At 38.7% G+C, this 72,089-nt stretch overlaps 4 protein-coding genes across 4 annotated transcripts; all 4 read left to right on the plus strand.

Moving 5' to 3' along the window:
• Positions 1-5,768: 5,768 nt before the first annotated feature.
• LOC147479673 (uncharacterized) lies at positions 5,769-6,416 on the plus strand. The gene has a single exon (XM_086578470.1). The coding sequence runs from the start codon at positions 5,769-5,771 to the stop codon at positions 6,414-6,416; it is 648 nt and encodes a 215-aa protein (XP_086434596.1).
• A 76-nt stretch (positions 6,417-6,492) lies between these two features.
• Positions 6,493-7,305, plus strand: LOC147479674 (uncharacterized). The gene has a single exon (XM_086578471.1). It carries the CDS (start codon positions 6,493-6,495, stop codon positions 7,303-7,305), a length of 813 nt encoding a protein of 270 aa, XP_086434597.1.
• A 3,138-nt stretch (positions 7,306-10,443) lies between these two features.
• LOC147479675 (uncharacterized) lies at positions 10,444-12,949 on the plus strand. The gene is made up of 5 exons (XM_086577783.1): positions 10,444-11,165; positions 11,253-11,324; positions 11,444-11,577; positions 12,013-12,091; positions 12,527-12,949. Exons 1-5 carry the CDS (start codon positions 10,508-10,510, stop codon positions 12,604-12,606), a joined length of 1,023 nt encoding a protein of 340 aa, XP_086433909.1. The 5' UTR covers positions 10,444-10,507; the 3' UTR covers positions 12,607-12,949.
• A 740-nt stretch (positions 12,950-13,689) lies between these two features.
• Positions 13,690-15,319, plus strand: LOC147479676 (DENN domain and WD repeat-containing protein SCD1-like). The gene is made up of 3 exons (XM_086577892.1): positions 13,690-14,020; positions 14,146-14,239; positions 14,322-15,319. Exons 1-3 carry the CDS (start codon positions 13,847-13,849, stop codon positions 14,567-14,569), a joined length of 516 nt encoding a protein of 171 aa, XP_086434018.1. The 5' UTR covers positions 13,690-13,846; the 3' UTR covers positions 14,570-15,319.
• Positions 15,320-72,089: the final 56,770 nt, after the last annotated feature.

Consider the following 72,089-nt stretch of genomic DNA (forward strand, 5'->3'; position numbering starts at 1 on the left):
GCTACATTTAGAAGGTGTTAAAGAGATTTAACATGGATCAAGCGAAGCCAGTCAGTTATCCGCTTGGTGGCCTGTTCCACATGACCAAAGATATGTGTCCAAAGGGTGAGCATGAGCAGAGTCAAATAGAAAAGATTCCTTATGCATTCACAATGGGCAGCTTGATGTATGCAATAATGTGTATAAGACCGGATATTACTTTCGCCGTTAGTGTTGTAAGTCGTTTTCTGTCAAATCCGGGTAAGGAACATTGGGAAGGTGTTAATTAAATATTGAGATATCTCAAGGGTACTTCCAAAGCGTGTTTGTGTTTTGGTGGGAGTAAGACCTTACTTGAAGGCTACACTGATGCAGACATGGCAGGTGATGTTGACTCTATGAAGTCCACCTCCGGTTATCTGTTTACTTTTGCAGGGGGAATAGTTTCTTGGCAATCTAAGTTGCAAAAGTGTGTTGCCCTCTCCACTACAGAAACCGAGTATATTGCAGCCACTGAGTGTTGCAAAGAGATGCTATGGATGAAGAGGTTTTTCGATGAACTAGGGCTAAAGTAGAAACAGTTTGTAGTTCTATGTGACAGTAAGAGCGTCATCCATTTGAGTAAGGATCCGAGTTTTCATTCTAGATCCAAGCACATACATATGCGTTATCATTGGATTAGAGAAGTTCTCGAAGACAAACATTTGTATATTGAGAAGATCCATACCGATAAGAACAGGTCAGATATGATGACCAAAGTCTTACCGAAATGTAAGTTTAATGTTTGTTGTGCTACCGCCGGAATGGTAGCACACTCCTCCTGCTGATTTGGAAATGCATTGAGGTATCCACCTTCACTGTTTAGGAGGGGGAGATTGTTGGAGTTATCCCTCACATGAGGAAGATGAGAGAAACTGGTACTGTTCGTGTGAAGAAGTCTGAGCGTGAACGCTCTCAAATTGGCCTTGCCAAAGGAGCGCCCGTGCCCTTGCCGTGAAAAAGAATATAGTTTTTTTTTTCAGTCTCTCATGAAACAAAGTTATTGGACTTTTTGAGCTGGCAAAATAAGAGGGCGCGCGCGCTCATATTTGCCTATCTGAGAGCGCGCCCGTGCTCATGCCTGAATAAGTCGGGTTATGATTTTCTCCACAGTAACGCAAAATTTCGCAGACGCGCCAAAATTTTAGATTACTAAAAAAACAGAAGTTAGGTTTTGGAAAAACCAAGTCTTGAATAGAAACCCAATTTTGAAAGCAATCAAAATTGAGATAAAACCCTTACAAAAATAAAAGCTTGTAAGGAGAGATGAGTGATCTAGTAAGGTGGATAGACTTGAGAGGAGTGATTGTAATATTCATTCCCATACTTATAAAATGATTAATTCTTGTGGAAGTAGGCATCATTGGCTGAACCACGGTACATCTTTGTGTTGTAGTATGTTTTACTTGTTTTATATTTTTATTGTTTGTTTGTGATAGTTATATCTATAGTTTAGGTTGTGGTTGTTGGTTGTAGTTAAAGTTTATATTTTTTATTGGAGTAGAAGATTGTCCAAGAATAATCTATCTTAGTGAAGATCAATTGGTATTGTTTTCCCAACAGTGACAACAACTTAAGATTAGCATGTAGAAATTTTTGTAGCCCAGGCAGAAAACAAAAAAATCACAACACCATACCAAAATTGGCCAGAGGTAATTTATTGATGGCAATCTGAAAAGAAAATATCAGTCATGTGAGAGTCTCTTAATGGAAAGAGCAGTTTCATCAATGTTAGAGTTCGCTCACACAATCACTTATGGTGACAACAAAGGGGTCGTGTCGCTAAGTTCAACTACATGTTCCCATAATTAGTAAATTATCAAAGAGGAAAAAAACGAGCCCTCGAACTTTGATTGATAAGGATTTCCTCTCAATGAGGGAGTAAGAAGAAAAAGAAAATACACAGGCATTAGTTTCAGAGAAAGCGAGTGGTACAGTGTAGAAGCAAACAAACCCTTAAGTTTGAATCTAACAGTCGCGCGTTTCATGTGGTCAGGCGTTGTAAGCCCAAGCCCACAAAGCATGCCAACGTTTTTCCTCTTGAGATTCATTTTATATATATATATATATATAATAAAGAACAGCTAAAAGACAAAACTATAATAAAGAACAGCTAAGATCATTTGTACCAAAATCCCACGGCTAAGATCATTTGTACCAAAACTATAATAAAGTACGGCTGAGCAGTTATTAAACTGACGGGCCAGAGTGTTTTTTCGGGCTTTTCGCACACAAGTCGCGGGTTCGAGCCAAGAGAACACTGACGAGGTTAGGTTTGGGTTTTTTACTCTAATCTTCTTAAAACACAATCGACTCCACTACTTACCTCCACTCCGCCAGAGCCAGAAACACCCTCCGCTCACCCAGAGGTCATTGTCACCCCACAAGAAGCCTCTCTCCAGATTCAGAGGCACCAATAAAGCACCACTTGAAAGTCCAGCAGTTCTAAACCAGATTAAAAATCTAGGGTTTCATGAGAAATATATTGACCGGCTACGTTTGTGGGATGCTAGGAGAGTGGCAGGAGGCAGACAATGCACTGCTATAAAGGAGGATAGACGTGATTAAAGCTGCGAAGGTGAATTTTATTGAACCCTCTAGCTTATTTGTTTTTTCTTTTCGAATTAAGAAATTGATATCAAAGAAATGTGTACTATTTTTTAGCTTTGTGCTGGCGTCGTTGCTGGAGGTGGAGACAACTTCCGAGAGATCGAAGCTGCCGTCGTTGCTATTCCGCAGTCACAAAGTATTTTGCTATTCTGATTGTGAAATTTATTGAACCCCCTAGCTTATTTGTTTTTTCTTTTTGAATTAAGAAATGAGTATTTATTAACTTTGTGCTGGTGTCGTTACTTTGTACTGGTGTGCTATTTTTTTTTAACTTTGTGCTGGTGTCGTTACTAGAGCGTTTAATGGGGTTACTTTCGACTTCCTTTTTTTACCATCGATAGTGGAGAATGATAGAAGTTAAAATGTAGACTTAATTAGAATTAGAATTTTCTTTGTTAATTCCTAGATATATATCGGTAGTGGAGAATGGATGGTTAAAATGTAGACTTAATTAGAATTAGAATTTTCTTTGTTAATTTATAGATATATCTCGACAACTCAAACTCTTGCCAATTTGTTATAATTTCAATATCTAATAGGAAGTGGAGAATCCTTTTATTTAATAGAAAGTGATTTTATTTAAATTGACCGTTCAGAAGTAAGTGAAGGCAATTTCTTACTTCGTTCCACTGGTGGTCTTACTTTAGTGGGAAAAGTCTACGAGCATTGCTGGTTGGTTTCCTTTTTTTATATTTACATCGATAGTGGAGAATTCACTTCCTGTTATTAATGCAATTTGCATGTTTTTGATGAAATAGTGGAGAATGTAAATAAATTAACGAACTGTTCTTACTTCTTACAAAAGAACAAAAGCTGAAAAAAAGACTTAATTGAATTAGAATTTTCTATGTTAATTCCTAAATATATCTAAAAGTTAATGTATTTCAGTGCTTTTCAATTAGGTGTTCTACTATTTACTACTTTGAGTTTTCGTTGTGCTCTTTGATTAGAGCTCCGTTTTGATTCTTTAACTTTGCATGTTTCCAAATTTTTGCGAATTGACGCTTCCTAAGCAATCATGGTTAAAGAGCGCATTGAAGAGAGAGGAAGGGAATCGTTAGTTCACCCAGATAATTCCATAGCAGAACCTCCCAATCTGGTATATGTACCTCCACATCGAAGAAATGTTGTGTCTCCTAATCTGGTATATGTGCCTCCTAATCGAAAATCAACTGCGACTCCTAATATTTTATTTGTTGTGCCTCCTAATCGAAGATCTAATGCGGCTCCGAATAGGTTATCTGTTGTGCCTTCTAATCGAAAATCTCCCGCGGCTCTTAATAGGTTATCTGTCGTACCTCCTAATCGAAGCTCTCCTGCGGCTCTTAATAGGTTATCTGTTGTGCCTCATAATCGACGATCTCCCGCGGCTCCTAATGTGTTATCTGTTATTTCTCATAATCGAAGATCTACTGCGCCTCCCAATCTCTTATCTATTGTGCCTCCCAGTCAAAGCTCTATTGCACCTCCTAATCGGAGATCTATTGCACAACGTCTTCGAAGAGAAAAAGATATCGATCAAAGGACTATAGCACAACAAAATCGGAGACGGAGAGAAAAAGATGTTATGTCTGATTACATATCAGATTCCTTTAAGAAGACGAGGTCAACGTACGAAGTTGGGTCCTCTTCATCTACCACGGAAGATGTCACAATGCAAAGTTGTGAGGATAACACTATGTAAGTCAAGTGCTTAAATTCTCACTCTTATGTTAGGTTTCAACATACCGTAAAACGTAATATATCATAGGTCTATTTTGCAGTGATCATGATATGACTGGATTTGATGAAAGTGAAGAAGAAATTCTTAATCTTCATAGAGGCCATGTGTTTCCGGTTCCAAATCGCCGCCACTTTCTAGGAAAGATGGATGTTCTCTGTCCATTTTGTTCGGCCCTTCATTGGAAAGATGAACAGTTATCAAAATCAAGGCGCAACCGACCTTTTATTTGGAACTTGCTTTTTTACAGGAAAAGTTAAGCTACCGCTTCTTTCTCCACCGCCTCCCACACTTAAATCTTTATTCAAGGATCTAATAAACATGCAAGATTATTCCATGAGCAGATTTGGCAATACAATGTGTGTAATGCCTTTACCGTCTTGGTTGCAAATTTAATCGATGCGTGTGTTACATGGGCGGGTCCGACCTCATTCATCGTTCATGGGGAGTTCGCGACACCAAATCGGTTCATTGTTGCCCGATCCGGGGATGGAACCTAAGTTTTCACAACTTTATATTTATGATCCCCTAGCTGCTTTGGATCACCGCCACAATCGCAACCCGATTTTTCAAGGGAAGTGTTGAAAACGTGCAAAGAAACTCTTCGCAGACCCACAAGTTTTGTGATATCTATAAGCAAGCATTTGAGGTTTTAACTGAAAATGCTTCTGAGAATAACAATGTTCCGGTCCATCTACACTATGATCCGCGTTCGGATAGACGAAGGTACAATCTTCCGACAACTGATGAGATCGCAGTGATATTGCTTGGAGATGGGAGTAAGGTTGATGCCATGCGTGATATTGTACTTCGCTTGAGAGGAGGGCATGAGTTGGAACGGATAAGCGAATGTCATCCCGCTTATTTGCCTTTGCATTATGTTTTTCTGTTTCCTTATGGGGATTTGGGTTGGTCACCTGATTTGAAGTTGTGGGACGTCAAGAGAAATGCTCCAAGCAATGCAAGACTCACCCAATTATTGTATTACGCCTACCGTTTGTTTGAACGACCCACGGAGTACTCATCTATTTTGCTGGGGTGTAAATTGTTGCATGAATTTTTGGTTGATGCTTGGGCTGCATATGAACAGAACCGGCTGCGATACATTAGACTAAATCAAGACACCATCCGTTCGGATGTATACAAGTGCTTGACAGATGTTGCACTTGAGGGATTAAGTCCTGATCAAATTGGCCAACGGTTCATTTTGCCTTCCTCACATGTTGGAAGTCCAAGGCACATGTACGAGATTTTTCAGGATTCAATGGCTATCACCCGCACTATAAGCACCCGGATATTTTTCTTACGGTGACCGCAAACCCTAATTGGCGTGGAAATTAAAGATGCTCAAGGAACACCAAACTTGACACTTCGCCCTGAAATAGTTGCACGGGTATTCAAGCTGAAACGAAAAGCAATTATGAAAGAAATTTTGAAAAATGATATCTTCGGTCGGGTGGTTGCATATGTCTATACCATTGAATTTCAAAAGCGTGGTCTTCCACACATGCATTGCCTTTTATTTCTTGCGCATGATGACAAGATCCGAAACAGTGAGCAAGTTGATAAATTTGTATGTGCTGAATTCCCAGACCCCGACACCCACCCTGCATTGTTTGAAACAATGAAGAAGTGCATGGTTCATGGCCCCTGTGGTGATCGAGATCCGAGTGCTTCATGTATGGAAAATGGTCGATGCACTAAAAGCTATCCAAAAGAGTTTGTGGAGGAAACAATTATGAATAAAAAAGGGTACTCCATTTACCGAAGGCGCGACACTGGCAAGAAATATTTTGTGAAGAGGAAGAATAAAATGGTTAAAGTTGATAATGGAGATGTTGTTCCCTACAATGCATATCTGTCTGAAATGTTTGATTGTCATATCAATGTTAAAGTTTGTGCATCGTGTCAAGCTGTTAAATATATTAACAAGTACATCTACAAAGGCTATGACAAAGCAACAGTGGTGGCGGCAGGAACAAATGATGAGATTCAAAGAATATATCGATGCAAGGTACATTGGACCAACAGAAGCTGCATGACATCTATTTTAGAATCCAATGCATAAAGAGTTTCCAAGTGTCCAACGATTGGCGCTTCATTTGGAAGGTATGCATAGGGTTGTTTTCAATAGCAAAGAGCCCATGGATGCAATTCTTTCCCGAGCCAGAGACCAAACTTCAACACTGATAGCTTTCTTTAAGCGTTGTGCTGAAGATCCAGATGCACGTGCATATACCTATCAAGAGTTTCCACGACACTATGTTTTCCACAAAGACTCTCAAGAGTGGACTCCTAAGACTCAGGGACCTTCCATTGGTAGGATGTATTTTGCAAGCCCCAATGTCGGGGAGCGGTTTTATCTACGCTTGCTACTTACTGTTGTAAAAGGGCCTACCTCCTTTGCATATCTTTATGAAGTCGGTGATACCGTGTACAACACATACAAAGAAGCATGTATTGCCCGTGGGCTGTTGGAAGCTAATGATGAGTGGATACAATGCCTAGAAGAGGCGGCGATAATGAAAACTGGATATCAACTGCGGAGGTTGTTTTGTGTAATTCTTTTAGAGTGTCATCCGTTACGACCAAATCTACTTTGGAGCAAATTTGCATCAAATATATGTGATGATCTTGGACACTGGCTTCGAACAAAGCACGGCATCCCAGATCCAACTGATGAGCAAATAACAGATTACGGTTTATATCTGGTGGAACAAGTCCTTTTAGAATCTGGGAGGACATTGGAAAATTTCCCGCCCATGCCAAAGCCAAAAGAGGATTGGAGCAAAATTGTTGGCAATAGGCTCATTTGGGAGCAACGCCAACTTCAGCATGAAGGCATAGGAGAAGAGGCTGCAGTTTATGTGAGTCGTCTTAATGACGAACAACTTCATGCTTACATCACCGCGGATCGATTCATTCATTTGGTGACAAGGGCAAACTTTTCTTTTTGAATGGAGCAAATGGTACAGGGAAAACTTTTTGTATAATACAATTGCAAAGGCACGCTGCCATGGGTCTTATTGTCATCATGGTGGCATCATCAGGAATTGCATCTCTGTTATTGTCTGGTGGACGCACTGCTCATTCTACATTTAAAATTCCAATTGATGTGATGGATACCACTTTTTGCGGCTTCACTAAACATTCTGACCTTGCTGACCTATTTAAAGAAACAAAACTAATTGTTTGGGACGAGGTGCCCATGCAACATAGATACTGTGTTGAGGCTGTGGATAGAACACTTCAAGATATTTGTGGAAACAAGAAGATATTTGGTGGTATCACTACAGCTTCTTGGTGGTGATTTTCGACAAACACCGCTATATACCGTTAGGCCGAGAGAGCAATTTGTTGGTGCATCACTACGGCCTCTTTCCTTTGGAGTTATTTAGAAGTTTTGCACTTGGTACGTAACATGCGGCTTGAAATGGCAGAGTCCGGAATGTCGAATTCCCGATTTTTGTTGGAGGTGTGCTACTAATGCCTTCTAATTAGAATGTTTTTTTCTCCATTAGTTCCATATATAAACTAACTATTTTAGAAACTAATGAATTCATTTTTTGCTTTGATTCATTTAGATTGGTTCGAATCCCAAAGAATGTGTACAATTGCCGAATGGAATACGCAAGTGTACCAATATCCAAGAACTCATCTTCTCTGCCTATCCCCAATGGATGTTATGGACACACCGCCTCCAAATTTCTTAACCGATCGCACTATTCTTTGCCCTCGCCCGTATGATGATGTGAGTGCAATTAATGAGGTTGCAATGAATTTGTTTCCTCGGTGAAGCGCTTTGAGTATTTGGATCTGCATATAAAATCATCGAAGATGATATTGATAATCTAAGTGGGGCTCACTATCCCACCGAGTTTCTGAACTCCCTCGACCCTTCTAGCTTACCACCTTTCAATCTCAAGTTAAAACCCGGATGCCCTATAATGTTGCTTCGGGAACATAGCACCTAAAGATGGCCTTTGCAATGGGACACAACTTATGGTGCTTCAATGTGCTTGTAAAAGTCCTTCAAGCCAAAATTTTGACCGAGAGAAAAGCCGGAAATCCGGTACTCATCCCAAGAATATCTCGGCTCCCTCAAATGCAGAGTTGCCTTTCAAACTATCAAGACGACAATTCCCTGCTTAGACTAGCTTATGCCATGACAATTAATAAGTCGCAAGGCCGGTCGCTGAAATATGTTGGCATTGATTTGAGGACACCGGTTTTCACCATGGGCAACTCTATGTGGTCATGTCCGGATGTACTTCTTCAAAAGAATATCCATTTTTCTTCCACCTAATGCAAGAAATTGTACTACAAATGTCGATACCCAGAAATTCTTCTCTAAGGACATCGATACCAATGAGAAAAGGCAAGTGAGAAATTAAAGAATGTTACTTTTATTGGTTTAGAAAATAAATAATATATTGTATCCATATATATGCTATGTAAGTTTTTATGATAGTTTTTTTTTGTTGATGATAGCGTGGATACTTAAAAATAAGAATAAAGATTATTTTATTTTGAGAACCATATCTTTTGTAAACAATATGCTAAATGTATCAAGTCTAAAAAAATCATGTGTATGTGGTTTGTTTGCAGGTACCAAGTTAAATTGCCATAATTTTTCAGTGACATGATTGTAGTCTTTGCTCCATGGTGCATTTATCCATATGGTAGCAGAATGGTGTGAACAATATGCATAGAGGGGTGAGAGAAATGAGGAACTCGATAAGTGGGCGTGGAGTATTTATTTTATTTTATTTTATTTTTCCCTTTCGTTACTAGAATTATCCCCAGGTGAAAAATTATGCAAAGTCTTCTTTAATGTTTAATGAGTTGTCTTTTAGTTTTAGAAGTAATTTGTGTTATGTATAAATATGAAGTTATATATTTTAGTATAGTTGATCTATGAGAATTGTATTGTTTGATTTTCAGGTTATGACAGGATTTAGGTTTTTGAAATGTTGAAAATACAAAGGAGACTCTACTGGATTTTTTTATTTTTTTAAAAAAAAAATGATGATGCTCTTAATTGAAGACTCTCTCCTTTTATTTTCATCATTCTCATTTTGATATGTATTGAATTAATAAATGTATGTGTAATGAGTAATGAGAAAGGAGACTCTGATATGTATGTGTAATGAGTTGGTTTGTGAGAAATGAAATGCATAGAATTGCAATAATTAAACTCATTTGAGTATGCGTATGAAATGATTATGAAGTATAAAACTGTTGGAAATGGTTATATCATCGATCCAATGCTACCATAGAGATGGTCTCTCTTGGGGTGTTGTTTAAAAGCAATATGTCTAGAGTGCCGACTGGCACGGGCATTCACTAGTATATATATATATATATATATATATATATATGTTCCAATTTGTTTCTTTTTACACCAAGTCACCGTCAACTCGATCTATGTACATCATCGTTAGTTTGACGGTTTACATTTTACAAAAAATTGATTATGGCCAAATAAAAGATCATTTAAGACTATAATTGAAAGATGATTGTAATTTTATTTTATTTTTTACAAATTAGACTTTAATAACCAATAAATGTCATAAGATTCGATCTCAACCCCACGTTTGTTTCCCCAGACACGATCTCGGCCATACGGTAACCCCTCTCTCTAAAAAATCTCATTTCCCTTATTAGTCAGACAAATGTGCGGACCGTGCTACGCACCGGTTGGAAGAAACGCAAATTGTTATAATTCTAATTTTGATTGTAAGATTGGAAAAAACGTAGGTCAAGAATAAAGAGGCTATTTTGTAAATATATTTTAAGTTGCTTGATCATTTCAAACTAATAAAGGGGGAATGGTTAAATAATGAAAAAGAAAAGATTTTAATTTTCCTACTCGAGAGTCGGGCTCTCGAGTTGGGGGAAGATTCCCTCAGGCTATCATATATTAATTAGTTAGATGATTATATACTATCCAAAGTGGTCAAGTGGATCATATATGAATAATCAAGTCAACCAATGCAAATTATCATTCAGGCTTCCTTGCTGGTTAATTAGCTGTCTAGACATTTATTCTGCATCTCTTTTCGCCCTATATATAAGTTGATACAAACTAGGATTATTGAGTCTTGAGGCGGACCCCCCATTCTTGTACTATCCATTTTCCACCAACTGTATAGTGAAATGGCTCGACCAGAATATGAGGATACATTCACCAAAGAAGACCAATATTACCCAGAAGCCGACCCAACACCTCTTTTTGAAGCCAATCCAACACGCGACCCAACATTTGACCCGCAAGCAGCTCCCTTTGGCACCAATGAAGGTGTCCAACACCAAGAAACTCAATTTCAACAGACTGATTCAACAGTTGGACAACAGCAGTTTCAGTCTAGACCACCACCTTCTCAACCAGCACCAAGACCACAACAGTACGCAAACCCGGGGTACCCGAACCAATCACCAACAAACTATCCGCCACAAGCTAGCCGACAGCACTTCCCTCCTCAAAGCAACTACCAATACTGTTCTCCTCAACCTGGTTTTCCTACACAGGCTGTGCATAATCAACCTCAAAATTTTCCGCCACAAGCGAGTCCAGAGATCTATGTACCTCAACCGCACTCCCCTCACAATCCTGGCGCAGCTGCACCAGGATTTAATCAATTTGGTCAGTCACCAATGTATGCAAGTAGTGGACATGGTGCACCTCCAAATGGTGTTCAAATGTATGTTGCTCCTCCACCTGGTTTCCAAGCGCAGCAGCACCCGTATCCAATGCCGAAAAAGAATGAGGGTTGGACTACCGGGTTGTTCGATTGCATGGATGATCCAACCAATGGTTATGTTATTTACTTTATTTCTCTATCTACGTAATCTTTGATTATAATAAAGTTGTGGTATTGATCCAGTCTCATATTTGTTCCAGCTCTCATCACAGCTTGTGTCCCATGCTTTACATTTGGACAAATCGCAGAGATTGTGGATGGTGGCAATACGAGTGAGTGCTTATTCCTTTGCATAACATTAATTGTATCTTGTTAATGTGTGCTAGCTTGTGGCTCTGTCTCCAAGACGAAAAATGATTTTCCTTACAAGTACTTGTTGTTTGATGTGCAGCATGTGCAACCAGTGGGATTCTTTATGGTGCTATAGCATTTCTGGTCGGGTTACCTTGTTTGATATCTTGTGGCTATCGAAGTAAATTGAGAAACAAATACCACCTTATGGAAGTTCCAGCCGCAGACTGGCTAATTCATTGCAAGGCCCAAAATTTCGATATCGGTTCATATATCGGTGTACCCAAAAACCGAGATATATCGGATATATCGGATATATCGGATATCTCGGTTTTTTTGGTGACTAATCTAAAGTTTCTAAAATATCGGATATCTCACCGATATATCTCAGATATCTCGCCGATATATCTCGGATATATCGGATATTTCGAAAATTTCAATATTAAATTATTAAAAATTGGTCAAAAAGTCAACCGATATATATCGATTATCTCGGAAATATCGATTATCTCGGCGATATAAACTTTCATATCGGAAATTCCGATATATCTCGGAAAAAATGGGGTTCAATATTCGGTGGATATATATCGCAAATATCGATCTCGGTGTACCAATTTACCGAGATATATCGGCGAGATATCGGATATCTCGGCGATATTTTGGGCCATGATTCATTGCTTCTGTGAATGGTGTGCTCTTTGTCAAGAATACAGAGAACTCAAAAATAGAGGATTTGATCCTTCAATAGGTAATTAAGCCATCATAAGGACACATAATGCCTAATTATAAAAATTATATAATGTCTTATAAGTTACATTGACACAGATACAAAGTATTTGACACTGGCAAATTATAAAAATTTAAGGTATATTCCATACAATAAGTGTCTGTGTGTCCGACATATGGATACGTATCCGACAAAGATTATTTTTGAAATATAGCGTGTCCATGTAACATAGCATAATATTAGTTCATTCATACTAGTACACTTTAATCTCCCATTTGGATATGTGATCTTCTTGTACTTGGACTAGGAACTTTACATCTTGTTAATTAGGGTTGTACTTGGAAGATGATCAAAGTACCTAACTAAAGATTGGCATTGGTGCCAATAGATTATCATTCTTTTTTTATTTTTATTTTTTTAATGCTCTTTTCCGGTCAAAATAACTGTCCTGTGTAGGCTGGCAAGGACATATGCAAAACATGCAACAACCGCAAGTTGCCATGTTGCCCCCTGTAAACCAAAACATGACGGGTTGATTATGCACAAGTACGCCACAACCACAAATTGCAAGACGGCCGCGTTGAATTGGATACTTGGATCATACTGTTTTATAATATTCGTTTTTATTTCTAAATGTTTATCTTTTATTTGATAGGTTTGTGACAATAAATAAAAATCATTTCAATGCAATGTGTTGGAATTTTATAGTGTTTTACATGTTATGTTAATTATTTCAGTATCAGTTTGAGGTCAGGAAGTCAGAAAGGATTATAAAAGAGTTGTACTTGTAATATAGTTGAAAGTTTGTTTCTTAATATTCGTGAACATTTTCAGAAGACTATCTTTAATATATAGAAAAATGTGGGAGTTGAGTAACAGTGTTTTGGCGTAAGTCCTAGGAGTAATTTGGTAATTCTCAGTTTTTTTTTTTTTTTTTGAGAGATAAAATAGTAATTTAACGTTTATAATTTAAAAAAAAAACTCAATAAAGTCTATATGAGTACCACGTGCACAGTGGCTAGTATATATAATATGAGTGCTTCTTCAATGTGCATCACATTGAGTAGACTCAATGAGCACAATTTGTTGCCTTTGATTTGGCATCTTTTTCATTGAGATTTGGGTTTTTGTGAAAATTTTCACTCAAAAAAATTTGACTTTTGTGCAATACATCCTCAACCCTTGGTTTGAGTGGATGAGGGGTGTGGATTGGTGCACATTGAGTGCATTTGAGTTTTGGCGCATTGAATAAAATGTCATATAATATATATACACATTTCTTTTCCTTTTAAGTAATCAAAATGGCAAAAGTCAGAGATGTCATAAAAAATAGACATAAACCAGCCCATCTAATCCTCCATCCCACAAGGCACAAGTATATCGTCTGCTTGGCCAATATAATAATGTACTTGACAAATCCAAAAAAACATATATTTTGTTCCTAAAGCCTTCGGTGACTCTACACACTTTGTACGGAGGCAATGTGGGCTGGGAGTTGGATTGGATTGGATGTGCCCATTTTGGAGCCCACTATTGTTACCCGGCCTGCATAAAAATCGAATCCGGCCCATTAATAAGAGACCAAGTGACGAACCGGGGGAGACGAGATCTAACATTTTGCCAACCTCGATCCCATCTCTCTCTCTCTCTCCTCTTCAACAAAACCATTTTTTACACCTGAAGACCAAAAAAAAAAAAATGTCGAAACAAAAACCCATTTAACAAAATAAAGATCTAAAGAATAAAATTAGATCAAATTAAATAAAAAAAAAAAAAATGTCAAGAATATTTGAGTACTTTGTAGTATGTGGAATAGGAGCAGAAATAAGTACATTAGATGGTAACAAAGGATTTCATGGAATGGGTTTTATGTACTTACCTTCATTACTTGATCAATACCCTCCTTCAACTCACACACTTTACCCTCCTCCTCCTCCTCAACTCTTTACTGTAAGTACATTCTTCAAACATTTGTTTCTTTGCTGCATTTCTTCAAATATTTGTTAGACAATCTTCAATGTAGTATTAATGTGTTCAAGGATTAAATAATGAGTGGTTGTGTTTTACTAATGCAGTGTGTTCTACCAGCTGGGGTGCAATTCTTTTCGTCTGGGTATGATTTTAACGATGTTTCCACGTATCCGAGGAGCTATCCCATTGTTTTGACTGGTAACTACTTTTTTATTGATATTATTTGTTTTCGTTTTAGTTTCGTAGTTTTGTTGATGTGTGTTTTTTGCTTTTGTTGTAGAGGGTGATGGATCGAAGATATATGTTAGTTGCATTGCTTTTCGGGATCCTGTTAGTGAGGATATTGCTGAAGCTTATAGAATGCCAGCTAATTCATTTGCTGATAAATGCATCTGTCTTGTTTCACACTCTCCTAGTTTCGGTGTTCTTCGTGATGCGCTAGAGGAGTTATTCTCTCTTTGTTTTTCTCCTACTGGAAGTAGGTATGTGTTTCAATACATGTTATTTAGAATGGATTTAATAACTTGAGTGCTTTTAATGATATTCCGGATAGCAATAGAGCAATGTGCTAGTGAATGCTAATACCCAGCGTTTTGAAATATGCATCAGAGCCTTGAGGCTAACTGCCTCTGTGAGGCTTGAAGCTTAAGCCTCAATCAGAAAAAAAGAAAAAAAAAAAAGAGAAAAAGAAACTGTAAGAATTATTAAGTATACCTGTAAATTTGGTAAAAGCGAGAAACAGTATGCCATATTTATGAAATTACTATAGGATAAAAAAAATGTAGTGAGGTGTAAGGACTTAACGTTTTACCTTCTTGCGACACGTCACGCTCTATGTATGGAAACCTTAAAATAAGTGTAAATAGATAGGCAAATAGCAATATGGCATCGTAATATAGCATAATTCCAAAATGCAAATAGTTAGGTACTTAACTAGTCAATCAAGTCTCAAACATAGACATTGTTCCAAGTCACTAGACAGTAGACGCACACTGACTCACACACAGACACATAATCATAGACATAAAGACTTAAAGTAATAGACTCAATACTCATAGTTTCAAGGTTCCAACGCCTCCATTCTTTTCATTCATCTGCAAGAATGTCATCAACATATTCCTCTACAAAGATCATCTTCGCCAGCATCACTACCATCATAAACTCAAAAGGAACATAACCTAATAGGGACATTTTAGTCTTTAAATAACGTATCAGTGGTTAAGTTGTCGAAACAGTGGAAAAAATGGTAAACAAAGTCAAAAAAATTTAAAATAAAAATGGTTCGGCTGGGGTAAAACCCGACTTCCAATGAGGCTGAGCCTCACGAAGCCCCAAGGGTCAAGGCTTAAGCCTTAAAGCACACTCCTCACACCATTGAGGTCGTAGCCCCGCAATATACCTGCATATATTTGTAAGGTCAAGCCTCAGGGTCTTAAGGCGCATGCCTTGAGGCTTAAGCCTCAATACGTTTTTCTAAATCTTTTAATACCTTTGATTGGTTCTTTTTTTTGAAGAGGTAAACTATATATATATATATATAGCGATAATTACAATATTGGATGAGATATCCTACCAAGAGCCGAAAAGCAAAAGACAACAAGGAAAAGTAGAAATACAACAATGATTAAACATCTCGAATGATATCCTCCCAAGAAAATGCAAAGGACCCGAATGGTATCTCCTTGAACTCCTTCCACCGCTTACACCAAAGGAAAAACAATCTTTTGATGTGAATAATCAAATGTGCAACGTCAAGGCTTCTATCCTCGAAATGTCTCCGGTTTCTTTCCATCCATAAACCCCATAGTATCGCAAAGGGAATGATACTCCACAACTTCCTCTTAGTGCGGGTGGGGGACCATAGACTAGACCACATCATCAAAAGATCACAAGCAGACCGAGGACACACCCAAGAGATTGAACCCGATTGAAGAAAATAGTTCCAAATGACATAAGAAAAAGGGCAAAGGATAATAGTGTGAGCAACGGAATCTCCTGAATCATAGCAAAAAGGGCAGAAATTAACAATAATCATTTTCTTTTTCCGAAGATTGTCAATGGTTAAAATTCTACCAAAAACTAAACACCAAGTGAAGAAAGAAACCCGAGACGGAATTTTAGCTCTCCAAATGAAACTCCAAAGATGACAAGGTGTGATAGGATATGAGGTTGGTTAGGTGAGGCAACAAGGAGAGTTGAATACCAAGATCTAACAGTAAATACCTTTGGCATCATTGGCCCAAACCTATTGATCATCTTCGAGAGTGATATTAAGCGGAGACTCTAATCTCGCCATCAAGGTAGCCAAATCATCAATTTCCCAGTCATTGAAAATTTGTCTGAGATCAATGGTATCTATCATAACAATAAAATCCCTAACCGGCTGATTCTTCCTGTCTGACATGACATAGAAGTTCCCAAAATCAACATATCAAGGACTGTTGATTGGTTCTTGATAAGTTGATTTATGTGTTTGCTGACAATATAAATTGAATTTTGCCAATGGGATTATTTGGTGGTCTTGTAAATATGCTATGTTTTTCCATGCAATTGAATCAAATAATGATAAATAATCAAAATATCTATATATTTATCTAATGCTAAAGTTACATTGACAAGGATAGGTGTGTCCGTATCCAACGGATTCGAAATGTCTGACACGACGAAATATAAAAAATTGAGGTATATCACATACAATATGTGTCCCATATGTGTCTGACACAGATTTAAAAAAAAAATATGGAGTGTCCATACACAGATCTAATGCAGTCCCTGTTCTGAGAGCAAGACCTAAAGAAAGCGAACTACCACCTCTCTTCCTATTTGACATGTTAATGGATGTTTGAGAAATTAGAAACATTTTTAAGTCAAAAAGAGGTACTGGGATGCAAAAGGATAAGGCTTTATCAAATATTAATAAGGCTGGTTTAAGTTTCATTCGCAGAGTAAGTATTCATGCATAAATCATAACTCAAAGCTAATAACCTATGTCTATCTGATGACCGTTGGTCATCTAGGACCATAACTTGTGCTGATCTCTATTTTGCTAATATGTCCAACCACAAAACATAAGACGGTTACTCCAAGTGAAATTCACTTTATAGAACTAACTTGTATACTGATATAGTTATATACAAATGGTATATTATAATTTATTAACATAATTGTTGATCGTTAGTCATATTCTTTGGCATCTCCCATGTACGACACTGTGCAACTGTGTTGGGCTCCGAAATGCACCCAAATTGTGCTACAAAGGGCACCAAGTGAGGTGCAGTTGCACTGGAAGGCACCCTTTGTGGTGCCGTTGCAATAAATGGGACCTCCAAGGGCTGTGGTGGAAGAGAGGAAAAATCAGTTTGGTTGCAGATGGAGGCGGAGGCAGCTCGGAAGTCTAATACCAATAAGAGTTACAGGGGAAGAGAAAAATGTAAAGATAAGTGATTAGGATGCAGCCGGTATAAAAAATATGGCGTTATCTTCATAAAACATTAACTAACATATCATAATACTCTCAATATTTACTACAGACCGGCTTTATGTTTTCCTGTCACAGTACCCACATGGCCACATATAGAGACAGAAGGAAAAAAGGCGTTCTAGGGATTGTCAGTTGAATATATTTCATTTTTTTGTCTACGCTTTGCCAGATACAAAAATAAGTCTTTTATTGAAGATGGGCATCCAACTTAAAACCAATTGGTGATAAGTGGAGAGGCCGTATATTACATATATATATCCTCAACACCCTTATACAAATGTTGATGAAATCAAACATAGTTCCTCATCTTCCTTATATAGGCAAGATGCCCGCGCCTCATGCTTTCCCACTTCAAGTCAGATTCAGGTCTTCAGGTCACTTATTAGCCATGATGGTGAGTTATGTAGAATCAATGAGCTGCGTACCTAAAGCTTCGGTCTTGATGGTTGCAATAAAGGCTTACATTAGAAGTCGTTGTAGAGCGAGAGGAGTGAGCGCTAGTGAGGTCGCTTCATGGTGAGATCGTCTACTCGACTCGAGTAACTTTGAAGCGAGCTCACAGGTCTAGTACGGGAGATCGGTTGGTGGTGACATCACTCTGGGCGTGAGTTGAATAGGTTGCTTGTCTGAGTAGAGTCACTATGAAGCGAGCTCTGAGGACTAGGATACGAGGTTGGTTGTTAATTCTGTATATGCTGGACACGTGTGTGGTATTCATTGGATGTGAATATTACTCCCTCACACAGCCCCATCTCAGTAGGTCGTTTAGTATGTTTTAACGATCTGCTGAGAGAGAACGTTTTCACGTGTGTAACATGTGTGTGGAATAATAACCGCCTCATTTTGTGGAAATGAAAAAGATAAGACATAAGGAGACATGTCGGTTTAGGGTTCAATGCAATGATAGCCTGCATTGGGAATTGAACATGCGGCGTGTATAAGATGTTTTGGGGCAACTGGAAAGTTATTGCTTTGCCTCATTTCCTTGATTTTTGAGATCGTTAGAGTGCTTCGGAGTTAGTTCAATCTCCTCCATTTTTCCTCTTCTCGTTTGATAGTTAAACTTTGCTTGTTTAGGTTCTTTCCTTTTTGTCTTCACACCATGTCCGACTCCAATGATACACCCATCGGATGAGGTTATAGTAGGGTCAATAGGGTTTTATAGTGAAGAAGATTATGTAAGATCTGAATCTGTAGTTGCTTTGGAGAGTAGCTGTGGATATTGTAAGGGCTCTTCTTCTAGTGCGTTGCCCCCTAGAAATGTAGATAATCATGCTTTGGAAAGTTTTGGAGATTTGAGGGATGCTTGTGGTATAGATGTTAGCGACCTGGAGATACATGAGATAGGGGATTACGTTGATGCTTTAAGTAATGCGTACACTCCACGGGGATATGGGCTGTGAAGGGCAATTGTGAGCTGGCATGAGGATACCGCTTCGCCTTTATTTGTAATTTTTGAAATTTTATAAGAAAGCGCCACTTTTGTTGGCAATACTTGGAGTTTGTTGAGAGTATTTGACCTGTTGAATGAGAGGTTGGGGTACCAAGTTGAGGTCGTTGATATTATTGAGCAATTTGATGTGAAGCAATCTCATGCTAATAATTTTAGTTTGCAGACGCTAACAGGGAAGTTGAGCGTTCTGGATGGTGTGAGCAACAAGTCTTGGGAGAGAAGGTCGTTGTTGTTCATTGAAAATTACTGTGCTAGTGGGTTTGCAGTTCATACTAGGGTTTGCAACTTTTTTGGTATGTTTTGTGTCTTTTGTTGTATATTGAGTGATATTTGTTTGTTTTGAGCTAACCTTGGATCCGGTTGTTTTGCGTAAGTCGCTATTTCGGTCGTAATGAGCGGAGTGATCGAGAGGTTCGCTAAGCTTAGCCGAGCTAAGAAGCAAGAGATACTGCCTAAGGTAGATGTTTTCTTTATGGAAAGGGGAGGTCGTGGGATAAGGCTGAAGTGGAGTCAAAAGAAAAAGGCTCGTGGTCAGGTCGATAGTGAGTCTTCTAGCGAGTTCGTCATGGAGAGGGAAGATAGTGGCGTCTCGACCCGGGGAGGCTAGGAACAGAACCGGGGGGGTGGTGAGGCCACAGGGAGGAGGTCTTTGGGACCTCTCGGTGGTGATCTTTGGGATGCCCAAGCTTAGCTTAGTGGTGGGAAGGGTCACCATTCAGTTCTCGACCTTTGTTTCACGAACAAACCAGGAGGTGAGCACCCGCACTGGTGGATGTAGAAGAATTGAAAGTTTCGGTTACCGGAACCGGGAGTTTGTTGAAGAGAAAAATTGTTGCCGATGATGATAGGGTGGCTAAAGGCGGCTCGACCGAGGGCATAATGAGGGGAGTCCGGGTCACCATTATGTAGGGGAAGAAATCTGGAAGTTAGGGGGTTCGAGCTCTTGGGTAAGGTCATTCCGAGGGTCGATCCGGGAGATGATGACCTAAACCCACCTCGAAGGAGAAGGGTACTACTGCTGGACTGTTATTCCTCCCCGCTAGAAGAGAAAAGTCTATTGGCAAAGGGTAGTGCCAAAAGCCGGCTTGGTAAGGGAAGGGTGGCGCTTCGAGACGGGTGTCACCTATGTTAACCCCCGATACTAGAGAGACCCAAACGTGATGAGATCTGAATGTAGCTTCCAGTCAGCTCCAATCGAGTGAGTTGCATGCTTGATAGCATCATCCTTGATGAAGATCGCAGAATTTGGATGTTATGGGCTAATCTTTGTCGCAAACGTGAGGCCCATGAACCTTGGATATTGCTTGGTAATGCGTGCTTGTATAACTTGGCTTTTGCTATGTATGAGTAGGATGATTTATTGATTTGTGGACGATCGCTGTTTCAGAGGTACTATCCGGGTACCAAAAGTTAAAAAAGCTGGTCTTGATCGCTGAGACGGAAAAGGGCAAGCGAGAAAAGATGAAGGAAGAACTAGAGAACGTGCATTATGTTCAAGTCTCTCTCCAAACTAGCTTTGACGAACTGAAGAAGCAGCACGATTAGGTCGCTCTGGAGAAAATGGTCATGGCAGGGGCACTGGAGGAAGCAACTGACGAGGCACAAAATAATCGGGTATGTGGAGAAGGCAACAGCCACTAAAATACCGGGACGCTTTATGAGACTCTGTTCGAAGAGGTGACCGAGCTGGCCAAGGAGTACAACGATCTGGAGCATAAATACCTTGCCTTACAGGACAAGTTATTGTTATGTATTATACTTTTTCAGGTAGAACTTGAAGTCCCAACCTCAGCCCATCTAGAAGAAAACTTAGGTCGAAAACGGTAAAAATCCTAATATTCAGCAAAAATAGATTTCTGACGGACTATCTTCCGAATGACACAACTCTTTCCACAGGTATCCAAACGCATCGAGGCTTTTTGTGTTGTAAAGCTGACGCACAGAACTTACTTTCTCAAGTTTTACAAAAATACCCAATCTCATTCTAAATATGCCAAAACTAGGCTCGAACACAGTGCAAAGAAACTGATTTCGGACGCACTATTTTCTGCCAGTCAAACTTCCAGACACCATAATAAATTCCACGGGTCTCCGAATGCGATGAGGTCAATTGGAATAGAAAGCAGACTTCCAAATCTTATTTTCTTATGTTTTATATAAAATTGCTAACTTTCTAAACAATTAAAAAGAATGAATATTTGAAATATAAATATCTCAAACTTCACTTGGTTCAATTGTCTAAAAACCCAGGCTATGACGGGGTGGATACAACACATGTCAAAACCTAAAACCCACATCACAACAGGATCAACTTAACCACAAATTCAATCTTAAAAAAATTCTCTTTATTACTTTATACAAGTCTATCTTCCATAAAAAATCATCAATATAACATTCTAAGAATAACAGGTCCTCAACATCGTATTCTCATGTCATACTAAAAATGTAACCTACGTTATTACATCCTTCCAATAATAACAGACCTAATAAAAGAACTAACGGACTGCTCCAGGCACGAATCCCAATCACACGCCGCAGTTCCACTGCCTTCCACCTGTGTTCCCAAGAACACACCCACGTTGCCAAAACAAAGCAAACATGGGTCAGCAAATTGAATTTTGGGTATGAGTGACTAAATACATATAAACATTTCAAACTTTACTTATCTAACTAACACTTTAAATCTATCATAACCTAATCATTCTCAGCTTGGAAGACAGGTAGTTCCGTCATCTCAACCGGCATAGTTTCTTCCCAAGCAAAACTTCCATTTTATTAACTCATTCTAATAACTCTTTTTAATATCTAAATAATTGAATTACACTTACCGATATCCGCCGCTGTATAAGGGTAGGACCGCGTCCCTGCACAAAATATTATTAAGTCCTACCCTCCTGCAAAAGAAAGTTAGAACTTGTATATATAACATATGTAGATATTCTATATGTATTCAAAGGTAAACCTAAGCACGCTCTTATAAACAAATCAATTTCTCTTATCAATTAATCAATTACTTTATCTTATACACCCACCCTTTAGTACCTACTCCACGATTTGCACTCCACACATTTGCCAAATCACACATTCATGTGTGCCTCTCTCCCCAATACAATACCACAATATCATAGCCATCTCCTCGGGCTTTCATACAAATATTTCCATGGCCTCTTTGGGCACAAAAACTCGTGTCATTCATGGCACATTCAATGAATACCTTAGGTCATTCCACCACATTCAAGGAATACCTATCATATCACTAACGGGCCATTCATGGCACATTCAATGAATGCCCGGGTCATTCTGCCACATTCAAGGAATACCCAATCCTACATTCCCGTACACTCAAGGAATTCAACTAACCCGCAAGGCGAATACCTTAGTTCCTCTTTAGGGTAGTCCAACTATCTGGTCATTCATGGCACATTCAATGAATACCTGGGTCATTCATGGCACATTCAATGAATACCCTTATATAACGCTAACGGGCCATTTATGGCACATTCAATAAATGCCCACCTAACATATGACTTCATCAGTCATAAACTCAATTCCAAAACTTGAGGCGTGGAGAGTTTTAAAAGGGTGCGGTAAATTTTGTTTACTCATTATTGAACTTTATTGTATATATTATTTCAGAGAACGAAGGAAATATCTTGATTCAAGTATTTTTGGTTTACGCGTTATTAATTTCATGGATGTATAAGTGTCATAACGTTGTGTATCGTTAAAGACTAAAAATCACAAAGCAGTAAATACACGTACACAAGTATATTTATAAAGGTCCTAGCCTAAGTCAAACATGCTAATAGTCCTAGACTTATCCTAATAGACCGAATCATAATTTTAGGAAAAAAGTCAAATTTTCGGGTCAACTGGTCAAAGTCAACCCTGGTCAAAGTCAAAGTCAAAGTCCACTCTGGTCAACAGTCAAAGTCAGAGTCCACTCTGGTCAACAGCCAACCTTGGTCAACCATGCCTAAACTCCAAAACCCAAAAGCCCAAAGCACTAGGGCCCATAGTCTAACTTAAGTCAAAAATCAGAAAATCAAAAAGTTAAAGCCTATGCCCAACCCACGATTTTCGAGCCCAAGCCCAAATCGAATCACTGTTCATCTTCTCCAAACTCTCTCCTCCACCAGCCACCAAAACGCGCCGGCCACCCACTCCCATTTCATCAAGTCGGTTGACCCAAATCCAAAACCAAACAACATTAGTTAAATCAAAAACCCCAAATCCTACAATCCAAACCTCACCCAAAACTAGATCTAGATTTTTTTTTTACTGCTGCCATTAATGGCTTCGACAGAGCTTCGACAGCTCCCATCTACCGCCCTCACACACTACAATCAACCATAACCCATCGATTTTAGTCTATATGCAAGCCCCACAACTCAAATTAAACCAAAACAAATTTCAACCACCGATTCGCCACCGCTTATTGACGCCTTCTTTGAGCTTCATCACCCAATAAAAGCGCCTTGATCCAACCCCAATCAATACAACAAATACACAAACAGTTTCAAATGGCATACTAATAGTATCAAACCGTACACAGTCCAACCGTTTGGTTTTGGCTCGCCGCCATTAACGCTCTGTCGAGCTTCAAGCTTCCAAAGCTTCCACAGTTTAATAAAAATTCGATATTTAACAAAGTTTAATAAATACAACATGCACAACATCGAATAAAAAGGATAATGAACAGTATCGATCAGCAGAAATCTTAGGCAGTATACACCGATACTCGAGAAATTATAAATCCGGTGAAATAGCAAAAATAGCTACTCACCTGTAGCGCTCTCCGATTATCAACCAGCTACCAGGAAAAAACCTTCCATTCCTTCCTTCAGTAAAACTCCCATTTTTTTCTAAAACTATCGCTGTGTTTTTCCCCTAGAACTCTCGTGAGAAAACTCTATTCTGTTTTCTTTTTGGTTAAAAACAAAACCCCCGAAATACGGAAGAAGGTTTATCCCATAAACCCAAGTCTCCTATTTCCACTAACACTTATCCTATTTTATTTAATCTATTATCTATTAATATTATTATTAGGAAAATAAACGAATAAAAACATGGGGTGTTATAATATACACACCTTAAAAGGATCTCGTCCCGAGATTCAAGGTAGAGTGTAGATTAGCCAAACAAACAATACGTCAACCAATTAAAATGAGACATACGTGTATACGCAAGTATACACACCTTAAAAGGAATACACATATACGATATCATATAGATAGACATACTAATATTCAAATCACATACTTTGAAAGTGTGTCTATATACGTATTGAACCCAAGAAATACGTATATATGCTAGCATACACAACTCAAAAGAATAAACGTAATTAATTTCTTCAATTGCCAACACTTAAGTAAACTTATTATTTCACAATTTAGCAAAACCCATATTATTCAAGTTAAATCATACTAAGAAGGCAATGTAGTTCCTCTCACACCGAGGCAGTTAGTTCCACTCTTAGTATTTCCCAACTAATCCAAGGCGTTTAAAAAAAAATACATATTATAATTTTCTTTTTAACGATCTTTCCTGTCAAAACTATTTGTTTAAAAACTCATAGGTTTTATCCACCACCTTAGTGTTTACAAAAAAAAAATCAACATTTCTCTCAGTGTCTCACAAACACCACATGTTCAAAAAATAAAAATATAAAATGTATAGACTGATTCATATTATCAACGGCCTACACTATGTCCACCATCACATAGGATCAAACACCTACAATGTGAGGCATGCATACTGGCTCACACACCAACGATATGCAAGTATGCACTGGTTCACACACCAACTATGCATACTAACTCTCTACCATCACATATGATCAAACACCAACGATGTGTGGTATGCACACTGGATCACACACTAACGATGTACATGTATACACTGGAGCAAACTCCAACGATGCATACCGAGAGATGTTATGTATATTGGATCACACACCAACGATATACATAACTTGGACAATAACCAAGTGAATATTTAAAACCCCCTTCTTGAGTAATTCCTCGACTTGCACTTTTAACAAATTTACAATCCTCCTCTTAAGATGTTTCACATCCCTATCTACTATCATGATAGGCCTCACTGTAAAAGTTACATCATCGTTCAACTCTAGCTCTGCTGGCTGGACAACCTAAGTAGGATCTTTCACACATTTCCATAGCATAGACACGTGGAATACATCATGAATCATCGCCAAGTTAGGCGGCAAAGCAAGACGGTACGCCAAACTACCAATGGAGGCTACTATCTCGTATGGTCCAATATACCGTGGACTCAACTTTCCTTTCATGCCAAACCTCATAACTCCTCTCATAGGAGAAACCTTCAAAAACACAAAATCGCCTACAGAAAACTCAACCCGTTTCCTCTTCAAATCTGCATAACTTTTCTGCCTACTCTGTGCTGTCTTAATCCTTTCTCTAATGACTTTAATCTGCTTTCGGGCGCTCTCTCTCACTATCTCAGGCCCAAGCAATACTCGGTCTCCCACATCTGCCCAACAAGCAGGTGATCGACATGGACGCCCATACAAAGCCTCAAAGGGTGCCATACCAATGCTCGACTGGAAACTGTTATTATATGCAAACTCCACCAAAGATAAATGCTCCTCCCATCCTCCACCAAAATCCATTACACAAAAGCGTAACATATCTTCTAATATCTGATTCACCCTCTCCGTCTGTCCATCTGTCTGAGGATGATAAGCAGTACTTATCGCCAAACTAGTGCCCATAGCAAGCTGAAAACTCTTCCAAAACTCGGAAGTGAACAAAGGATCTCGATCTGAAACAATACTCACTGGAATCCCATGTAACCTGACCACTTCCCGAATGTACAAGGAAACCAACTTATCTGTATTTCTATGTATGTCAATAGGAATGAAATGAGCAGATTTCGTTAGACGATCAACAATAACCCAAATAGATTCATTACCTCTCCGAGACTTAGGCAAACCATCAATGAAATCCATAGAAATGTGCTCCCATTTCCACATCGGTATCTCTAATGGCTGCAATAATCCAGAAGGCCTCTGATGCTCTACCTTAACCTGCTGACAAGTTAAACACTGAGAGATATATTCTCCGACATCTCTTTTCATTCCTTCCCACCAAAATGTCCTCTTCAAGTCTTGGTACATCTTCGTTCCTCCAGGATGAATTGTAAACCGAGAACGATGAGCTTCATATAATATTTCCTTCTTTAACTCTGATCATCATCGGTACACATAATCTCTCATGAAATCTCAATCCTCCATCGAATCCACGCCTAATCGACGGACAATCATCTAAAATATCAATGACCCGGATCATCCAACCGACTCAAAAGAAATCGGGTCTCGTGGCTGCATGGCAATCACTCTCTTGAATATCATCACGGCCTAACCTCCAAACGCATATATACCCCTCATCTCAGATCGGTGTAGTCCGGACATCATAAGCGGCTATAGTCTCTAAACTCTTGCACTCTTGCACCATAAGAGTGGTTAAAACACCAGTAATCGACTAAGTGCATCCGCGAACTACATTGCCCTTGCACAGGTGATCTTGAATCTCGAAGTCATAACTACTTATGAACTCCATCCATCTCTCCTCTCATATTCAACTCCTTCGTGAATAAAGATACTTCAAACTCTTGTGATGCGTGTAAAGCTCGAACTTCTCACCATATAAATAATGTCTCCACACCTTCAAAGCAAAACCCACTTGCCGCTAACTCCGTGTCATGAGTAGGATAACGCCTCTCGTGTATCTTCAACTGTCGTGGAAGCATACGACACCACCTTCCGGTCTTGCATTAACACACAACCCAAACCAGTTCCACTAGCATCCAGAAAAACCACTAGCTTTCCGCCTCTTAGTCGGGATTACTAGAATTGAGCCGAGTCAACCTTTGTTTCAATTCTAGGAAAGCTTTCTCCACAATCATTAGTCCACATAAACTTCACATCTTTCCTAGTTAACTTGGTGGCGGAGCTGCAATAAGTGAGAACTTCTCGATAAATCTCCGATAATATCCAAATTTAACCCCAAGAAACTTCTAATCTCTCTGTAAATGGTGGTTGGTTGTTTCCATTCTTTCACTCAAAGAACCTTCTCGGGGTCTACAGCAAATCCCTTCACTAGATACCACGTGTCCCAAGAAACGAATTTCTTCCTCCCAAAAATGGCACTTGCTAAACTTAGCATACAACTTCTGTTCTCTGAACGTCTGCATTACTATCTTCAAATGCATCTTATGTTCTTCTGTGTTTTGTGAATACACTAAAATGTCATCAATGAAAACAATCACAAATTTATCCAAAAAGGGTCTGAATATACGATTCATCAGGTCCATAAAGAATGCAGGTGCATTCGTCAATCCAAAAGGCATCACAGAAAACTCATACAACCCATACCGAGTTCTAAATGCAGTCAAAGGAATACTCTTCTCTTCAACTCCCATTTGATAATAACCAGTCCTTAAATCAAACTTTGAAAATATCTTAGCCCCTTTCAACTGATCCAACAAGTCATCAATCCTAGGAAGCGGATACTTATTTTTTATAGTCACCTGATTTAAATCCCTGAAGTCAATACACATCCTCAAAGTACCATCCTTCTTGGAAACAAAGATAGCAGGCGCCCTAGATGGAGCTACTGTGGAGGACATGCTGGAGCTCCTAGTCACTGAGGATTTGCCGAATGTTTCTTGAATCTTGTTAGCTGTGAAAGAATGTTCCTTTGTTTTTGTTTATCTATGATTGGTTGTTATGGTACAATAGAGTTGGTTTTCTGGGCTTGCTTGGGCAGTTCGCCTTTATTTGTTGCTGCATGGCCTATGTCCCAATACATTAAGAGCTCATAACCTAGGCTTGCCCGGGTAGTTTGCCTTTATTATTTGCTTTATTTTGAGTTCAGAATGAATTGGTTTCCACCTGAGTGGCAGTTCAGTAGTTATAAAGAATTGGTTTCCTGAGCCTGTTCAGGCAGTTCATTTTCTTACATGCATGTTTATTTTCTTTGCTCTTTTTCTTGATGTCTTAAATGCAATTTGCCTGATGTTGTTGCACTTATCTAGCGTTGTAGATTTCAACAGGTAAGAAGTGTCCAAGCTATGTAGCCTGCGAGCTTGACTGAGCATCTTGTTTTTCACTGAGTCGCGTCTAGCGTTGTAGGCTTCGACTAGTGAGAAGTGGTAAGTTTATGTAGTCTGTGTGCTCGAGTGAGCGTCCTGCTCGTAGAGAGCACTCTCCTGGCCTGTTAGAGTGTTCTACTAAGAGAGGGCTTTAGCACGTGCTTGGCACGTATGAGGAGGCAAAACATTAGCGAGTAGAAATAGTAACCGCCATGTGCTGTGGAATTTGAAAAGATGGCGGGTTATGCAGCACATTGGTTAGGGTTTCGATGTATTAATGGTATGTCTTGGAAAGTGAAACGGTTTATCCTAAAAAACTTTTCGTGAGAGGTTTAGGGGTACTGGTTCATTATCTTCCTCAAACTATTTTCCCAATTTCTTGCCAAAGTTCTAGAGCGCTTTTAGGTTAATTTCCAACCTCCATTCCTTTCTCTTCTTTTGCTGAAAGTTTCGTTGTCAGTAGAGTGTAGGATGGCTAAGCTAATTGGTGATGACGATGGAGTTTTGGTCTCTTCAACGGATAGGGTGAGGGAGGGATCTCCCCTTGTTTTGGATGAGATCGATTTTCTGCCATGTCGTAAGGCTGATCTGGGTAAGAGGAAGGTTACCGCCTCTGACTCAAGGACCACTAAGCGAGCAAAAATTGTGGGTCTCTCTAGTTCTAGTTCGCGCAAGTGAATTGGAGGTGTGGTGTTCAGGTGCCCAAGTTCTAAGAGTGGGGTCGACCTAAGCGCTCACAACCGTGGTATGGCTAGCAAGGGTAAAGCTGCTGCTGGAGAAAGTTCTAAAATTGGTTCGCTGGGGAGGCGGGGTGGCGACCTGGGAAGCGACTTAATCTATACTGGGAATACGGGGAAGAAGCGTACAGTGAAACGATCTGACTGCAGTTTTGGGTCAGCACCCATAACTAACTGTCTCTTGGAAGGGATTGTCTTGGACAGTGATAAGGAAGAACTAGAAGGCCAAGATTTGGACAAGACTTTGGAGACCATGGATATGGCTTGCTGTTTGGTAAGCTTTTACTCTTCTTAGGTTCTTCTGTCTTATTAGAGAGAGTAACCTTGATGTTTCTTTTTGTAGTTTCTTGTTGGGTATCAGAAACTAAAACAGACGGCCTAGTTTATGGAATCTGAGTAAAATGATGTGGGCAAGATCAAGAATGAACTGTTGAGCTTGTAACTCGCTCGAGAGGCTGACCAAAAGGAACTGGAGGATTTGAGGAAAATGCATCAGGACGCTGTATCTAGGGGATTGTCAATGGTCAGTTCAATACTTGACTTACAGGAAAGACTGGGTACAGTAATTGAGTATGCCAAGCAATGCAAGTCAGTTGCACGAAAAGCTCAGCAGGCATATGACCGAGTGTGCCAAGATTATCGTTCTTTGGAGGATCGTACTTTGAACTAAAGGAAGATCGTGAACGTGGGGCTCTATGTACAAGTGTGCTTGTCATACCTGGAGATGCTAGTAACGCTCCGTCTACCAGTACCGTTCCTGCTGAGCGAGCTGACGTGCCTGCTGATGATAAGCATGTTACTCCTGGTGCTTGACCATTGCTTTTGGAATTTTTCTTCCTTTGTGTAGGTTGTGAGGTTTTGAATACTTCTCTCTAATTTAAGATTTGTAAGTGGTTGTAAAATAATTGAACTAGTTTCCTAGGCTTACCTGGGCAGTTGCTTTTAAAATGGTTGGGGCGTAGCCTAGATACATTAAGAGCTGATACCCTGGGGAAACCTGGGTAGTTCGTGTTATTAATAACGTAGCGAACTGATGTCCACATAAATGGCCGTTCGGCTATTTTGAAGAACTGGTTTCCTGAGTATGTTTAGGCAGTTCGTATTTGCACTATGGAATGGATGTTTACTTTAAAGTATTAGCTTACTTTTGTCTGAATTTTTGTTACATGTTGTTTTGACATTTTTGTAGGAATTTGACTTAGAAATATATCCCATTGTCTAGGAAGACGTAGGATGCTCTGAAGCACTTGAGATCGATTTGAGCGTACTGCTCAGGAAGGCATTTAGACTGTTCCCTAGAACGTTATGCAATTAATTGACCCTAGAGGTCTAATGTATTCAATTAGTGAGAAGTGTTGGAGCTGTGAAGCCTTTGAGCTCGAGTGAGCGTTGTAGCTTAAGTAAGCGTGTTGCTCTTAGAGAGCATTCTACACTAGAAATGTAGGTTTTGAACTAGTGAGAGGTGTATGAGCTATGTAGCCCTTAGCTTGAGTGAGCGTTTGATTGTCCAGAACGTTTGAGCTTTGGGGAGCGTTTAAGTTCATTTGAATGTTTTGCTCTTAGAGAGTGTTATGCACTTAGTTGACCCTAAAAGTATAGGTCTCTAACTAGCGAGAAGTGTTAAGGCTAAGTAGCTTGTGAGCTATGTAGCCCTGAGCTCGAGTGAGCGTTTTAATGTGGAGAACGTTTTAGTTCGAGTAAGCATTCTTTTCTTAGAAAGCGAGCTGTGTGTTGATTTGGCAACATTGAGAGATGGCAGTGCTTGATGCAAAGTGACAATAATGTGTATAAATGTTAAGAGTAAGACTCATGGAAATGGAATTTTTATTGATAATATTTCTTTAACAAGAAAGTATTCCAAGGACGTGGAAGTGGCTATCCATCTTGGGTTTTGATCTAATATGCTCCATTGTCAACGACTCGTTCTACTATGTAAGGGCCTTCCCATGTTGGTGCCAGTTTCGAGTCATCCTTAGTCTTTTTCAAGACTAGGTCACCTGGTTGGAAACTACGAGGGTTAACTCGCTTGTTGTATGTTTTTCTCAAAGTTTGGTGGTAGGATGCCACTCGAACGGTTGTTAGGTCGTGCCGTTCTTCAAGTAAGTCGACCTCACGAGCAAGAATGAAGTCGTTCTGACCAGATTTGATGATTTAGGATTGAGTCGTTGTAATTGTCAGGTCAGTAGGGATGACGGCCTTAGTACCGTAGCATAGTGAGTGTACTGGGGAGTGGAGAATGCGTGAACGATCTTCCACTTGGCCAAGAATTCTTTGACTATTTTTCCCTTAAACTGAGAGCCATTGTCCATCACCAATGTGTGGGGGAGGCCAAATCTGGTAATGATGTTGGTCAAGATGAAATTTCTGACATTAGACTCTTTGACATGAGCCAAGGGAATTGCTTCCACCCATTTGGTGAAGTAGTTTGTTGCAGCTAGGGCAAACGAAAGCCTGTGCTTTTCTATGGAATGAATGGACCCATGATGTCCAAGCCTCACATGTGAAATAACCAAGGGCTGGCAATGCTGACCAGTTCACTAGCTGGCTGAATGATGTTGTGGCCAAATGTTTGGCACTTAATGCATTTGAGTACATATTTCTTGGCATCGATCTGCATTCGTGGCCAGAAGTATCCTTGTGAGATTGCTTTGTGAGCCAGAGAGCGACCTCCTGCGTGGTTTCTGCATTTTCCCTCGTGGATTTCTGTGAAAATCATCTGACCCTGTTCTGGGCTTATGCACCTCAAATGGGGTCCTCTAGCGGATTTTCTAAAAAGTTTGCCATTTACTAGGCAGTAACGACCTGACTGATATTGAACATGTCTGGCCTTTGTGCGATCTGCTGGTGCTTTGCCGAGCTGGATGAAATCTATGATAGGTTGCATCCATATTTGACTCATCTAAGTGTTAGAGAGTGGGCATACACTACACCAGAACTGTCAATTTCTAACATCCCAAAATTTCAGTTAGTAACGGATATATCTGTTACCAATTTTGTCACGGATATAGTTATTACTTATGGAAGAATCAGTTAGTAAATATTGAAAAAAAAAATTTAATAACTTTTCACGGTTATTTTCAGCAGTGCCTAACGTATTTATCGGTTAGTAATGTTTCAAAACAGTATTAAAAAAATAAAATAAAATAAAAGAAGCCTATACTTTTGATCACGCACCCATCTCCTTTTCTTTTTTTCTCTCCCCAGACAAACCCTAACAATGGCTTATCATTCTCTCTCCAACTATTGCAATTATTCTCTTTCTCTATTGCAATAATTAATTAAAAAACTTAACCTTAATCGTCGGGGCCTAATTGGTAAGCTCACTCTGGATTCTTCAATCTGATCCCAAAAGCCCGCTCATTTCTAATAATTTCTTTCTTTGTTTTGTAACTTATGAATAATTGATTATGGCTGACCTGCTAATATTGAAGAACAATGTTTTGTGGTTTCGTATTGGGTTGTTTGAACAGGTTTTTGTTACCCAGATACTTCAAAGAAGAAATTTTGTAAGTTATCTTCATAATTTTTATGTTTTTGTTTGTTATAAATTCCTTTCCTTGTCTCATATTCCATCTATCTACTTGTTGAAGGATTTCGACTCAAACAATAATGCTGGAGCAAAACTTCTGATTTTGTCAAAATTTCCATTTTGCTGGTAAGTCTATTTCAGATAAAAGAAACTTGGGCGTTAACTCTTTCGTGGTTTAATAGATCATTTGAAGAAGTTTACTTTTTGTTTATATTTTTAGTGAGATTAATGTTTTGATTGTATTCTATGTATACTTGAATGTTTGTAAACGAGTGAACTTTTATTACATTCCATATATACTGAAAGGGCTCGAGGGTGAATGCTCTGACTAACAGATTTGGGTGAATGGTACGTACCGACTTTCTGATACGGTTAGAAAAGTCAAGTTGAGTTGGTTTTTTCATGAGAAATGGGTATGTCCTTTTAAAACAGTACTTAATGAGAAGTTATGTACTTATGTCTCAAATGAATTCAATGGAAAGGGTTCCAAACCTTCTACTCTTGACCCATAGATTTATGGATTTCCCTGGTCTTTGCTAAACAAAGTGCCATTTGATCTAACAAATCCTGGACTCCGAAGCCGATAAAAATCAGGCTTAAGGCTAAAGCCATCATTGCCCTTTCAGGTACATAAAAGTGCCTTACTATCTCTTGTGTGTTTTCGTGGGTTGACCAGGGAGGCATAACCGGAGCTTGAATTAAGGTGAAGTAAGGGACAATCCAAGTTTTGACATCAAGTACAAGTGTTGGAAGTGTTGAATTGAAGCATGCTATATTTTATAATATTATATAGATTGGAATCTTTATTTGATGAAAGGATCTGATTTGGCTTAAAAAAACATTTAAAATGAGTTGCTAGACACTTGATCGAGACATCTAGTTAATGATTTATTTCTTTAGAAGCTGATATCTATCATAATCCAATTAATTGTGACTTGAGGTATTGATTAACACGCATTTTATACAACGTTTATTGGTTAGTTAAGTCTGAGGTCCACAGTCCGAAGTCCGAAGACCAAAATCCAAAGTCCGTATTATTCGTACGTTTTAGTCAAGTTACCTTACTCACGTGGGTTTGGTAGGATAGGTCGAGTAAGGGATCGTCCAAACCTTAGGGCTCGGATAGGTTCACAACTGGAATTACAATTTTTGGTGAGTAGGATTTTTAGGTTTCTTTTAGTTGGTTTAATTAATTTTACGATAATGCAATTAATGTAAATTACTACGGTGATTTTGATGTAGGTAAACAAAGATGGAGAAACAGGGAGAGAGTTAATCATGCTCATGCAAGAATCATTTTTCAACAGTTTACTACCACATCACTACATCTCTAATTCGTCTCGTGTTCGAGACGGCGTAGAAATATTGATCCTAGCGATGCCCACATCTCTAGGCGCATTGTACTAGCATAAGGAGTTTAACTAATATCTCATCTCTCGGTATATTATTTCAGCTCACGGCTCGATTTCACATCACCGGACAAATTGGAGAGCTATCGACACGAGGAGAGTCGCCAAGACGAGACATTTTGGGTCCCGCGATGAGGCTGTTCCGAGCATCAACACTCCAAATTGGTATCTCGTCATTTTGGGACCGGATGTCTAATCTATGCCTAAATCCTAAGTAGTGATTCTAGAATATTAAAAAGAGTCAATCCGGTTTTACACGGCGGGCATAACCACTCCCCCACGGGATTAGCTCATGGTCATAGAAGGAATAATAAAACTTGTTGTATACATTAAGTAAATAAATAAATGCGGACAGAATTAAACTAGAAAAGAAATGATCAAGTATTAAGGGTAAAATAACTTACAGTATTTAAACTGCTGGAATGAAAATGACAGAATGTAAGTACTGAAAGAAAACAAACTAAAGCTAAGCGGATGCTAAAGCATGAAAATGCTGAAGGGGAAATAATGAAGGCGACCCCCTCATATATATAGGCGGATGTCTTGTGAAGCCTTAATTGAGTTTTGTTCGTTAGCTAATTGAATTGTTCAAAACTTTGAGAATCAAAGTTTTGTTTTTGTCCTTTTATGTTTTGTTTTCGTGTTTTAGCCCAATTCAATTCAAACATTGAATTGGTACGTGTCTTTCCTCTTGCAAGGTGGCACCAAATTGAACCCATCACTTGCCACCTACCTATGCTGACTCGTCATGCCTTTGGACCCGCAGAGGGGTCCACTTAGATAATCCATGGCCGGCCCGATTTTGGCGTTTTTACGACTTTACGTCGCTTCTGCGCAGAGTTAAATCGCCGAATTATATGGCAGCTTCACTAGCCAACGCGTCGGCATCTAGATTTATCCGATTTGAGCTTGAAAGTTTCTTTGCTTCTTTATATGTGGACCCGTTCTAATCGGGTTTTGTTCATTTGGAAACTTCAGCTCTAGTCAGGCTTTGTTGGGCTTCACGGGGGTTGAGTGGGAAACTTCAAATATTCCAGTATTCCCGTACTTCGATGCATGTTTTATCATTATATTCATTTTAATTGCGAAAACCGCAAAAGTACGAAAATATAATTATTACATGATTATTAAACACATAATCGACCAAAATGCTATGTCTCGAGGGTTTAATATTACGGTTTTGGGTGCTTATCACACCACCCCCAACGGCACTTTGCTTGTCCTCAAGCAAAAAGAAGACATTAAAACGAGAAGTGGTCAAAAATGTGTTGTCCTAAGCTAAATCTCATTTTAGTAGAGTCGCGGTTGCATTGACCGTATGCAACAAGGCCTTGAACCACTAGGAGTTCCCTAGTGGATGAGTTATAGCCTCGTGAGAGTTTTCCAGAGAAGATACTCACAAACTTCATTTATACTACAACGACTTAGTAACAAAGGCTTGTTTCCTTAATTAATCTCAGGTATCTAGATATCTCACTAGCGGGGGAAACAAGGATTTAATTCTTTCGAATTTCAAGTTAATATATATACAATAATCAAAACATCTACGTATGAGCATGCATGCAGTGATCTTATAATGAAATGTACGAGCAGGGCCGTTTCTAGATCCTTTGGATAGCGTCCTTAAGTAGGTTCTCACAGGTATGTGTCGAAACACAATTTCTCTCTTATTTTTCCACTCAAGCTTTGCTATCTCCAAGTGTCTGCGAGGTGGCTGCGTTTCCTCACATACTCAATGACGGTCGGGAGGAGCCGAGGTCGAAGTCACAACTACTACTTATTATCATACTATCCTATTCCTAATTGAGCTAGAGGTCTTTATTAGGTGTTATGGGGCTTAGGTGGTAGTGTAAAAGAAACTGGAATGGAAAATTCAAAATGATAAGTATGAGAGAATAAGGTCTTGAGATATTTATACTAGAGAATCCTTATTTTCTTTCCCCGCTTCTAACATGGGTTTCCATACTTGGATTTTTCAAGCTTTTGTATTCCCTTTTGATTTGATTTTTGGGGAATTCTAACCTTGATATTTCTTTTGATTTTTGGAAACATATTTCTATTTTTTTTTTTTTTTTTCTTTTCTTAAAACAGTAACTGATTTTGATTTGTGACAAGGTTTTTCTCTTTTATTTTTCTGCACTTCATCCTATTTCTCATACTCATCATCTAGGTAGGCTTATTTATTTGTGGTTACTAGATGGGTAATGATTTTTTTTTGTGAAGTAGAAAGGATTAATGAAAGGTTCAATTAGGGCTTACTAGCGGTATTTTTTTTTTCTGGTGTGAATTTTTGGCTATATCGATCCAAAGAAGGCCTAAATTATAAGCCTAGGATTTGGGTAGTGATCAAGTAAGTAGGCGTGTGAACTTCTCTATTCGAAGAACTACTCCTCCGTGTCATTCCTCATATATCACACATTTTGAGGCTTTTGGTTAGATTCTTACAGGATATGGAAACTAAGTTGTCTAAACGTGGGTCCCAAAAACTTCTTCACTGTGTACATTAAATGATAGTCAGGTGCATGAATGCTCATGAAAAGATGTACAAACTATTGCATAATGATTAAATTAAGTTTCTAAGAACAAGTCCTAATTTTGATGCTAGGGTGAGATTTCTAAATATTTTTCATCATAGAAAGGGAAACGAGAATTTGTCACTAAATACGTTTATTTAGATATCAAGTAAACTATATACAATTATGCATGCCTAATTTTTGCGAAAGGTTCTCACCACCCCCAAACAGTCGGACGCTGTGTCCTCAAAGTGTTAAGAGGAAGAAAGAGTATACCTGAGAGGCTTTGAGCAAAAATATAGCTGACATCTTCCACATAAATTTATTGTAACACACTATATATATCATAAAAGTAGAAGCACACTGTTACAGTAGCACACTATTTTAGGTTATTTATTTATTTCACATCAAAACGTAAAACAAATATGTACATACATCAACTCACATTGCCCCAACCTTGAACTGGGGGATAGTCCATCCTTGCCTCGTCCCTGTAGAAATGCCATTCCTTTGCATCCCGCCAATCTATCATAGCTTTCCAAACTTCACTCCACTTCCTCTTCTTTGCATTATCTAGATGAGCTATCATTTTATCATCATTAGGGAAAGAACGAACTTTCTTAAGATACCTTGCAGGGCGTCGCCATGTCCGAAATTGCAAAGAACGAATTATCTTGTTTGTTGGACACATAGAGTCGACCTTTACCCAGTCCTGAAAGGTGGTTGCAAACTGAGGGAAGTACGTCCTCACTATCCTACATCTTTGTGGCGGCGGGTGATATAGTGTTGCCGAAAAAAGACCGAAACCTTCTTAAGATTCTCAATTACTAGGTCATGTAATGTCGAAGGCGGTATGTTCTTTGGGCCAATGCATGGAATGTTTTACACTGACTTTGATGCGATGGAAAATTGCCAATCCCCATGATGTTGAAAGAATAAATAACATGGCAGTTCCAACATTCATGGTCATACTGGCTAGTGGAATAGTGAAGTCCGGCCATCGGCCAGCTTCGGCACATTCTTTGACGTGGGCAAGGCCGTCGCCATACCGGGCAGCAAAATCATCCCTAGAATAGTCATTAAAGTCATTCTCTATCATGTATTGAATGGGGAGATCTGGCTGAAGAGGAGGAAGGTCTAGAGCCATAGCCACTGTTGGCTCATAAAAAGCGTGTCGGGTGTTACCAATACGTAGTGTAAAACCATTCAAAGGGAAACCCTGGACAAATGGTAGATCTTCCATGTGATCATAAAAATAAGTTGCCAAACCTGGGGAGTATGTCTGCTCCGGGTATAGAATAAGAGAGTTCCAACTAACTTGAGTGATGTAGTCTCTGAAAAGATGTCCATATGCCAGAGAATTCAGCAACGAATGGAAAGATTGTTTTGGAATCATCTTTGGAGTTTCCATTGTAGAAGATGTGTGAAAAAAAATGTGACCTGTTTAGACAAGGATAAACAAATATTAGAGTATGATGAGAATAATTAAGTAAAACAAATTACCATACGAAAATTAAAAACTAAAAAGAAAATGATAAATTATATAAAATTGCAAAATTTAAATGGTTTCATTGGCCCAAGTAACGGCGAGGATCCTTTTGTGGGAGGGATCCGTTTATAAGATTTTCTATGCCGTCAATCCGTGCAACAGCCTGTTGCAACATTTTGCTTTCTGTCTGGTAAATCTCAGCGTGGTTCTCCATTATGAGAGTGTGATTTGCCAAGAATTGGTTGTGGCTGTGTAAGAATTGTGCTTGTTCCTCTTCGTTTATTGTCCGCAAGTCCTGAAATTCAATAAGGCTGGTGATGATAATGTTCTGACGTTTGAATAATGTCATCAGTCCTTGTTGAATTAAGCGAAGCCCTTCCATGGGATTAAATACGTTGCATAATGCATTTTCGATGAAGATGTTGTCGTGGAACAATCTTAAATCGGTTTACTGCACCGACATGGTTCTTTGCAACGTCGGTTCCGAAATCCATTCCTACATACCGAGTGAATGGTAAGAATGTTAGCTATTCAAGAGGTGTATGAGGAGAAGTACTAGAAAAACCCAACGTATCATGATAAAGCGTCACAATGGTTGGTAAAGGAGCCGCCTTTTTCACACGCGCGCGATCGCATTCCAAAGAAATTTAATAATGCAAAATCATTGCGGTTACTCTGCAAGACCCGTGTGAATGGAGGAGGGTTTGGTTATTTCGAAGTCTTAGGCGTGTCGAGGACATTATGAGCTACCCATTGGATCCGCGGATAATTGGTTCTTTTGCAAAGATCGCCGATAAACAATACGGTTTTTTCCGGTTGTATTCGCCCGTGAAGGATAGTTGCAAACATCGGATGCCGGATATTATCGAAAGGTGAATCCTGAAGGTGTGCTCCTTGGTTTGTAATAGGAATTTGAGGTACCTCAGAGATAATTTCCATAGTCAATTCATGCTCGCATCCGTTAGCACGGACAAAGAATTGTCCGTTTTGGAAATAACCGCTTTTATAAAATAACAAGACCAATTCTCTGGAATAAAATGCTTGCTTATGGTGTAAAAGAGGGTACCATCCTCGACGTAATATTTCAGTATAAAAAAAAGGATGAAAAATACAATTTTGGAAATTTTCCATAAAATTTTGCTCGGGCACGAAACTTCGAGTGAGGGCCATTAAAGATGGAGTGGTGAAGAAAAAGATTATTTTGGAAAAAAGGGAAGTTAGATTTTTGAGGTGTCTATCCTTGTTATAAATAGGCACCCATCCAAAAATGTAAAAGATACGTTTCGAGGTGTCACAGGGTAGTTAGACCACGTGTATCTTCTAAGATATGCGCAAAAGCGGATGTAGTGTGGATGAGAAGAATGGGGCATGTGACAAGGAGTGCCCTTTTTATTTTATTTTATTTTATTTTTTAATAGCATAAGTAGAAGGACAAGGAAAATGTAGATATATGATAAGAGCCCAAAACTGTAGTTTTAACCCCTTAATAATCATACTTTTAGACCAATTATGTGAATAATAAGTAAGAGTTAATACTGATTACGTGTTTTTATGCATTCCAGGCTTCAAAGTCCATTATGTGCAGAAATGTGCCACTTTAGCGAGATAAAGGAGCAATGGTTGGTTGCTAAGGAGTTCTGTGATTAAAGGCCAAGATTCAAGAAGACAAAGCCTTTCTAAAGCCCGGTCAAAGCTGAAAAGTCAAAGTCAACGCGGGCAGAAACAACACACAAAGTCAACAGAACTTCCGAAGACCATATCTTTGGACTCAGACCTCGGAATTAGGCCTACCTTATGTCAAAACGACCGACTCGGAAAGAGCTTTCCAATGGTCTAAGTCTTGACCCAATCAGAGGAGCAAAAGTGGATGAAAAGTCTATTGAAGGCAACTGCAGCTGAAGAGGCCTTTTTGGACTTAAAGAATTGGGTTTTGGGCCTGATTCTCTGGCCCCAAAACATGGCTCCAAGCCCATGCACGATTTTTGGATCTGAAAGTATAAAAACAAAAGCTTAACTCTTTGTTCAAGTTTAGATAGTTAGGTTAGAAAATAAATTAGGTTAGGATAAGAAAAGTAGCCATTAAACCTTAGTTTTGAGATCTAGATCTAGTTTTTTTACATTCATTCAATTAGTTAGTTTAGAATCATATTTAGTTTTTAGAATAAAGTATTAGTTCTTCATTTCAATTTAGATTATTGCTTAAATTCTTATTTAGATTTGATTGTATTAAATTCATAATTAGTTATTCATTCAATCATATCTTGTTCTTATTGTTCTATTAGATTTATAAAGTTAATTACTTATTCCATAATGACATGTTATTATTATTGTTCTTGTGTTGGGAATGGTAGTATAGAAATTTCACATCAAATCATTATTCTCACCATTGTTCCTTTTGGGTTTGATTAGTTGAATTTGTTTAAGTCTTGAGGTTTAAGAGTGGAACGAATCCTTACTCATTATATTGCATGATTATGTTTTGAGAGTAAGAAGAATTGATTTAAACGTAAGAACGGTAGGATTACGTATTAGTGTTGTTAACATTAATATTTAGGATTCTATTATTTTTACGGGGTATCAAATGGCGCCGCTACCATCTTAATCTCGTTCAAGACAAGAATTCAATTGCTTGAATCCAAGGGGCAATCCTCCATTCTCTACCCACCCACCCTTTTAATTTTTCATTCTTATTTCTTAAATATTCGGAACTGTTCACTGTTTTAGGCATAGGGGCTGCGGATTCACAGAGAAAAACACTGCGGTAAAGGTATTTCTAAATTTTCAAAAATTCTGAAAATTTTCAGACATAATATTTAATGTGTTGTTGATTTACTGGAATATTTTAAGATTTTTCAAAGTTGGTTTACCTTGTGAAAAAAATATGATCTTTACAGTGCTGCATTTCAGTTTTCACACCGTATGTTCTTGAAAACCAGACGAGTAAGGTTACTTAAAAAGTTCTAAAAATTCTATAATTTTTACAGAAGTATCTATCATAAGTCAGGAGTTTGTAGTAAAAATTTTACAAGTTTTTGATTTGTTTTGACCTCCTAAATAGTAGAGTGTTTCCAGTGTGTTTCTGCAGTGTTGCAAACACTTAATATCTGGAACACCAGCCGATAAGGAGAGGTTGTAGAACTCCAATTGCTCTAAAATTTTTACAGGAACAAGTAGGATCAGTCAGAAGTCTCCAGTAAAAATTTGGAAATATTTGGATTTGTTTTGATGAGTTAACCATTCGGTTGTTTATATTGTGTCCAAAAACTGTTTTGCAAACTTTGCAGGGCAGTAGAGGGACTTTCGTTGCTCCGATTGATCTGCAATTTTACAGGCTACTTGATAGACGTCTTAGACAACTACTGTTAAACTTTCAAATTTTTTGGAGTAAGATAAAAGGCCTAAAACTCGAAAACCCTGAGGCGCGACCCGCACTAAAACACTGGACATCTGAAATTCCTGAGGCGCACCCGTGCCCATACCGAGCGCGACCCGCGCTAAAACACTGGACATTTGAAAATCTTGAGCGCGACCCGCGCCCTAAGCAAGCGCACCTGCGCTCAAAATACTGGAACTCGAATTTGACCGAAGCACTTTTGTTCCAAGTGAAACGACTACCGGTGATTTTGCCGGATTTCCACACTTTTGATTCAAATTTTCAATTTTCAAGTTTTTCAGTGTTCTAACTTGTTATATACACTGAACACGCGTGAACAAGACGCTATTTATAAGTGAAGCAAGGACACAATCAGGTATTCCTTTCTTCCACACCTCGCATCTCCAGTTAGAGGCTTCTACTAGTATATCAGAATTGTTTGGAGTGTTGCATGTTTAGTTAAGTTCGACTTAGTCTTGCATGAGATTAAGGTCTGGTCGAAGAAAAACAACTAACGTAATTACACGCAACGTCGACAAACACGTCTATCTAGTATACCACCCATTACACCTCTAGCTACTATTCCACACACACCACCGATATAATGGTGAAGAAAAGAGAGACTCCTCTCTCCGACTTCGCAAAGCCTCGAGCGGCGATAGCCCCAAATCTTGTATCGTTCTAGCGGACCCGATTGGGGATTTCCGAATCCCCAAATATTTTAATTTGTTACCCGTTTTTCATGGTTTAGACCATGAAAAACCTTATCGGCTACATCGTAGGATTGAATAAGTCCTAACAACATTCCACCATCCTACGGTTGGTGCGGAACAAATTAAACCGAGGGTATTCCCTTTCACCTTAGCCGATAAAGGCGTCTTGGTTAACGCCCAAACGCTTAAGCTCGTGGACTCATGGGCTCAACTTGTTCAATTGTTCATGGAACAGTTTTACCCACCACTCGAAGATAGATAAAATGCTTCACAAGATTCATTTCTTCACCCGGAATCCTCATGAATCCTTTTCGAGGCACGGAATCGTTTCAACGATCTTCTCATTGAATGCCCAAGATCATAATCTTGCGAAAGACACTCTTGTTCGTGCTTTCTTCAAGGGGCTATCACATTATCATAAGGAGGTTCTAGATATCATGACCGGGGTAGTTTTCTTAGTAAAGGAGCCTTGGAGGCTTATAAATTCTTAGAAGATCAATCTAAGAAGGACAACAATTGGGGAGGTAACGATTCATCCCGGCCTCTCCTCCTCTTCTCTTGAGGTTAAATATGATCCCGAGCTTAAAACTCTTATCGATGCCCTCATTAAAAGGTAGATTCCATCTCTGTTCTCAACAACAACCCACTCGATCATGAACATTAACTCTACTCATTGTAATGTTCATTTGTAGTCTTGAGCATTCCGACTTCTATTGTCCTCTTGTCTATGCACAAACACCACCACAACCATCACACTTCAACCAGTTAACTCAACATCAAGGACAAGGGAACTTAGGTGACCGTAATATAGGTTTAGTACCCATAACCCGGAACTATCAACATCAAGACATGAACGCTTAACAAGCTTTAATTCCAATACAACCATCTACGACAAAGTAGTAGTGACCTTGTTGGAGAAACAAAATCAAATTATGCAACAAAACTCCAACTTGATGAAAGATCGCGATGATCAAAACTCTAATATGATGAAACAAACGATGCAAATGATGCGATCTTTGTGCCAAAAGGTTATTGACATGTCTTCTAACCAAAATAATAACCAAAACCGGCGTGTTTCTAGGTCAAGCGAAGGCCTAATCCTAAGTCAACAAACACCGCCTTGAAATAAAAAAAGTATTCAAATGTAATGGTAATATAAACCAAGGGGACCTCTACAGTGATCCCACTACCGCCGCTCGGGAGAGTAGTTGATAACCAAGTGATTATGCCTAAAGATTACCCGCAAACTAAAAATGATACCATACCAAATACTATAATAGAAACTGAAGACCCTACAACTGTAGAAGTACCAGTTAAACCACAACCAAAAGGGAAAACATTACAAGACCCAATAATAGAAAGTGAAGACCCTACACCTGTAGAGGTTCCAATATGGAAACCTAGTTCGAAAGTGATAAAAGATAAAACAACGGTTAACAAATATGTTCCCCCTCATATTAGGTATAAAGACAAACCACCGTATCCCGAGAGACTAATTGTGTCTAAAAAGGACGAGAATTTTGATGAGATTAGGGAAGTGTTTAAAAATCTAGCTATCAACCTACCTTTTCTAGAAGCTATAAAAAGTCTACCTGGACACGCTAAGTTTCTAAAAGAGTTGTGCACCAAGAAGAGGAAAACCAACATACCCCACGAAGCATTCTTAACTGAACAATATCCCTCTTTATCTGAACATAACGGAATTGTTAAGTACAAGGACCACATTAGATCCTACTATACAATGCACCTTAGGTGATACCTTCATAACAACTGCTTTATTATTAGACACGGGGCGAGTGTTAACTTACTCCCTTTTTTATTTATATAAACAACTAGGTCTAACAAAACTTCAACCAACCAAAATGACTTTGCAGTTAGCCGATTGTTCTATTAAGTATCCCAAGGGTGTAGTTGAAAATATTCTCGTTAAAGTTCAGGATTTTTACTATCCAAATTAACTTTGTTATTCTTGATACGAAGTTGCTCATGATTCCATTCCCATCATCTTAGGAAGTCCTTTCTTGGCAACCGCCAATGCCCAAATCAATTGTCGGGATGGCTCAATGACTCTTTCTTTTGGAAATCTTTTTGTAGAAGTTAACATGTTTAGACAAAAACAGGGACAACTAGGTTTGCCTGTAGAAGGGGAAGTGAAGTCCATTGAGAGTTTTGTACCTCACATTAGTGCGGATGACACTTTAGTCCCCATACTAGTAGATACCCCTCTTATGGAAGAAGACAAGGATCACAATTTCTACTCCCTAGACGTAGATAACATCAAGGAGGATTTCCTTCGACTCTTTTGCAACCCTTCTTTGCTGCCTCGCGAGTTCTCTCCTATTGACATCCATTCATCTCTTGACGCCATGACGGAAGAAGAATTTTTCGCCCTCTATCCCAGTGATTCTTCTTACCCACCTATTGAGGAATGTCTTGCATATCTCAAGGCCTCTGATGATATAGAACTAAGAACACTAGTTGAACACCATTCACCCACCTCACATCCTCATGTCACTCATTCACCTTCCATCACGAATGTTCCTCGCCCTCTACCTTTTCAAAGAACCATTGAGTTTGTACTTGACCTTGGCGTTTCTCCTATGCTTCATAACTATCTAAAACCAACTGGTGAAGAAGTCACACCCAAGGACAAGCCACCTGACACTTTTTCATTTTTTCCATTTTTTCCTTCTCAAAATTATCCACATCCTACGTATCTTCCAATTTTATAAAGACCCAAGTTTTCGTACAATACCCAAGTTTAGGGAATCTGACTATAAAAGACCCAAGTTTAGGGAATCTGACTATAAAAGACCCAAGTTTAGGGAACATATATTAGTAAGTCTAGGGAATCTGACTATAAAAGACCCAAGTTTTCGTACAATACCAACTTTCTGGAGTATATGCCAAACAAAATTTTCAAACTTAAAAAGAGTTTTCCAATTTTGTTTGGGGGTGGCATATTTTGGTATTCATTTCAAATCATGTTGCCACCCTAAGCCTGTCATGTTTACTCAAGTAGAGCTTGTGTTAGTTAGTACGTACCAGTTTAATTGTGCTTCATATTATCATATCATCTTTACAATATTTCATTCATTCAATTGCCAATTTTTGCCACGCTTCTATGGTAAATTCTTTCCTTATCTCTTTACACTTTGAGGACAAAGCGTTCGATTGTTTGGGGGTGGGATAGAAACATTTGCAAAAATTAGACACTTTTAGGATGTAAATTACGCACTTTTATTTATAAAATGTTAAAAATTATAAAAAATAGTTAGTTACATAATTTAATTGTGCTATTGAATTGTTTCATGAACCCCCTTCTCCCAAATTGTTTGGGGGTGGTATAGAAACACGATGTAAATGTTAAGCACATATTAGGTTGTATATTACGTATTATTTGTCTTAAAAATAATAAAAATAAAAAGTTTATGTTATACACTTAGGAATATTGGTATTGTTTCTTTCTCTATGCTTTTAATAATTTAGAAGTCTCACGTAGCTTTTGCATTAGAATAGTTTTTAGAAACTTAGGTTAATATGTAGGTAATAATCTCTGCATCTATCTATAAATATATTACATGAGTATCTATGATTGTTTTGGCAAGATAAGTTTAAAATCTAGGCTAGAATACTTATTCTACAAATCCTGTGAGAATATAACCTAAAGCCTTATATGAGTGAAACATTTGAGAAATGACACAAGGGAGAAGTATATTCCGAATAGAGAAATCACACGTCCACTTGCTTGACCACTATACCATGTCCTAAGAGAGAATTTAGGCCCTTTTTGGATCGATATAGCTAGAAATTCTGACCTAAGTATATTTTCCTAGTAGTCTAATCCCCATCGAGCCTTTCATTAGCCTTTCCATAAACCACAATTCCTTTACCACATTACAAAAACAAAACAAAATAAAAAATAAAAATAATAATAATAAAAAAAATCAACCTACCCATTTTAGAATAAGTCTGAGAATAGGATGAGTGAAGAAAAGAGAAGAGAAAAACCTGTGTAAACAGAAATTAGTTAGTTGCTTCAGAAAAGAAAAAGAAAAGAAGTTTCCATCCAAAGAAAAGAAAAGAAAAAAAATAGATATAAAATAAAAACTCCAAAAATAGAATAAAAGGAGTCGAAAAGCCAAAAGAAAAAGGCTAAGGATGGAAACAAAGTGTAGGAGCAAAAGAACAATGTTTTCTCTAGTTACGTAATATGAAAACCCTATTATCTCAGACTTGTCTTTGAATATCCGTTTCTTTCATTCTTAAACCATCTCCTAATCCCCGCAACACCTAATAAAGACCTCTAGCTCAATTAGGAATAGGTTAGTAGGATAGTGAGTGGCAGATGTGTTTGATCGACTCCGGCTTCTTTGTGTGTCATTGAGATTGTAAGGGTAAAGCCCACCCATTTACCTTTGGAGTAGCAAAACTTGAGTGGAAAAATCGAGTGATTTTTGTCTTGACTTTTATGTGAGAACCTACTTAAGGACGCTTATTCCAAAGTTTCGAAACGGGACTCATTTCTTGCATTTCATAGCATTACTCATTGTATATATGTTTATTAAGTAGATGATTGATTATTATGCATATATTAGCTTAGGTTTCGACATGATTATTTTGTATTCATTGCTAGTGAGATGTATAGATAATTGAGACATAAATAAGGAAACAATAGTTTTATTTCTTAGTCGTTGTAGTATAGATGAAGTTTGTGAGTACCTTCATCGAAAACTCTCCGCGAGGCTATAACTTCGTTCACTAGGGAATTCCTAGTGGTTTAAGGCCTTGTTGCATATGGTCAATGCAATCGCACTCAGCGAAATGAGAGTAGATAGAACTCCATTTTTGGTCACTTATGCTAATTTCTCATATTTGCTTGAGGACAAGCAAAATGCTTTTTGGGGGTGGCTGATAAGAGCCCAAAACTGTAGTTTTAACCCCTTAATAATCATACTTTTAGACTAATTATGTGAATAATAAGTAAGAGTTAATACTGATTATGTGTTTTTATGCATTTCAGGCTTCAAAGTCCATTATGTGCAGAAATGTGCCACTTTAGCGAGATAAAGGAGCAATAGTTGGTTGCTAAGGAGTTCTGTGATTAAAGGCCAAGATTCAAGAAGACAAAGCCTTTCTAAAGCCCGGTCAAAGCTGAAAAGTCAAAGTCAACGCGGGCAGAAACAGCACACAAAGTCAGCAGAACTTCCGAAAACCAGCTTAATAGTAGGTTGTTTCCTAAAAATTTCTATCTTGATATATTAGCTATATCTAATATTATAGTATATAGGTAGGAACATATATTGGTAATAATAAATTATATACATATATATAAATATTATACAAGACCGGAAAAATAAATCTAGCTACTGATGATCCTCAGGTGCTGCAGCAGAATCCTCGGGGGCTGCAGAAGAAGAACCAGGAGTCCTACGACGTCGCAAAGACTGAGCTCCCGTGGAGGCTAACTGCTCTGGATAACACCCGAGTATCCATCACCGAGAAACAGAAATCGATCTTTGGCTTGCCATGAACATTATTTGAAACCGGTTACGCGCGCGAGTAAGCATATGGTCCTAAAATGTAGTTATTTAAGCTCTCATTTCCTGCTGGAATTCGCCCATGCTGTCTGTCATCGACTCGTGGCGAGTGATAAGAGCCCAAAATTGTAGTTTTAACTCTGTAACAGTCATACTTTTAGACCAATTGTGTGAGTAATAATTAAGAGTTATTATTACTTGTTTTTATGCGTTTCAGGCTTCAAAGTCAATTATGTGCAGAAATATGTCACTTTGATGAGATAAAGGAGCAATGGTTGGTTGCTAAGGAGTTCTGTGATTATAAGCCAAGATTCAAGAAGACAAAGCCTTTCTAAAGCCCGGTCAAAGCTGAAAAGTTAAAGTCAACGAGGGCGTAAACAAAGATTCAAAGTCGCCAGAGAACTTCCGGCGGCCAGATCTTTGGACTCGGACCTGAATTGGGCCTACCTTATGTCAAAACGACCAGCTCGGAAAGTGCTTTCGAATAGTCTAAGCCTTGACCCAATCAGAGGAGCAAAAGTGGACGAAAAGTCTATTGAAGCCAATTGTAGCTGAAGAGGCCTTTTTAGACTGAAAGAATTGGGTTTTGGGCCTGATTCTCTGGCCCAAAACATGGCTCCAAGCCCATGCATGATTTTTGGATCTGAAAACATATAAAAACAAAAGCTTAGCTCTTTGTTAATGGTAGCTAGTTAGACCTAAATATATATATATATATATATATATATATATATATATATAATTCTATATCTAGGTTTCAGTAAATTAATTAAGTTTAAGTTCCATATTCAATTCTTGTTTTAGATTAAGTCTTTGAATCATTGTTCTTGATTGATTAGATAAATAAAATAGTTATTTTGTCAATTTCGATTTTTGTTATTTCAATTAATAGATCTAGTTTTAATTCTTGTTGATTATCATTTCGTAGTTTAAGTAGATTGAAACATTGTTAGTTAAATTAGTTAAGTTAGAATTTTAATATGATGTGTAGTTATAATTCAATGGGAAATGATGGGTTGATGACTCAAGGCTAAAACCTCCATTAGAGGGGTTGATGAAGCTTTGATGAAAACTTAGTGGTATAGTGTAGAAGCGTTGTAGAATCTATTCCACTCTAGAAGGTCGTGATTCGGCCATGAGAATGGGTGGGCGACCTCACATGCTAGTTAGTATTTGGTAGAAATGCCATGAACACTAGGGATTAGAACTCAAATTCTTGCCGTAGAACGGAGAATCGAGATACAAGAATTTATGCTAGGTTATTAAGTTGGATTCGAGGTGGATTCAATTCCCCTCTAATCCTTTATCTAGATTCAAAAACAATCATATTTCCATAGCATTTGTAGTTTAAATTCAACATAATCAATTTCATATTGTATCGTAGTATAACACCCTTCGTAAAGCTCTCATTAGACTTAAGACCGATTAGTTAACTATGAAATCATTCCATGCTAGAGAACTAGGAGTGGAACAAATTTGTTACTCCACTCTATTTCGATAGAATTGAGAGTAGAAACTTTGATAAATATAGACTCGTAAATAGTTTTAGTTTACTTACGTTTTGAGTTTCATCGTTCATTTCGTAGGTAAACTAGCATTTTATCAATTATCAGTACGTCTCATCGATACCTGGCGAGTGTACATGTCTCTCAAACCACTGTTCACAACACGTAAGGCCTCTATGGGTTGGGTCATCTTACTCATAGCAGTCTCATCAAAGTAGGGTGGGTGAGATGAGCCTACGCTAGCGTGCTCAGCAGCCCTAGGTGCTGTGGGTTCCCAAGGGTCCAGTATGCATTTCTTGAAGACAAGCATATTCTCATATTGTGGTATGGGGAGTAGTGGGGTGGTGGACAGAAAACCCAGATTAATCATAACTTGCGTTACTAGAACAACAAGAGGGGCTGACCTAAGAGTGGCATGTGTGATAATATCAAAAAGAAAGGTAATGATGTAGAAGTTACCCTTTCGCTCCTGGAGGATCTAGAGAAGGTGGAGGAAGGTCTTGTTGATGTCCGAAGGCTTCGAGGTGCCAAATGACGCCAGTCCGACCCATTGAGTCATAGCCACCGGTTCCGTCGCGACCGAAATACGATCTTGCCGCATTTCCCGTCGATGTTGTACTCTCCCTCGATTAAAGCGGTCGAGCATTAGGTCGTGAAGTCACGTGGGTACACGGACTGCTGCTGAAGTCGATGCGTGGTCGACCGAGGAATGCCCGTGATCCTGGAGAGCAACACAGGTGTGACTTCGTGGCGCACACCCTTGACGGTGACCCAAAAATGGTCGCCATTAAAGCTCCCATTGTCGTAGAATTTCATCACCAAATCCTTGGAATAAAGCCCTCCATTGGCATATGACAAACTCTCCCATCCTCTAGAGTGAATTTCATGATCAAAGAATGGAGCAAACATCCCGTTTTCAAACAAATTTCCAAAAAAAATTTCCACACAAATCCGTCTTTTCCTACCATTAATGGGTCTTAGGGAGAGGATGGCTATTGATTCTTGATGAGGGGAGAAATGGGATGTTCCGACCCGGAAGGAAATCTTGGTCGAGATGTGAGGGTCTCCATGAGACCCGGTTTTTAGTGTGGGCTGTCTCGTCGCGAGACTAAATCGGTAGGGGCAAGATCCGGTTTTTAGGGAGAAGAATGATGTAAATGTGGCGCGTGTGTTCCAGTTTTTGTGTTTAAATGGACCGAAATTGATATTTTGGTTGGGCCAAAATTTTCCCCAAGCCCAAATCAAGCCTAAAGCCCGATTTAAGCCTAAAAAATCTAAATGCTTACCCACGACTCGTTTGGACTACGAATTGGATGAATGAGATATTGAAATGATCGGCACGAAAAATGCTATCCAATTGTATGAGTCATCCTCAAAGGTCACAAGAGTTTTTGAAAAGAAGGAGGGTGTTTTATTTATAAACCAAGATTTTATTTATATACAAAGGAGATAAACGTGAAGAACACTGGATGTCCAAAAGAGTCACCATTTATAATCATAGACAACTGTCATGTCGGCTTTGGAGCGAACCCAATCCAGCTAGACTGTGGCTTTACCTTTATGTATTATGGGGTTAGGGGTAGGACGGTACCATCCTGGACCGTGCGCGCTATGGTCTAATAAAATTGCCCTTATTACATACGGCTATCCTCAAACCGCCCCAAGGGAACTCAAAGTAACAAATTCTAGGGTTGGTCTGGTGGAATCCATTGCCCGTTTATGTTCCAAGTATGCAACATCCGAGGTTGGACATGAATCTCATGTGCAAAACTTAATGCAAAGGGAAAAGGCAACAAATAAACATATCTACAAGATGAGTCTTTTAACGTCAGATCCTCAAGACGAATCAAGTCTTTTAACGCCGATCCTCAAGACGAATCGAAATCCGTTAACGCCGATTCTCAAGACGAATCCCAACCTGTGGGAGAAACGGGCGCGGCGACGAAGATTATCCCGCCGCTATTGGTGTTAGACAACAAGTATACCTTAAACCGGCTAGTATCGGATAGGAAGTCAAGACCTATCTGACGTAGGGTGTTTGGCAATGCATACACCAGCCATCCTTCAAGCGACGCCGTTTACGAGCAAAAGAACTACACGACCATTCCCTATTCGCGTGATAAGTGAGACTTACACCAAATGATTAGCTGAAGTTTGGCAGCGAGAGTAGAAAAGGAAAGAGAAGGAAGGAGGTGAAATTTTAGGTACCCATCGCTTTACAAAAACACATTTTCTCATGTTCTTTGAAGACATTTATACTCGTGTCCGAAAAAAGAGTTTTAAGTGGACTAAGGTTCCGGGCGCTTGCAACCACACACTTCAAAGAACTTTGGAGATCATAAGATAGAAGATGGCCCGGCTACCAAAATGGCGCACCCTCTATAGAAACAAGATTGAGTACGCCAAAAGAAACATCTAGTCCGTGGTATATCGGATCCCGAAGAAGAGTCCGCTTAACATCCGGTGAGCGTAATTGCGGTAATGTTTTTTGGCGCTGTCCATTGACTTGAAATTAAGCTGTTATCTTTTGGATTAAGCAAAGAGATTGCCCCATAATGTTTCACACCGACACAATGAAAGGACCGGACCATCGTGTTTTCAATTTACCAAGAAAGATGTGTAATCTGGAGTTATACAAGAAAAACTTTTGGCCAATTTTGAAATCCTTACGCAAAATGTGCTTATCCCCGCACTCTTTTCATATTAGCTTTGTAGATTTTGAGAGATCATAAGCATCACTCGAATCTCCTCCATTTCTTTAATTTAATTTTAGTTTTCGCTGCCTCGATGATATTGTAATTGAGGCTTTTGATGGCCCAAAGCGGCACGATGCTTTCTTTGATGACAAGGTTTTCCAAAAACAATGCGGTAAGGAGACATCCCTATAGGTGTCTTAAATGCTGTTCGGTATGCCCACAAGGCATCCGATAAGTAGAGAGACCAGTCCTTTCTTGATGGGTTGACAGTTTTCTCCAGAATAGACTTTATCTCTCTGTTGGAGACTTCCACTTAGCCACTCGTTTGTGGGTGGTATGGAGTAGCAACCTTGTGAGTAACTCCATATTTCTTCATTAAAAACCCAAAAATTTTGTTACAAAAATGTGTACCCCCATCACTGATGATAGCTTTGGGAACACCAAAACGAGAAAAATGTTTTCTTTTACAAATCTCACGACATAAATTATGGTCATTTGAGCGACATCGCGAAGTGCCTCAATCCATTTGGACACATAGTCTACAAAGACTAAAATGTATAGAAAACCTTGAGAAATAGGGAAGGGTCCCATAAAATCAATGCCCCAAACATCAAAAATTTCCACAATCAAGATAGGATTTAGGGGCATCATATTTCGCTTTGGTAATTCGACCTAGGTGTCGACAACGAATGCAAGCAAGCTATGCAATGTTCGTGTGCATCGCAAAAAGGGTAGGCCAAGAAAAAACCACATTGTAACACCTTGGCCGCATTTTTCTTTCCACTGGAATGACCTTCACAAGATTGTTCATGGCAAAAGGATAATACGTCGGTGTGTTCCCAGTCGGGAATGTAACGACGAATGAGTTGGTCGGAACAATACTTAAAGAGGTAGGGTTCATCCCGTAAATAATATTTTACACGATGGATAAGAACTTTTATGATCGGGGCGTGACCAAAAGGAGGGGACTTCCTAAGTAACTAGGTAGTTAACGATATTCGCGTACCATGGAGATGAGAAAATAGAGTACAAGTATTCGTCTGGGAAGGAATCACCGATAGCTTCAGAATCACTATCGATGTCACCAACCAGCCTTGATAAATGGTCGGCTATGACATTTTCGGTTCCTTTCTTGTCTTTGATTTCCAAGGTGAATTCTTGTAAGAGAAGGATCCAGCAGAACAATCGTTGTTTTGCGTCCTTTTTCGCGAGTAAGTACCGAATTGCGACATGGTTAGTATATACGATGGTCGATGTTCCAACTAGGTAGGGGCGAAACTTATCCAAAGCATAGACAATAGCTAGGAACTCTTTCTCAGTTGTGGTATAATTACGTTGAGCGTCGTTAAGAGTTTTACTAGTGATAAGAGCCCAAAACTGTAGTTTTAACCCCTTAACAATCGTACTTTTAGACCAATTATGTGAATAATATGTAAGAGTTAATACTGATTACGTGTTTTTATGCATTCCAGGCTTCAAAGTCCATTATGTGTAGAAATATGCCACTTTAGCGAGATAAAGGAGCAAAGGTCAGTTGCTAAGGAGTTCTATGATTAAAGTCCAATTTTCAAGAAGACAAAGCCTCTATAAAGCCCGGTCAAAAGATGAAAAGTCAAAGTCCACGAGGGCAGAAACAGTGCACAAAGTCAACAGAACTTCCGAAGACCATATCTTTGGACTCAGACCTCGGAATTGGGCCTACCTTACGTCAAAACGACCGGATCGGAAAGAGATTTCCAATGGTCTAAGCCTTGGTCCAATCAAAGAAGCAAAAGTGGATGAAAAGTCTATCGAAGTCAACTGCAGCTGGAAAGGCCTTTTTGGACTGAAAGTATTGGGTTTTGGGCCCGATTTTCCGACCCAAAACATGGCTCCAGGCCTATGCACGATTTTTGGATCTAAAAGTATAAAAACAGAAGCTTGACTCTTTGTTAAGGGTAGATAGTTAGGTTAGAAAAGTAGTTAGGTTAGGAAGCTAATGTTAATGGAGTTTAGGGTTAGAAAAAAATAGATCTAGATCTAGTTTTGAGTTTTATCCCATTAATTAATTAGTTTTCATACCTTGTTTTAATATAGATTATTGAATCATTGTTACTTTTCATTAGATTAATAAAGTTAGTTGTTTTTTATAATCTAGCTTCATTTTCCATTAAACATCTATTGCAATTCATTGATTTAGTATTTGTCACTATTAGTTTAAATCAATTCTTACATGAATAATTTCCTTTTAAATTCGAACAAGCAAAGTTCAACCCTTTATACCATGTCTTGTTTGATTTGCTTGGGAAATGATAGTATAATGATATTAGAAATTTCACATCACACATTACTCTCACATTGTTCTTTGTGTCGAGTAGTTGAATTCTAATTAAGTCTTGAGGGTTTAAGAGTGGAGCGAATCCTGACTCTCTTTATATTACTTTGTTATTGAGAGTAGGAATATTGATATAAACACGTATTTTTCGTAAATTGATTATTTGTTTTATGCATAGATAGTTAAAATCATTAAAATCACTTTTATCAAATGGCTACCGCTGCCATCTTAATCTCGTTCAAGACAAGAATTCAATTGCTTGAATCCAAGGGCAATCCCCCATTCTCTACCCACCCACCCTTTTAATTTTTCATTCTTATTTCTTGAATTTTCGAACCGCTCATTCCTTTGTTTTGGGCATAGGGTCTGCGGATTCACAGAGAAAAAACACTGCAGTGAAGGTATTTCTAAATTTTCGAAAATTCTGAAAATTTTCAAACATAATATTTAATGTGTTTTTGATTTACTGGAATATTTTCAAATTTTTCAAAGTTAGTTTACCTTGTGAAAAAAATACGATCTTTATAGTGCTGCATTTCAGTTTTCACACCATATGTTCTTAAAAAACAGAATAGTAAGGTTACTTACGGTGTTCTTAAAATTCTATAATTTCTACAGGAGTATCTATTCTAAGTCAGGAGTTTGTAATAAAAATTTGACGAGTTTTTGATTTGTTTTGACCTCCTAAATAGTAGAGTGTTTTCAGTGTATTTCTGCAGTGTTGCAAACACTTAATATCTGGAACACCAGCCAATAAGGAGAGGTTTTAGAACTCCAATTGCTCTAAATATTTTACAGGAATAATTAGGATCTGTCAGGAGTCTCCAATAAAAATTTGAAAATTTGTGGCTTTGTTTTGATGGGTTAACCATTCGGTTGTTTGTATTGTATCCGAAAACTGTTTTCCAAACTTTGAAGGGCAGTAGAGGGACTTTCATAGCTCCGATTGATCTGAAATTTTACAGGCTACTTGATAGACGTCTTAGAAAATTATTGTAAAAATTTCAAATTTTTTGGAGTACGATAAAAGGCCTAAAATTTGAAAACCCTGAGGCGCGACCCGCGCCCAAAACACTGGACATTCGAAAACCCCGAAAGCACTGCTTCAAACCGAAAGGGGCACCCGCCCCTCGAAGGAAAAATTCAGCGTGAACAGCCCAATTTTCACAGGTTAGTTCAAATTTCTATTTCTTCAAGTTACTCAGTGTTTCTAACTTGTTAAATACACTCGAGATCATCGATACAAGACGCTATTCAAATGCGTAGCAAGGAGGCATTCAGTACTCCTTCTTCCACTCCTCCCTCTTACGTGGAGGAGTTTTAATTCTAGTATAATCGGGCTTGTTTTTCATAGAAATAAATACAACACGCCTATCTAGAATTTCACACACTACACTTGCATCAATGGCTAAAGAACAAGAGACTCCTCTCTCTGATTTTTATAAAGCCTTAAACGATGGCCCTAAGTCGTGCATCGTTCTTGCAGACCTAGTGGGGGATTTTCGAATGCCCCCTAATATATTTAACTTGTTACCGGTTTTTCATAGTTTAGACCACGAGAAGCCTTACCAACACATGCATAGGATAGACCAAGTTTTCACTACATTCCATCATCCTAGCGTAAGTCCAGATCAAGTTAAACTTAGGGTGTTTCCTTTCACCCTAGCCGACAAGGCGGCGTCTTGGTTAACTGCCCAAACACCAAACTCTGTGGACTCATGGGCTCAACTTGTTCAATTTTTCATGGAACAATTTTACCCACCACTGAAGACAGATGAAATGCTTCACATGATTCATTTCTTCCACTATAATCCTCATGAATCCTTTTCAGAGGCCTGGAATTGTTTCACTGATCTTCTTATTGAATGCCCGCATCATAATCTTGCGAAAGAAACGCTTGTTCGTGCTTTCTTCATGGGGCTTTCACATTATCATAAGGAAGTTCTAGATATCATGACTGGGGGTAGTTTTCTTAGTAAAGGAGCCTTGGAGGCTTATAAATTCTTAGAAGATCAATCTAAGAAGAACAACAATTGGGGAGGAAACGATTCCTCCCGCTCCACTCCTTCTTCTCTTGAGGTTAAACATGATCTCGAGCTTAATACTCTTATTAATGCCCTCACTAAAAAGGTAGATGCCATCTCTGTTCAACAACAACCCACTCCAATCATGAACATTAACTCTACTCGTTGTAATGTCTGTTGTAGTCTTGAGCATTCCGACTTTTATTGTCCTCTTGTCTATGCACAAACACCACCACAACCATCACACTTCAACCAGTTAACTCAACATCAAGGACAAGGGAACTTAGGTGACCAGAATAGAGGTTTAGTACCCATAACCCAGAACTATCAACATCAAGACATGAACGCCAACAAGCTTTTAATTCCAATACAACCATCTACGGACAAAGTAGTAGTGACCTTGTTGGAGAAACAAAATCAAATTATGCAACAAAACTCCAACTTGATGAAAGATCAAAGATGATCAAAACTCTAATATGATGAAACAAACGATGCAAATGATGCAAGATTTGTGCCAAAAGGTTATTGACATGTCTTCTAACCAAAATAATAACCAAACCGGGCGTGTTTCCAAGTCAAGCAAAGCCTAATCCTAAGTTAACAAACACACCTTCGAAATAAAAAAGTATTCAATGTAATGGTAATATAAACCAAGGGGACCTCCACAGATCCACTACCCTTCGCTCGTGGGAGAGTAGTTGATAACCAAGTGACTATGCCTAAAGATCACCCATGAAACTATAAATGATACCATACCAAATACTGTCATAGAAATTGAAGACCCTACACTGTAGAGGTTCCAATATGGAAACCTAGTTGGAAAGTGATAAAAGATAAAGCAACGGTTAACAAATATGTTCCCCTCATATTAGGTATAGGGATAAAACACCGCATGAACAACTAGATTTTCTTGTAGAAGGTGAAGTTAAGTCTATTAAGAGTTTTGTATATCACATTAGTGCTTCCCGACGATGTCGCACCTATACTAGTACATATCCTCTTATGGAAGAAGACAAAGATCACAATTTTGACTCTTTGAACATAACTCAACTAGAGAAAGAATTTTCAACCCTGCCTTCTAACCATAGAAGAGATGGACTAAACCTCACAATAGACGAGATAGATGAATTCCTCAAAGATGGAGATGAATACCATAATTATATGGATGCGAACAACCTAGATGAGGAATTCGACGAGTTTCTAAGAGCCTGTGATGATCCACCTTCTCAAGCACTACCTAGAGCACCACCTTACCACCATCCACCTGAGTTAATCCCTCATAAAATCCAATCATTCTTCCCACCCTTTTCTTCTAACACTTATCCACATTCCAAGTATTTTCCAAAACCATTCATTTACTCACAATCATTCACTTGGACACCTTCTTATTTAACTAAGTTGCGTCGTAGAAAGTTTTGGAGCTTGATTCTGTTTGGTGGTGCATTCCATGTTAACTATTTATGGAAAGATCCACAATTGTTTAGATTATTGATATATGGGAAACTGCATGTAAATACATATATATCACTTTAAGTCTAGGGAATCTGACTTTAAAAGACCTGATTTTTAAAACAAATTTTTACAAACCCGCTTTCAAAAATTTGTTTGGGGGGTGTTTGGTTTTTCCATGCTTGATCACTAAACTTCCTATTCTTATCCCCACCTTGCTCCCTTTAAGAGTAGCTAGATTTCTCCTTGTTTGTTGTTTTGATGTTGTTTTTATTACTTTTAGTAGATAGGATGTTACGTTGTTAAATTCCGTAGTTAACTTTGATTTTGGTAGTTAAATGTTGTTTGAATTTCAATTTTAATATAATGTTGTTCTTTTCAAATTGTGCATGGATTTTATTGTTAATCCCACCTTCCCGAATTGTTTGGGGGTGGTATTATTTATTATATCATGATTTGTAGAAGATCCTCCATTTTAGAGTTTGTTTTGGAGTGAAGGTTGAGAATATTGTTGTAATTGGCATACCTATGATTAGATGTGGTGGTAGGATGAAATCTAATAGAGTTTAGAAGTTACTATTCTAAATCCAGTATAAAAGATACCAGGGTTGTTATAAAATAAAAAATATGGTTTGTTTCCATTTTCGGGTTTGGAAATTTTCTATTTCCGAAAATTGCCTTAAACAATTTGGAAACTTGCCGATTCGTTTTGGAAGCTCAGAACCTATTTAAACTTCCTTCATTCTACATTCACAACCCACACTACACCCCACCATCATCCCTCACCTTTCACTCCAAGCTTTTCCTTCTTTTTCCTCTTAAACTTCTGCTTCAGCACTTACGAGCGCACCTGCACCTCAGTAGAGCGCACCTGCGCCCTAGACACTGCCAAAAATTTTACTCAGAGTGTGACCCGCTTCAAGTTGAAGCGACTTCGCCCAAACACTTGAAACTCCTAAAACACGGAGCGACCGCACCCAAGTTGGCGCGACTGCGTGCCCAAACACCGAAACTCCAAAAACTTACGAGCACTTCAAGGCCAAGTGGAAGCGCATCAGCCCGCCCTCCGTGAACACGAAAATTTCCAATTTTCTAAGGGTTGTTCCAGGATTTTTGGAGCTGTTCAAAAGAGTAGTTGAGATGACATCTCCTATAGTCATACCTGAACAGTCTTTCGAAGACGTGTTGGGAACCGATACCTATGAAGCATCGTTCTGCGAGCGGATCGTGCAGTTAGGATGGCGCCATCTACTGATTGGAAAAGGGTTGAAGTCATGAGACCCACCAATTGGGTGGTTCGCTCATTCCAAATTATGACTTGGCCGGGATGGCAGGTGCAGCCTCATTTAGTCTCCCCGTACATCCCATCAGACATAATTACACTTAACAGGTTAGCATTAGTAGATGATAAATGGCGGCAAGCTTGGCAAGTTATAATGGCCTGGTAGGATGCGAAGGAACCTTATCTCTTTGATGAGGAGGAGGATGTTTAAGCGGGAGATAAGGTAAGTTTTAGTTTTTATTGTCTGCTTATGTCCCAAGCAATTTAATTCTGTTAACCCCATAATGGGTGGAACTTTTATAGAGTTGCGTCAGTATTTTTATTTCCTATATTAGTATGTTCTAACCTTGTTTTGCAGATGTTCCAGAATTTCACGCGTTTCCATGGTATTTTTCTACCCTCTTTATTTAAATGCTTTGAGGACAAAGCATGCTTCTTGTTTGGGGGGCATAGAAACACGTGTAATTAAGGCATCTGTTAGGATATAGATATGTATAACATGCATTTGTTTTCAAGTTAAAAATTTCAAAAATATAAATAAATAAGTTTATGCTATACACTTAGGAATATTGGTATTGTTTTCTTTCTCTATGCTCTTAACAATCTAGAAGTCTCACGTACCTTTTGCATCAGGATAATTGTTAGAAACTTAGGTTAATATGTAGGTAATAATCTTTGCATCTATCTATAAATATATTACATGAGTATCTATGATTGTTAGCATAAGTTTCTGAAATCTAGGCTAGAGTACTTATTCTACAAATCCTGGAGAATATAGCCTAAAACCTTATATGAGCTAAAACAATTGAGAAATGACACAAGGGAGAAGTAAAATCCGGATAGAGAAATCACACGTCCACTTGCTTGATCACTATGCCATATCCTAAAAGCGAGAATTTAGGCCCTCTTTGGATCGATATAGCCGAAATTCAAACCTATGAATTATATTTCCGCTAGTCAGCCCCTCGAGCCTTTCTTTAGCCTTCCATAAACCACAAGTCCTTTACCATTCTCGTTACAAAAAAAAAACAAAATAAAAAATTCAACTTACCCAATCTAGAATAAGTCCGAGAATAAAATGAATGAAGAAAGAAGAAGAGAAAAACACGTGTAAACAAAAAAATTAGTTAGTTGCTTGGAAAAAGAAAAGAAGTTTCCATCCAAGGAAAAGAAAAAAAAAATATAGAAATAAATAAAAACTCCAAAAATAGAATAAAAGAGAGTCAAAAGCCAAAGAAAAGAAAAAGAAAAATATGGTTAAGGATGGAACAAAGTATAGAAACAAAAGAAAATAACAAGGTTTTCTCTAAGTTACATAATATGAAGACTCTATTATCTCAGACTTGTCCTTTTGAATATCCATTTCCTTCCTTCTTAAACCATCTCCTAATCCCCGCAACACCTAATAAAGACCTCTAGCTCAATTAGGAATAGGTTAGTGTGATAGTAAGTGGAAGATGTGTTTGATCGACTCCGGCTTCCTTGTTTGTCATTGAGATTGTAAGGTAAAGTGTGTCTTGCATTACACCGAGTAGCTTAAACTTGAGCGGGAAAAATCGAGTGGTTTTGTCTTGACATTTATGTGAGGACCTACTTAAGGACGCTATTCCTAGTTTTCAGAAATGAACCTGCTAGGCATTTCATAGTATTACTCATAGTATATATATTTGTATTATAGATGATTGATTATTCTGTATATATTAGTTTAGGTTTTTGACTTGGTTATTCTTATTCAATTGCTAGTGAGATGTATAGATAGTTGAGACATGAATGAGGAAACAATAGTTTTATTTCTTAGTCGTTGTAGTATAGATGAAGTTTGTGAGTACCTTCACTGGAAAACTCTCACGAGGCTATAACTCGTCCACTAGGGAATTCCTAGTGGTTTAAGGCCTTGTTGCATATGGTCAATGCAATCGCACTCAGCAAACGAGTAGTTAGAACTCCATTTTTGGTCACTTATTCTAATTTCTCATATTTGCTTGAGGACAAGCAAAATGCTGTTTGGGGGTGGTTTGATAAGAGCCCAAAATTGTAGTTTTAACCCCTTAACAATCGTACTTTTAGACCAATTATGTGAATAATATGTAAGAGTTAATACTGATTACGTGTTTTTATGCATTTCAGGCTTCAAAGTCCATTATGTACAGAAATGTGCCACTTTAGCGAGATAAAGGAGCAAAGGTCAGTTGCTAAGGAGTTATGTGATTAAAGTCCAATTTTCAAGAAGACAAAGCCTCTGTAAAGCCAGGTCAAAAGATGAAAAGTCAAAGTCCACGCAGGCAGAAACAATGCACAAAGTCAACAGAACTTCCAAAGACCATATCTTTGGACTTAGACCTCTGAATTGGGCCTACCTTACGTCAAAACGACTGGATTGGAAAGAGCTTTCCAATGGTCCAAGCCTTGGCCCAATCAGAGGAGCAGAAGTGGATAAAAAGTCTGTCAAAGTTAACTGCAGCTGAATAGGCCTTTTTAGACTGAAAATATTGGGTTTTTGGCCCGATTTTTCGGCCCAAAATATGGCTCCAAGCCCATGCACGATTTTTGGATCTAAAATTATAAAAGCAAAAGCTTGACTCTTTGTTAAGGGTAGATAGTTAGGTTAGAAAAGTAGTTAGGTTAGGAAGCTAATGTTAATGGAGTTTAGGGTTAGAAAAAAATAGATCTAGATCTAGTTTTGAGTTTTATCCCATTAATTAATTAGTTTTCATACCTTGTTTTAATATAGATTATTGAATCATTGTTACTTTTCATTAGATTAATAAAGTTAGTTGTTTTTTATAATCTAGCTTCATTTTCCATTAAACATCTATTGCAATTCATTGATTTAGTATTTGTCACTATTAGTTTAAATCAATTCTTACATGAGTAGTTTCCTTTTAAATTCGAACAAGCAAAGTTTAACCCTTTATACCATGTATTGTTTGATTTGCTTGGGAAATGATAGTATAATGATATTAGAAATTTCACATCACACATTACTCTCACATTGTTCTTTGTGTCGAGTAGTTGAATTCTAATTAAGTCTTGAGGGTTTAAGAGTGGAACGAATCCTGACTCTCTTATATTACTTCGTTATTGAGAGTAGGAATATTGATATAAACACGTATTTACGTAAAATGATTATTTGTGTTTACGCATAGATAGTTAGAATACGTAAAATAATTTTTATCAACTAGCGTAATAAATGACAATGGGTTTGTCGTCACGTCGTTGGCCTAGTACGGCGCCAATAGCAAAGTCGCTAGCGTCACATATCAATTCGAATGGTAGAGACCAATCAGGGGGTTGAATGATAGGAGCGGTAGTCAGAGCGGTTTTTAGAGTATCAAAAGCTTGTTTGCAATTGAAATTGAAGTCGAATCGTGATCCTTAGCGGGGAGATTGGTTAAGGGTCGAGCAACTTTAGAAAAATCCTGAATGAATCTCCTGTAAAATCCAGCGTGGCCTAAAATGGCACGGATATCACGAACTGTACGTGGGAAATGTAGCGAAGCAATTTTAAAAAATTTAGCCTTATCGACCTCTATCCCGTCTTCCAAAACAATATGACCTAGAACAAGTCCTTTGGTAACCATGAAATGACACTTCTCCCAATTGAGTACCAGATTTTTCTCTTCGCAACACGTTAATACTTTAGAAAGGTTGGATAAGCAGTCGTCAAAGGAATTTCCGTAAATGGAAAAGTCGTCCATGAAGACTTCCATATAACGTTCCACCATATCACTGAAAATGTGAAGCATGCAGAGTTGGAAGGTGCCTGGGGCATTACAAAGACCAAAAGGCATTCGTTTGTATGCAAAGGTTCCAAAGGGACACGTGAAAGTTGTCTTTTCTTGATCGGCTGGATCGATGACAATTTGGAAGTATCCGGAATAACCATCAAGAAAACAGTAGTAAGCATGACCGCTAAACGCTCTAGCATCCGGGTCAATGAATGGGAGAGGGAAGTGATCTTTACGGGTTCTGGCATTAAGTTTGCGATAGTCAATGCAAATTCTCCATTTCAAAGGAATGTGAGTGGAGATGCACTCACCATTTTCATTTTGTATAACTTGAATGCAGGACTTTTTGGGAACAACGTGGAGAGGACTAACCCAGTCACTATAAGAGATAGGGTATGTGATACCCGCATCAAGTAAACGTAAAACTTCCTCTCTCACTACTTCCTTCATGGCGGGATTAAGGCGGCGTTGTGGTTCTCGCGATGTCTTTCTGCCGTCATCAAGATGTATGCGATGCATGCATATGCTAGGGTCTATTCCCTTGATATCATCTAAGGACCATCCGATAGCGGAGCGGTGTTCACGAATGACATGAATCAAATGTGCCTCTTCGTCGGTAGTCAAGTGAGCAGAAATTATTATAGGGTGACTACCATCGAGATCGAGATGCACGTACTTCAATTCAGGGGGTAGAGGTTTTAAATCCGGAGTTGGAGGATTGGGGATCAAGGATTTGTGAGGGGTCATCTCTTCAATGGAAAAGAGCGAATCTGGTTTTTCTGAATCAGTTTGCAATGCAGCATTAGGGTCAAATAGTGGTACTGACTCTAATAATGCATGGACATCCTTTATGTACGAGTCATCGTCAAACTCCGGATTATCAAAAGAAATAAATTGGTGTATCTCGTCTGGGGGAAAAGAGTTTGTGAAATAATCATGTTCCAGACTATCAACCAAGCTAATCTCGCCCTCCATTATAGGATCGGGAAACTGTTTCATTAATTTGAACACGTTGAGTTCGACAGAAAGGTTCCCAAAAGACAATGTCATTGAATCGTCCCGACAATTTATGAGAGCGTTGGCAGTTGCAAGCAAAGGACGTCCCAAGATGATAGGGATGGAGTCACAGGCTACTTCAGTATCTAGAATGACAAAATGAACTGGGTAGTAAAAATCTTGGACCTTTACTATAACGTTCTCTACTATGCCCTTTAGGTACTTGATGGAGCGATCTGCTAGTTGTAGAGTCATATTGGCAGGTTTTAATTCATGAAGACCTAACTGCTTAAATAAGTAGTAGGGAAGTAAGTTAACACTGGCACCTAGGTCTAAAAGTGCAGTAGCGGTATACTTGTCGCCCAACGTGCATGGTACAGTTGGTCGACTTGGGTCCTTGTACTTTACTACACCATTGGTAGTGGTAATCGAGGGAAACTGCTCAGTGAGGAACGCTTGTTGAGGTACATTCATACGTCATTTGGTGGTGCATATGTCCTTCAAAAACTTGGCATGCTTGGGCAAATGCTTTAGCGCATCTAGGAAAGGTAAGTTTATGGTCAAATTTTTGAAGGTTTCACGGATCTCATCAAAATGTTCGTCATGTTTTTTCTTTACCAAACGGGCAGGAACGGAGCTTTTGGGCGGAATCGCGATATAAGGATCGGTGGTATCTTTTCCTAGGGGCGTGGGTGTAGATTTGGAAGGTACAACTTCGCCGGTTATAGGTTCGCGCAGGTAGGAGTTGGAAGGACGCGTCGACCGTGGCTTCCATCGATTCCTCGCCCGCATAATGATATTATTGTCGATGGTTCGCCGAAACGAGAGTGGTAATGGCATTTACCTCACCCCGGCTTGGATTACTAGATCTTGTGCATTGTTGAGTTCAAAGGCGCAGTGTTTGTAGGCTTAGGGTTTGGAACCGCTTGGCCGGGAACACGCCTTTTGACTTTTATCCCGAGCTAACAACAAGAGAGACCGCTTGGATAGAAGCTAGAATTTGATTCTCGTTGATTCATGTATGTCGGGGAAAGTTTCACCCGCTTTATCGGTACTGTGGATTGTACCGGAGGAGCAGCAGGAACTAGTTCACGGTTATTATTCACGGGTTGATTTTGGTAGCCATATCCTTGATTAAGCGGAACAAGGTTGTGGTTGTTTTGGTACCCTATATTTGTGTTGTTGGGAAAATTACTTTGCCCTTTGCCGAATTATGGAGGATTTCCTTGACAATAGGAATTGTAGTTCATGGGTGGTCGATATAGAACGCTTGTTGACACCGAGGAGCTTGTTGTTGACGAAGGTGCCCAAGCTAAATTCGGATGTTGTCGCCAAGGTGCATTAGGTATGTTGAAAGCACAAGCCTCTTCGAAGATTGGGAGGGCACTTTCGATACCAAAGGACAATAAGAATCGGGCGTGTTTCGGACTTAAGCAAAGAGGGCATGGGGAAGCGTTGGCAGCCATGACCTATTTGGGTTTTGTTCATTTACTTGTACCGAAAGAGCATCGACCTTTTGTTTAGGGACTCGATTAGAGTTTTAATTCGGATTAGGTTTGACCTCGAACATAGACGAAACTTTGGCGTGAGTGCCTTTAGAAGATCTAAAAGAATCAAGTGTTTCCCCGATGGGTGCTTCGCGAAGCCTGTTTCTCAAGAAAAGTGTATGCTTCAAAGAAATTTTGTCCATAAAACAACCGCCGCTCATGATATCTAATGTTTCCTTTTGATGGTCGAGAGACCATTAAAGAATGAACGGACTAATACAAATGGTGTCGAGTTGATGATGGGGACATTCGGAAGCGAATCAATAAATCGCTCCATGCTTCCGAAAAGATTCCCCGGGGTGCCGGGCGAAAGAATTGAATCTTTTGAAGCATTTCTGTAGTTTTCTTCCTCGAGTATAGAACTTTATCATGAATGCTTGTACGAGTTTGGCCCATATGTCAATGGATTGGCGGGCGCTTGTCCGGGCGAGCCAAACCGAAGCTTTATCGCCTAAGGTGAAGGAAACAACCTAAGCAAGACTTGTTCATTAGGTAACGGTCGGATGGCGGAAAGTGGTGACTACTTGTTGCATCCGACGAAGATGATTGTACGGTTTTTCATGGTCTAAACCATGGTAAACAGGTAACAAACCGAAAATGTTTGGCGGAATACGAAAATCACCTACAATCGCATCGAGTTTAATGCAGGAAGCAGGTCCTTCCTGTAAGGCAGTATAGAAATCCGAAAGAGGTTTCTCGACTATGAGATTTTCCTCAGCCATAATTAAATGAGATAATGGCAACGGAGATGTTTGACGAGGTTGATTTACGGAGGAGGAACTATGTCTAGGAGATAACATAAACAGTTGTTTCTTGTATTTTCGACGACGATATGTAAGTTCTAATTCCTTATGTTTACCAGACCGTAGTCTCATACAAATATAAATTTTAATTTAAGGCTCATAAGGAACGAATAATGACTGGAGGTTTTAGAATTTAGGAAGGAGGGAGGTGAAGCACGTCTTCCTGAGCTGTTGCTAACTCGAGAAGGTAAGCTAGGATAACGTGTGAATATTCCAGCAGCCAGGTCACCTGAGAGGATTGAGGGAGGTTGTCCGTGCTAGCACGTTCTTTAATTAGACAACCTCAATCTTTCAAGTTTCCTAGACACTGATGGAATAGGATGATGATTTATGATGGTGTATTATGCGGGGTATTATTAAGAGTATTAAGATGAAATTTTTAATTACTATGATTTTTTATTTTATTTTATTTTACGTAATTAATGTATTATGGAGACGTGATTACGAAATATACAATTAAAAATGATAGATGCCAAAATAGAAACTAATTAACATATACTAGTTTACGCAGAAAGTCTACACATGCAAATTTATATTACTTATACGTGCAACTATATGTAAGTTATATGTGAGCTAGGGGAATGTCGAGAACGAACTCATGCAATTGAATACCGCGTACGTGAATTGATGTAGCATACACATACAAAAATATTCTAAACAGGTGGTTTGAAACAACGCATATATCCAAATATATTCGAATCATCTTAATTGTGTTAACGTGAATATGTAATGACGAACCACATTTACATGCAAGGAGTTCTCATGCCAACATACAAATATACGAGGTAAAACAGGTTATAGCAAATAATATCCTCGACAAAGTTTGAGGAGTTTAAGAGTTTGAAACCCAAGGCGTCCGCCGATTCCTCAGATAGCGATCGACTAACTCCCCGAGCTTATGCTTACTAGAAAACAGGGACGAGAGAGTCCAAAAGAGTAATTGAAAGGAAAGTGGCTCAGACCTGAAAACCGGAGTGTTGATACTCCGGTTAGTCTCACGTGCTACTAATTCAGTCTCGTCCGAGACTCTTTTGTCTGTTCAAGATTTCAAATTCCTACGGAGTACTTAGATCGTGCTAATGAAAATAAACAAAACTTGGTTCACGATATTTTGTTAGTAGAAAAAGTTAGGGTAAAGAGTTACGAACTTCGTTAGTATTGTAAATGTAAAATGAAAATTATAAAGATGAGGAGGTAGGGGAGGGGGTTTTTATGGATGTATTCCAGTTATTACGTTAAGTCCAGAGTCCTTCGGCATGCAGCGACGCCATTTGATTAACACGCATTTTATACAATGTTTATTGGTTAGTTAAGTCTGAGGTTCACAGTCTGAAGTCCGAAGACCAAAGTCCAAGTCCGTATTAGTCGTACGTTTTAGTCAAGTTACCTTACTCACGTGGGTTTGGTAGGATAGGTCGAGTAAGGGATCGTCCAAACCTTAGGGCTCGGATAGGTTCACAACTGGAATTACAACTTTTGGTGAGTAGGATTTTTAGATTTCTTTTAGTTGGTTTAATTAATTTTACGGTAAAGCAATTAATGAAAATTACTACGGTGATTTTAATGTAGGTAAACAAAAATGGAGAAACAGGGAGAGAGTTAATCATGCTCATGCAAGAATCATTTTTCAACAGTTTACTACCACATCACTACATCTCTAATTCGTCTCGTGTTCGAAGACAACGTCGAGTATTGATCCCTAGCGCATGCCCACATCTCTAGGCCGCATTGCACTAGCATAAGGAGTTTAACTAATATCTCATCTCTGGTGTGTGTTCATATTTTAGCAAATAGATATGTAACACGTGGCAGTATCTTCTTAAGGCTTGGATATAGTCTTGGTGTGGGTAGAAAGTACCAGAACATACCTAAAGTCCAAATCCTCTTACTTCATACGTTCGGAAGTGAGACAAAAAGAAGAGGTTTGTGGGCTTTGAAACTAGTTGGAGTAGTACGTTCGTATAACCAACTCCTAACTATGAACTCCAAATCCAAAACTCAACTACTAGGATCGGAACAGGTTCGTAGGCTTTGGAACTAGTTGGAGTAGTAGGTTCGTATAACCAACTCCTAACTATGGACTCCAAATCCGGAGCTTAACTACTAGGCTCGGAGCTCTAACTACTGATAAGTGCTCAAAAAGTGTTATTTAACCCTCGATTATATCTCTTGTTTAGCTATCTTAGTGGCCTAATAGTGTTTATAAGTTGTGCTTTAAGATTCTACAGGTGAAAAAGAGAGTTTTGTAGAATATTAGAGAAAATGGGGTAAAATGGAGCAATTCGGAGCATTAAGGATCACATGGGAGGCCCGTGGACAATCATGGAGAAGGCCAAGGAATTGGAGCTATTAAAGATGTGACTTGGACCTATTTTAAAGCCTATTTGGAAGCCCAAGGCCAAAGGATTCGTTGCTTGGATCAAAAGCCCGCAAAAGAGGATAGAAGGATGGAGCAAAAGAGGGAAAATAGACTTCGAGTCCCGAGACTCATGGATCATGAGTCCGACTCAATGCTCACGTCCGGGACACATAGATCGTGAGTCCAGACGCATTGCTTGAGTCCGAGATGCATGGATAATGAGTCCGACGCATGAATCGATTAATCGTGAGCCAATTCCTTCTCAGTTTGGACATGAAGTTGGACTCTGAAAGAAGTCTATTTTTATTAGGAAACAAATGACGGTTTGGAATGCTTCTAGAGCTCATTGTAACCCCTATAAATAGAGGACCTAAGTGCCTCTTGTAATTTGCCAATTCACTTATATTCTTGTCTCCAGAACTTGAGGCAGAGATAGATTAATAATAAAAGATCGGTTTTAACTAGCTGAGTCTTAATAAATTAGTCTTTCTAGTCTTATGTTCTTCAACTCTTCTTCTTCTCGTTCTTCGTGTTCTTCCTTCTTTATGGAAGGCTAATCTTCTCCTTCAAGGGAGGAGATGAAGCCGGTGCTTAAGGTTTAATGATTCTTCTGGTTCATGGTGTTCTTCAATCAGGTTAGTTCTTTATGTTTTTAGTTATTAGTTCCATTGCCCGCACTGTGGATGGAAGTATAAATTAAGGTTTTTATTTATTGCAATCGAATATCATGCTAGTTTAGGGTTTTATTTATTGCAATTGAATATTTGCTAGTGACATGCTTTTATTTATTGCAATTGAATATAATGCTAGAATAGGATTTTATTTATTGTAATTGAATATTATACTATTATTCTCTACTTTTCTTCTAGTTGTGTAGTGTTTTAGAGTAAGGGAAGTATTCCTTGTGTTTGCCTTAGATGGTGATTCATTGAATAGCTGCCCAAGCTCACATAAAAGGAAAGAAGATACTAGTAACATAAACATAGGAATAACCTTAAGTAGAGTTATTTGTTAACGATGTTTTGTCCAAGAGGGCATCGGCACTCGCTCGATTGCCTAATTGTAGTCTACTTGTGAGAACAACCATGAAGCAAAAGGTCATTGAATCAAAAGTATTGGTGGATTCTAATCTCTTGAATTCCCTTTCTTATAAATTCTCAATAGTTTAGTTTAGTTTAGCATTAGAATCTAAAATATATAATCATAGTTTTTAATCCCTCAAAGTCCCTTTCCAGTCCTATCCTTCATATAAACATACACTTAAAAGTGGAACGATACCCTACTCATCCTTTACTTATTGAGGGATAATTAGGTTTTGATACGCTTCTCTTTTGTTCAACGACCATATACCATCTACATACACAAAAAGAGGTTGGTCAACTACTACTCCGAACCTAAACATGTTTTTCTGTTGTTTAAGTCAATAAAGGAGACCTATTTGACTTGGGAAACATGGGGCTTCTAGAAGAGTCAAGATGAGACTTCACAAGAGACGGTCTCCTAGTTAAACACTAATTGGGAAATCTCATCTATTCATCAAGATGATACTTAACAAGAGATGGTCTCTTAGTTAAACACTAATTGGGAAACCTCATCTATTCTTATAAAGAGAATAGTTGAACTACGCTTTGAGTTTGATTCCTATACACAGGATACGTAGGCAGCCATTAAAGAACGTGGTTCAACTCATCATCTTCTAAATCTCTTCTTCTTATTGATTCAATACTTCTAGTTGTTCTTTGATCATCAACAAAATCTTTGTGTTTCTTGATTAGGAAAAATCATCACACAATTGGCGCCGTCTGTGGGGACACCATACAGAATTGATTTGATTTCTTGGTCGAAATTTTTTCGGTTCTAGGTTCTCCTACCCACCAATTTTTCTTGGGTTGTTGTTTTTTAAAAAAAAAATAATTCTTATCTTCACTTTGATTCAAAATCATAGTTACTACAAGAGCCAATGTGAATCAAAGTAACGAGGGGAATAGCGAGATCAATAACCCACATGTTACTTCTCAAAGACAATCTGAACGTAGAGGAAATCATCGTTTTGGACAGGGTCGTGAAGAAGATGAGCCTAACAACGATACTCCCCAATCTGCCATAACCAACCAAGCCATCATGGATGCTGTGATGGCCGAACGTGGTCGACAAGAGGCTCGTTTGCGTTTTTTACAAGACTACTACCGCATGCGGGAGGGTCGCTCACCCCAAAGAGTAGTGTTGCCTCTTGATGGAAACTTCGAGGGGGCAGTTCCGCCACCAAGTCTTGACCATAATGAGGGTTACGTCCCCTACTTTATATCCCTTACTTCATTGGGTATCATAGCGACCAACCAAATTCGGATTATAATCTGAAATTGGATCCAACCCGACACTCGAGTTCACACGAAACTAACTTCTCTTGGTATTCAAAATTCTAGAGGTACGAGGGATGGACGTCCGAATGTGTTTTCCCGGAATCCACAACTATCAAGGTCACCCTCAGTACGAAGAAGACTTTCAGTTCCAAGGGAACCTTCATTGCCTCAGAATCCCTCAGTTCCCCGATCCAGTTTTGCAAACTCCTCCACTCGATCTTGGGATCCGGAACCATGTTATCATCGAGATGAGAACTACGAGAGTCCAGGTCTGAGGTATAGCAACGAGAGAACTCAAATTCATTAACCGACTACTCTTACACAGCTTAAGGCGCAAATACTAGAGGAATTGCGAGGTTCGAAACCGACTAAGATGGATGAGTCAGTTGTTCAGTCAGCAATCGAGGGAGACATTGGAACTCCTTTTTCACGACATGTTATGAGTGGATACATCCCCCATTATTATAAACCACCGAAGTTCTCTAAATTTAATGGCAAAGGAGATCCAGTCTCTCACGTGCTCGTTTATCGTCAAGCAATGGTGGGTCTTTCTAAGAAAGATCATTATTTGTGCCGGTATTTTGCTTCAAGTTTGACAGACTTGGCACTCATCTAGTACACGAAGCTGCCCAAGGGCAGCATTCACGAGTTTAAGGTGTTATCCATCAATTTCATTGTGAAATTCAGTTGCAACCGACCCTACATTAAAACCACTGATGCACTATTTGACATGAAGATCTGAAAGGACGAGCATATTAGGGATTTCACCAAAAGATTTAACAAGGTGCAATTGCATATTGACAACGTCGATAAGACCCTCGCCATTGTGGCCTTTAGAAAGGGGTTAGATCCCACTTTTGGTCTATACATGTCCTTGAAGAAAGAGGAGCCTACGAACATGACAGAGCTGTAGGCTCAGATCGATAAGTATGCGGAACTAGAAGAAGACCAATTGGATAGGGAATCTTCTCAAAAAGAGAGTGATAACCCGGTGTCACCTCCGTTCCTGTTGGTAGGAGCTCTGCTAGTCATTATAATGATAGGAAGTCCGAGGAACCACAGTCGGAGCACCAGTTAGTTGACAGGAATTCCTATCAAGATAAGTCCAAGAGACAGAAGACTAGTGACACGTTCGGAAGTAATAAATTACCCCCACAGGATAGGGACTTTACCACTTTAACTTATCCTTATGAGGACATCTTTGAAGTTAATTAGGAACAAGATGTTCATGAAAGATCCTCCAGCGGTGAATCTCGATGCTAACATGTACTGTTTCCAAGTAATGTTATACTACTCTTAGCTTCTAAGAGACAAAATTTTCACAAATTTGGATCTGCTTCCACTATACTGGGGGCATGATCTATGCCAATCAATTCTCAATAAAAGTTATATTTCTCTTTTCAGAGCATTGTTTCTTTTATAATTTTCTGATGTGATACTTTTTGGATGTTAGGTGAGAGATCCCATATGTTGGCCAAAGTTGTATCAAAACCTTTAGAAAGCTTTCTCGGGATGATGAGTGAAAGATCTCATGTGTTGTTTCCCGTGTGATGGAGAAAGTTTAACTTAGTTTGGTTTTATCCTCTTACAAGCAGTTCTAATGCCTTATGCTT

This window comes from Coptis chinensis, chromosome 8 (assembly GCF_015680905.1).
Source record: "Coptis chinensis isolate HL-2020 chromosome 8, ASM1568090v1, whole genome shotgun sequence".
NCBI lineage: Eukaryota > Viridiplantae > Streptophyta > Magnoliopsida > Ranunculales > Ranunculaceae > Coptis > Coptis chinensis.

Coding starts and splice junctions, on each gene's coding strand:
- LOC147479673 (XM_086578470.1), top strand. CDS start 5,769: ATGAAAGAAATTTTGAAAAATGATATCTTCGGTCGGGTGGTTGCATAT.
- LOC147479674 (XM_086578471.1), top strand. CDS start 6,493: ATGGATGCAATTCTTTCCCGAGCCAGAGACCAAACTTCAACACTGATA.
- LOC147479675 (XM_086577783.1), top strand. CDS start 10,508: ATGGCTCGACCAGAATATGAGGATACATTCACCAAAGAAGACCAATAT. Junction 11,325..11,443: donor TGTGGATGGTGGCAATACGA/GTGAGTGCTTAT, acceptor TTTGATGTGCAG/CATGTGCAACCAGTGGGATT. Junction 11,578..12,012: donor TTCCAGCCGCAGACTGGCTA/ATTCATTGCAAG, acceptor TTTTGGGCCATG/ATTCATTGCTTCTGTGAATG.
- LOC147479676 (XM_086577892.1), top strand. CDS start 13,847: ATGTCAAGAATATTTGAGTACTTTGTAGTATGTGGAATAGGAGCAGAA. Junction 14,021..14,145: donor CTCCTCCTCAACTCTTTACT/GTAAGTACATTC, acceptor TTACTAATGCAG/TGTGTTCTACCAGCTGGGGT. Junction 14,240..14,321: donor CTATCCCATTGTTTTGACTG/GTAACTACTTTT, acceptor CTTTTGTTGTAG/AGGGTGATGGATCGAAGATA.